The sequence below is a fragment of the Ambystoma mexicanum genome, chromosome 12, assembly GCF_040938575.1.
Source record: "Ambystoma mexicanum isolate Mex_15411 chromosome 12, UKY_AmexF1_1, whole genome shotgun sequence".
Classification (NCBI taxonomy): domain Eukaryota; kingdom Metazoa; phylum Chordata; class Amphibia; order Caudata; family Ambystomatidae; genus Ambystoma; species Ambystoma mexicanum.
In genome coordinates this window covers 526223017-526295105 of record NC_090936.1, presented here as the reverse complement: position 1 = coordinate 526295105, position 72089 = coordinate 526223017, and positions in this window count along the sequence as shown.

The following is a 72089-nucleotide window of genomic DNA, read 5'->3' as shown; positions in this document are numbered from 1 at the left end:
AGGGGCCCTATGATGTAGGGGTACTGAAAGGAGTGGGGAAGATAAAGCTAAGAGAAGAGGCACTATTGTCCAGCGCACAGCAATACCCATTGTCCAGGGAAGCAGATGAGGGAATATACTCAACTCTACATGCACAGTGGCAGCAGGGCATCATCCAGACATCCTCATCGCCATACAACACAGCGTTATACCAAATAAAGAAATCAAAGGGTGGGTCATGGTGCTTTATGCAGGATTTACACCCTCTAAACAATTTGGTTGATGCAGAATTTCCCTTAGTTCCAAACCCTGCCACAATATTATGCAACATCCCGACAAAGTCAAAGTACTTCACAGTAATAGACTTGAATAACACCTTATTTTCTATCCCATTACACCCAGATTCAAGATATTTGACTGTGTTTACGTATTGCGGACCAAATTCGATTACACTCGGCTGCCCCAAGGGTACTGTGAATCACACAGTATCTTTAATAGGGTGAACCAGGTGGACCTAAGCAATGTACAAATGTTAAGCACACTGATACAGTATGTTAACCATTTACTGATATGCAGTGAGAAAGAGGAAGAGTGTAGAGCAGATGGACAGAGCGAAATTGCAATATTGTCAGAAAGAGGTTGTGTGCATGGGACAGATAATATCCATTGAAGAATGCAGTATAATACCAGAGAGGGTACAGAAAGTTCAGGCCACAGTTCACCCATGCACCATGAAGGAAATGCAGAGGTTCCTGGGATTGTGCAACAACTGCAGGCCATGGGTGTTTGATTATTTCATATTTGCCAAACACCTATTGCAGGGCCATAAATAAGCACAAAGGAGAAGAGGGAATTAAAGTGGACATCAGAAATGAATTAGAGCTTCAAGAGTTAAAAAGATCCACTGAGTTATGCTCCTGTGTTGGCCACCCCAAATCACAGAGAAGAATTCTATCTGTTCTCACATTCAGATGGCTCAGCGATGATGGCGGTCCTCACACAAAAGAAGCAACAGGGACACACGCCACTGGCATATTACAGTGTTATTCTAGACCCAGTGATGCAGGGACACTTCCCCTGCAAGCAAGCACTCACGGCTGCAGCATTTGCCATAGAGAAGCTGGAAACAATCACAATGGGGTGCCCCATAGTACTGTACGTAGAGCACTCAATGTTTGCCATCGTCACAAATCCAAAACACATTAACAACTCAAAGGGCCTCAGGGTATGAAGTGATACTCACTAACGCAGCAACTGAGGTAGTGAGATGTCATGTGCTCAACCCAGCAATATACATAGCAGAACCAACAGAGGAAGGAAACTTCATACACGATTGTGCAGTACATATGGACAGACTGGAAGGGAACATACGGCTGAAAGAAGAAGAAATAGCAAGAGCAGATATGGTTTATTTTGACAGGTCCTTAGGTATAGACCTGGAGACAGGAAGGAGACATACTAGAATGGCAGTGGTGTGCTACATACATGGGGAATATGTCATAACATCCCAACAGCGACTACCCCCACACTACTCAGCACAAGGAGCAGAGCCGGTGGCAATGATCATCGTGTTACAAATGATGGAAGGACACGCTGCTGACATATTTTCGAACTCTGCCGATATCAAATTAACAATACATTCAGGGTTGGCAAGATGGGAAAGGTGAAGGTTCAGAAGAATTGACCGGTCCCCAGTGTAACATGCAGAGCTGTTCAAGCAATAAATTGAGGCCCTAAATATACCTGTAGAAGTGGCAATAATAGAAGGTGTCGCTCACACTGATAAACAAGACAGAATATCAATAGGAAACTAAATGGCAGACAGTACAGCGAAAGAAGCAGCCTACTTACACGATGGAGTACCAGACGATACCAAAAGCAACACAACAACTTGGGGCAGCATAGAGAAAGATAGGGGAGGAGGGAGAGAGAGGAGAGTTTTAACACAATGCCCATCGTTCAAATCATAGAACTGCAAGGAGAGACCCTGAAAGAAGAAAAAGATTTATGGATAGCAGCCTGGGTGCTCGCTCTCACCCACGAATCTGATTTGGAGATAGACTAGCACAGGGAAGCCTATGATACCCAAAACATTGCTAGGTGTAGTGGTAGAACAACCCACCCACAAATCTAAGGAAAGTATAGCGTCAGAAATAAAAGGGGTGGTACGTGCCAAATTTGGATGAGAGAGTGGCAGAATTCATGGAATCTGTGTGACATGTCAGCAGTTTTTGGCTGGTCATACTCTAAAAACCATTAGGGGAACAAAGGGCCCTTCCGTCACTTGCATATCGACTATGTCGACATGCAAGACAGATGTGCCTCCTATAGGTACATGATAATTGTTGTCTGGCCATTCTCACGTAGGCTTGAGGCGGGATCCTGTGCAAGAAACGATGCATAATCTGCAGCAAAATTCCTAGTCAGGGAAGTGTTTCCAAGATGGGGGATATGTGAAGAGATCAGATTGTATAATGGCAAGCATTTTGCTAACAATTTTTTTGAGCAAATGATGCGTCTCTTAGGGATAAAACATGAGCTTTGCACAATGTACTGGCCGCAGGCGAACAGGGTTGTTGAACAGCTCAATGGCTTACTTAAAGAACACTTGCCGAAGCTTACCTCTCCTCTGTGCCAGAACTGGCTTTCTTGCCTCCCCCTTCCTCTTTTTGCCTTGCGTAACTCACCCAGTGGAGATCACCACTTGACTCTGCCCGAAATTGTAACCGGTCTGAGGATGCATGCACCTATCCCTGAAACAGGTTCAATTTCAGATGCTAACCCTAGCTCAGAGATTCTTGGAGATGAAATGCAAGCATATCTGACAGAAATGACAAATGTTCTCTGCTACATCTCCCACCAGGTCCAACGATTCACATATCAGCCGGCTAACAGTGAAGGACACATAACTACACACCAAGAGAAGGACTTTCCACAAGCACAGCCTCTTTACCCAGGGGATCGAATTCTCGTTAGCAATGTAGTGAGAAAGTGGAAGGAACCTAGGTTTTGTGGTCCTTTCGAGGTAATCACCGCGACCCTAGTGGCAGTAAAGATAAAGAACTGAAGGGCATGGATCCATATGTCCGACAAAGTAACAAAAAGGAAGGGTATGTCTGATGCATATGTCTTTGTTCAAAACAAGGGGGCTGCTCCAGGGGCACACAGTAGAAGTTAATTGGATAGACAAGGGGTAAGAGGTGTACGAACATAACTACATGCATCTAGATACCATGGCCCAGGGGGAAGCTACCAAGCATACGATATTAGAATATAACACATAAGGGGCACAGAGGTGAAAATAGGTGGTAACTACCCACAAAATATTCTGCAATAGTACAACCGGACATTATATACCCTGGTGCCACACATGTCCCCTTATGCAAATCTGGGTTCCGGTGTATCACAATGGAAAGTGGGAAATAGGGATGGTACAGTGCCACACAGAAGGGCTGGTGGGGTTTGAAAAGGAAGTGGTGAAGAAAATAGATGCTGAGTGTATAAAGATATGGAACAACAAAGTACATGCTTTAACGTGGCTAGATGAAAAACATCACCCAGTATACATGAAACTGCTCACACAGTATTGTTTATATTTCAGAGCAAGCGAGATGATGGTGCTGGGTATGAACACCGGTTGCGAGAGGACGATGAGCATTTCAGAAAGGGACTCTGCAGTGGTGGACGTATGGTGGGCCTGTGGGACAAGAGCATATGCCCAGTTGCCCCAGATTGGGGAGGAACCTGTGCACTAGAGACCCTGCACACCCCTGCATTAGTAGTACCCCATGCAGATCTGGTACCATTCAACAAGGTGCACACTGAGAAATTGAATACTAAAGGACCCAGGCCCCGACAAAGGCGAGGAAGAACTCCCATCTCACCGAAATGTCGTCAACCCCTTAAGTGACCCTTCTAATTAAATTTCAGTATCGGAATAATGAAAACAGTGAACCTATAAACACAGAAGTATCTTTTTTAATTACATTTAAATGTTCACCGAAATAGTAAATGAGCAACCTTAATGGACATGCATGTCTTTGTTGGAAAAATACTTGACGCTTTGTATACATGATTCCTATGAGAAAGCAGCCAATGTAACATTACACAAGGACCACTGGAAATCAAAACAGAAAACAGTAGTCTATTTGTTTTAATGAATTGCAAGTGGCCTGGGGAAACGGTAGACCTAGTCTTCTTCTAACTAACTTCTCACACCTCACTCTTATATTCTTAAGGTTGTGAACAGAATTTCAGACTAAACATATGTAACTGGTATGAAACATGCATATATAGGTTTATAGTAAAAGGCCTTTTTCATACAGGTTTGTGTCTCAGTGTTTACCTTTCAAATATTGCTCCAAGTTGTGTTTCAAAGCAACAAAGACATTTTGATTTAAATAATACACTTGCTGGTATACCAATTAACAAAGGGTCTGAGCATCTACAGCATAGCAATCTAAAATAATACAAAAATAAATAAGTGATGCACTCTGTCGTTGACATATGCATATTGTCCACATAGAGCAGGCTCAGAGGTCACAGATGCACTGTTTGACAGCTACTGCCACAGCCAAGTCACTGCTGTACAGAGGCTGCATTTAATATACACTGGGCCCCAAAACCACTTCATTATGAAAGTGCATAACCAAATGGCTGTTGTAACCTTTATATATAAGCCATAACCAAGTTTAGTCTATGGTGACTAGTATTTCTTGTCATTATTAAAGAAACACCTGATTGGTACCTTACATGTGCCCAACAATTTTACTCACTGTGTATTCTATCTTTAGTGGTGATATTTAAAGAGAAAAATCGATGTAGTTTGTTACAAGTATGCTTTGTAGGAATTAAAGGTGCAGGGGAGATAACAGTCAACCCTGGCATATGGGTTCCAAAAAGTACTCTATTGCAGATCATATGTATGTACCCCTTAAAACATCAGCAGCATGTAACTCGAGATGTAACCATTCTACCATTCTACCATAGGGTTAGGCCAAGAGCAACTATTCACAGGTTTATAATCTACAAGGTCCCTTTGTTTAAAATATTATTCAGCTTCTCTCTAAGAAGATTACTTGTACTTAGAAAAGGTGTATTCAATTTAACTACAGAGGGAATTAACGTCCATAGGGTCAACAGTTTTTTGATCAAATTGGTTTTAACCATTTTTTCAACTCATAACATAATTCTATGTACATCTACACCTACCTAGATGATCTAGCATAGAGATAAATAGACCTATCTCCAAAGTGTCGGGCCGAAAAATAATTTTGGGGAGAAAAAAATAACTTTTGTATAAAATATATTTTGGTCCTATAATTTAATGTATGCCACCAGATGGCTGTAAATCCGAAAAAAAGGGAAAATAGGCATATTTAACAGTTTGAAGGGTAAAACGAATAATAAACACAATCCTTTTGTCACCCGTACCAAATATACTGGACGTTGTTTACATCATGCCGTCATTGCGCGGTAATTGCGCTATGAGTCATTGAAAATCTTGCTATTTAAGCCGGCCATTTTGTCCCCAGAAAACACGTGGAAAACTTGAGAGGGGGATACCAGTCACTAGAGCCCCCACTGGGTAAGTTAAAGCTTGCAATAAGAATCCTTTTAGAATTTATCCTCTTACCTAGTAGTAGTTTTTAAACTAAATCCCTGATCATTACTCTTTCAGTAATGAAACTTGATACCCTGTGGGCCACTTTTCTGAACCCTGAGAACCAATCTGATTGCGCCCGATTACTTCACCTTTAACTGGATCAGCCCCCTTACAAATGGTAATGCTCTGGTCATACTTTACTTTTCCCTTCACTTACTATTGCTTTTTGACTAAGATATTTAAGTGTCCACGTCATACAATTTTTCCTCTAGGAACTCATTTGAAATAACCGGTTAAAGACAAGAAAGTTCTGAAGGTCCCTTGGACCAGCTCTTCGAGTATACGCCATCATGCACAGATCAACAAAAATTAGCTAGGATATGTCCTTCATATCTACTGTTAACTTATTGTACAATCTTCTTTCATCTTCAAACACTTAATGTCTTTTTAATTCGACCCTAGCGGATTGTATCCCTTTGTGAAACCTGATAAATATTTACCTGGAAGACCATGTACAACAGCCATTGCTAGTAGCCTAAATGAACAGAAGCTTACTTTGGTAAGAATAAATATTCAATCACCACATTGAATAAAATACACAATATTCCCTTTACTTACCTTAACTATCCTTTTAGGCAGGATCCGAGTGAAACCGACCAAATAAAGATATCCAGAAAAGGCACGCTGAGCGGTATCCAATCCTAGTTAGGGATCCACCAAGTAGACAACCCAAGTCAGTATAAAAATACCCTTTAAGTGTGAAATATCTTTATTACTACTCAAGGTAAAAATAGGGGACATTCCCAAGTACTGTATACATTGGTAATGTTTACAGACCCTTTAATCAGGAGAATAACATACTACCTCATTTGAATAAGTTCATTTGCTAATATAGATTTCTAGAATAAGTGAAAAGATGGATTTAAAGAAATGTATTTTTTTGTTAACATGGTCAAAGCTTCGTTTGTAAGAAGGATACATTTGAGTCATGTGGATTATAAAATAAGTAATGATATGTTTTGAAATTTCTCTTTAGATACTTTATGAATGTATAAATTGCACCTGAAGAAGAGAGCATTCTCGAAACGCTTTGGGCCGAATGAACATTAAAGCACAATGCAAAATCATCTCTATTATTGTTGTATAATATGAAATAACAAAAATGTTTATTGATTATTGAAAAATGTAATAATTAGAGAAGGTAAACCAATTGATATACTCCAAACTGTTTGGCTCAGTTATTGAGCTAGTGAAAGTGTGCAGGGGACGGGAGTTCTTCTATTAGGAGCTTATTTTTGTTTTCATATGGTACCTTATATGTGTCAACACTTAACTAGGGCCAGCTGTGAACAGACAGGCCATCTCTGCTGCACCCAGCAGGACTGTAGCCCTGGGGCTGCTTCTCTTTGATTCTTTGTGAGGTCGGGTAACACCTCGCATCAGCAAGACAGAACCTCCTAGGAAACAGGGATCAAAGGGCACATCCAACACAAAAAGACAAGACTCACACCAGGATGTTGCACACCAAAGGGCCTCTTATGCTGTGTGCAAGGGAAGAGGGAGGAGTTAATGGAGACTGAGGGAGCTCAGCACAACTGGGGAAAGGGTTCACCTTCTTGTTTCTCTCTGCCTCTTCTTTTAGCACAAGGGACTTTGGGTATGATGTCAGAAGGGAAAGATCACTGGTCTCAAGGTAGGGTATTGGACCATTTAAAGCAGGCTTGCTCTTGCCCAATCATCTGTGGGCTTATGCCTATAAAAGAGGGGGTCTCCCACTTCTGCATTGATTCACTTCTGGTCTTCAAACCTTCAAGAAAAATGTGTTACACCCTGCTGGGGGAGCATTATTTTCCAAAGTCCTCGAGTTGTGAGGTGAAGGCAGGTGATCCAAGGCAGAGGCCAGATCTGCTCCCTAACCACTTCCACGGAACATTGGGGAGGACCTGCTGCTGGAGGAAGACCTGCCTCTCTGTCAGCTACACCGGCACTCGGGACATCACTGGAGGGGAAGGACTTCTGCATGTGTTTGTCTCAAACTACACATCCAGCATCTTCACCATTGAGCCACCTGCACGGCCAAACCCACCCTGGTGTCCCTCACAATCTGCATTCATCTAACCCCACTTTCAACCACAGCAAACTTCAGCTTGACCCAGTCTCAACACTTGCTCCCTGCCTGGAACACTGCGACCACCACATTAGAGCCCGGTTCGAACTGCATGCACAGCAGACAGAAGCCTGGCTCGATGCTGTCAAACCACCCAAGAACAGCAAGCCGTACTATTTTACCCCCTGATCTGCCTTTAGGCCATAGAGACTGGTTAATTCACTTTTCATACAATAGAACGTATCCTTTTATAAACATTGTGGTTATTGATTGCCTCTCACCCCTGCTTTATTAACCATAATGCTGCATCAAATCCGTGTTTACATATTTTGTGTTCATTCTACAGAGGTGGGTTTTGTAGTGCATTCGATCTAGTTATTTTTTCATATGGTGTGCTTAATGTAACGCTTACCTTGTACCTTGCAGGAGCGTTGGAACTCCTAGTGTCTCCCATGGTCTCGTCTTGCTGTGACAATCCCCACCCTGAGTGCTGGAATACGATTGGGCTGCTTCTGCGATTGGGTCTGTATCTTCAAAAACAAGGACATGTGTGTTAGGAGTGTATGTGACATGTGTTGACCACCTCCCTCCTGACACCCCTTCCCCAAGGAGACTGTTAACCTGTTGGTATAGAATAGGAAGCTCTTCTTCCTGCTGTCTGTTGCAGGGGAGCTTGTCCTCTAGCTTTACGTCTCTGTTCCAGTTGCTTCACTGGAGAAGCAAATGACTGCTGTGGCTATTGAGAATTATAGTCCTTCTGTGCCTTTATATTCGTGGTTCTCCCAACATTCAATAATGCCCATTATGTTGTTTTCCCAACGTTCAATGTTTCTTTAATATCTGTTATGTTGAAGTAACTGTTGACTTATAATTATGTCCTTCTGCTTGTCCTATGAGCGTGCTGCCCAGTGAGGTGCTGTTGTGCTCTGCACTGTGCGGCAGGTAAACGTTCTAATAGATTTCTGCATTTGCTTTTTTGCAGGTGTGGAGCCGGACCGGGAAGGATGCTGTGGAGCCAGCGGACCAGGAGGGGAGTGTTGCGTGGCACCCCTCCTGGGAGCATGGTAGCTCCCATGATAGTGTGATGGGTCACGTGGCAGTGGCCACGTGACCAACCTAATAAAAGCTACGAGCCGCTTCCGGCTCGTCAGTCACACTCCAACTGGCTCCGGTGGTGTTCTTTCTGTGCGCCTGCCTGGCACAGGGACAGGGCCCTCCAGAAGGCAGGCGCCCCTGCTGGGCAATGCCACCCTCCAATACTGGCTGGCCATGTGAACATGGCTGTGGTGGCGACCCCGGCCTGGGTGCCCCAGGAGCCGGGGCCGTCGTGTGCTGGGTGCCCCCAGCCACGTCAGGGCCCCCAGTGACCTGGAGCGCGTGGGGTGATCCCCACGGCATCATCTGCGGTGTGAGCGCCGCACAAAAGGAACCCCGTCGGGTGCTCCCAACATGAGCATGGGGCTTGCCCAGTGACCCGGAGCAGGCCCCCAACAATGGCGATGAAGATTGCCTGGACAGGTACGGGAAGCGTGTGGGTGGCCCAGGGCCCCGTATCCTGGTGGTGCGGGCCGCCTGGTGCCCACATGATGGTGCGCGGCGCTGGCCGCGAAGGAGCGAATGGGGGACACCGAACAGCTGAGGCGGGCCCGAACCATTTGCGGCGTCGGCCGCAGCACTTGCACCGTGCTTGGGCCGCCAGACAGCTGAGACGGCCCCTGGGAGGGTGAATCTATGCCTTCCCCCCCGTGGAGAAGAAACATGCTGGTAGCTGTGCCGCACGAAGGCGCTGCCCCCCTCTTCCCCCACCCACGAGCCGCGGAGAGGAGGAGTGGCGGTGTATGCCAGAAGAAAAGTAAGGAGGCAGGCCCAACTCCAACTGGGCCCGCAAGGATAGAAGGGACGGCGAGCCGCCCATCTTTTCCCCAGCGCGAGCGATTTGGCGACTGCCTCGAAATGGGGAGGCGCTGCCCTTCCCCCCCGGCGAGCAGCGAACATGGAACAGCAGCACGCGGCGTCCACCGAATGCGGGATGGGCTGCTCCTCCCCCAGTATGCCCGCCAGCACCGTGGGCCGACGGCCACAGAGCAGGTGGCAGGAGCCACAGCAATGAGAGCCGCAAGGCGGTGCCATCCCCCCTACCCCTTCCCCATGGGAGAATGGACAGGGTGGCGGCTGCGCCGCAACAAGGAGGCGATGCCCCCCTTCCCGCCCCCCCCAACTGTGCCCCAGTCACAACAAAGGACTGTGGGCCCTCGCCTGCGAGTGGAAGATGGCCCCAGGAAGAAATGCTGATGGCCGGAGCTGCAACAAGATGCCCGGTGACCTCCAGCTGCAACAAGGGGGAGCGGCCCCTTTTTTCCCCCTCCCACCAAAGCAGCCTGACACACGGCATCTGCCGCAGAGTGGTGAGCTGCCCTCTTTTCCCGAAGATAATGGCTCTGGTTCGGAGCATTCAAAAAAAAAAAAAAAAAAAAAAAAAAGAACAGAAAAATGGAAAGCCTGCGTAGCCCATTAAGAGCAGGCCTGCTGCAGCGGTGGAACAACAAAGAGGACAGTGAGGCCTGCGGTGGCCCATGGGAAATGACAACACTGGCTGCTTCTTTCCCAGCTGCATGGGCCACACCCCACCAGCGTCCATCAGGTGAGCTAGGGGTGCTCTAGCCACAAAGCAAGGAAAGTTGGGCGAAAGATTCCTGAAAGCCAGCGGACCCCGTTTCCTCCATAACAGGAAGGGGCAGATGTGGGGGCCTGCACCCAGTGAGTGGCCTACGAAACACTATCCTGTGCCCCATCTGCCCCAGTGATCAAGAACGAGGTGCAGGGTGAGAAGGAGAACTCCGCCAAACCCATCAAGAGGGACGAGCATGAGGGGTCCCCTGCCCAAGAGGCGGAGAGGGCTGCATTCATCGCCCAGCCACAGGGTAGCAGCTCCATCAGGAATGCTTGTGTGCCCTCAGTGTCACTGAACTCTCTGAAACAAGCCAGGTGTCGAAACCAGCATAGACGCTATCACTTGTGTCCCCTTGTCGGCGTCCCCTGGCGTTTCCAGGTGTCTGCCCTGGAGCATTGCAACCATCTGCCCACCGCTACCACCCTGCCACAAGGTTTGCCCTCCAGACTGTGAGACTGTGGACGTGGACTTGGCCGATGTGGCCCCTGGGCCATCCCAGGTGCGGGTTTGCCAGCCCTCTTTGACTCTGGTGAATGTTAGTGAGGACATAGACTGCTTTCCTGCAACTCCACATGTGTGGAAGATGGACATCATCATCGACATCCCCATGAAGACTGGGGGTTTGCAGACATGGACTTGGTTAAAATGGCTCAGTTGGTGGGCAATGTGATGTTGTGCACTCCCGCACATGCAGAATGCTTCATGTGGTGCCAGTGGCTCGCACTGGTGTTGTGTGATATTTAAACCACTCACCCAGGTTAATAAAGGGTCTGAAAACGAGTAGAGTGGCAATAGTTGTACTAGTGTGTGGGGTGTGTTGGGAGTTTGGGTTCAGTTTGTTTTGTTGTTATGGAAAAGGAGAAGTGTTGCGTGGCACCCCTCCTGGGAGCATGGTAGCTCCCATGATAGTGTGATGGGTCACGTGGCAGTGGCCACGTGACCAACCTAATAAAAGCTACGAGCCGCTTCTGGCTCATCAGTCACACACCAACTGGCTCCGGTGGTTTTCTTTCTGTGCACCTGCCTGGCACACCACTGCGTGGTGTAGGCCCAGGGACAGGGCCCTCCACGAGGCCGGCGCCCCTGCTGGGCAACGCCAACCTCCAATACTGGCTGGCCATGTGAACATGGCTGTGGTGGCGACCCCAGCCTGGGTGCCCCCAGAGCCGGGGACGTCGTATGCTGGTTGCCCCCAGCCACGTGACGGCCTCCAGTGACCTGGAGCGCATGGGGTGATCCCCACGGCATCATCTGCAGCGTAAGCGCCGCACAAAGGAACCCCGTTGGGTGCTCCCGACATGAGTATGGGGCCTGCTGGGTGACCCGGAGCAGGCCCCCAACAGGGAGCTGCAGGGCCGGACTGGAGAGGAAGCTGAAGAGCTGGACCGGAGTGGAGGCTGTAGAACCGGCAGAGTAATGGAGGAGCACCAGAGCTCAAGCTGCAGCTGACTGAAAGCGGTGGTGGCTGCATGAGCTGAGGAACAGAGTAAAAGGTAATTGGTTCAGGCCTGCGGGGGAGGCGGGTTTACATTGTCTTCCTTCACTGCCCTTTCGTTTTTTGCAGGTGCTGATGTCGGCCGGAGGAGCTCGGTAAGCGTTGTGCTGCTTAGGCAGAAAACGCGAAACACAGAAACACGTGTGGGTGTGGCTTAAATAGCAGCCCATCCATGCGTACTAGACTGACTCAAGTGGAACGTGCTGGCTAGGCTGCCAGCAATATTGGGGGAACTCAAGTGCAAAGACCTCACATTCAAGTTGGATGGCCCGATGAGCGCCAGGTGCGCCATAGGGCAGTCCAGCTTTCTTCTTCCCTCGCCCTACGGGTTTTCAGTGTGCAGTGAGAGAGTGTGGTGTGCACACCTGAAAGCAGGATCCCAGTTGTCAGGACACTTAATAAAAGTATAAATATTTGTTTAGAAACTTGATTGACATTCCTTTATTTCGGACAGTTGCCCTTTGCCGTTTGGGTTGCTACTGTTTCAAATTCATACCCCTATTGAGAGTAAAGCCTGTCCTCTGCACACATTACCACAAAAGGCAAAGGAGGTACATCACTTAACTGTGCCTATTTCACCTTTATGATTGGGATTACTCGGGATTACTCTTGTTTTGCAGAATTGTGGGGGCTGAGTAGGTGGTTTAGCCACTACTCACGCATGTACTCCTGCGGGGCATACGCCATTTTGTACCACACGCTCCTGGTTGACAGACAACAGTGCACCCTTTGCCACCAAGGTACCCCCCTCCCCAATTTTTCCAACACCACTTGCTATATTGAGCCCCCCCCCCCCCAGCCAGCCTTCTTACAAACATCATATAGACTTGTGGAAAAGAGGTATTGACGATGTTCTTAAGATCTGGGAAGGCTTGTTGGGCCTCCTCAGTGAGGTGCAGCTTGATTCCCTATGGCGCAGCGAGCAAGGGACCCACGTCTGGGCATACCCTCTCTCACATAGTGAGACAAACTTTGACCACAAAAGTGATGGGCGGAAGGTTTTGAATGAATCTGTACCACTGGCATTGCTCTGGGCAATCTTCCACACCACCGTTTTTTAGCCCGTCTGTGTCATTGCAAAAGGGGTCCAGCCATATGCAAATCAGTCTGGTACTGCCACCAATGGTAGCAACCCAGCCCGAACTGCTAGGCCAGGTCCCCTCTGCACGGAAACACAGGCAACCCCAGACATGTTTCAGCCTTGTTGGGGATTCTTGTGCAGAAAGGATGTGACCTAGCAGTTCGGGCTGGACTGCCCCTTTTGGGGTGGGGCCAAGTCTGATTTGCATATGGTCTTTCCCCTTGTGTAATGGCTTGGCAGGTGAAGAACAATGGTCTGGAGGGTTGCTCAGAGCAACGCCAGTGGTTAAGATTAATTCTAAACCTTCCAGCCATCACCTCTTTGTTTTTGCTATGTCACCCCGAGTGGGACAGGTATGCCCAGACGTGGGGCCCGTGCCTGCTGGGCCTAGAGACCCAAGCTACTCCTCACTGATGAGGCCCAAAAAGGCCGAAACATGTTTGGGGATGCTTGTTTTATCGTGCAGAAGGGATGTGACCTAGCAGTTTGGGCTGGACTGCCCCTTTTGGGATGGGGCCAAGTCTGATTTGCATATGGTCTTTCCACTTCTGTAATGGCTTGGCAGGTGAAGAACGATGGTCTGGAGTGTTGCCCGGAGCAACGCCAGTGGTTAAGATTCATTCTAAACCTTTCAGCCATCACCTCTTTGTTTTTGTTATGGGAGTTTCCAACTTTCCAGATTCCCCCCCTTCCCACAAGGCACTGAGTCAAGGAAGAGGAGGTCTAAAGCTGAAAGGATTACCACCCATGCAATACACTGGTCATGTCCCTCTAACAAGATCAGGCAGGATTAGGCAATTGACTTTAATCACGCACACCTAATACCTTTTAACTCTCCCCACATGGTTAAAAGGTGGAACAATGGGGCACACTTTGAGCAAGGCGGTGCACAAGAAGGAGCAGTTTCTCCAGGGCTACAGCAAACCAGGCGAAGGAGAGCGACAAACCGGGGGTTGAATCAAAGGGGCAGGAAGCCAGGGACCTCACCAGCGAGAAATCGTTATATCTGAAAGGCCGTGAGGATTGCGCACGACAGCCCAGCTGGAAGGGTGAAAAAGTCTTCCGAGTGCTACAAGGTCACCAGCCGCCCTCCTGGGTGAACAGCAGAGTTGGGGAGGTGCAGACGCAGCAATGGTAACAACCTTGAATCGTACATCACAGGCGCGAAAGACAGAAGGCATCTTAACACGACCAGTGAGTTGAGGGAAGCAAAGAAAGCCTGGTCTGGGTTTAATTGAAATGCTTGCAACAGTATCCAAGGGATGAAGGTTACGCGAGCGCCCGATAAGCTGCGAGAGAAAGTGAATCTATTGTTAAGAACTGTGAACACGAAATACAAAGTAGCAGAGCGGTCTGGCGAAGTGAGATTGCCCAATCAAAAGTCTCTGTGAAATGATTTAAAGCTGCAGAGGCAGCGGGAAGCAAGATAAAGAACGTACCCACAAAATTGCATGAAGGAAATGTTTGAAAGACTTGATCTAGAAACAATTGATATGAAAGTAAGTCATACGTAGCAAGTACATTTTCCAATAGACATTGGAACTGAAGAAAAATATGTAAAGTGGAAGTAAAGAAAAAAAGGAGGGTTGAAGTGGTCATGTGGAGGCAAAAATCCTCCCAGTTTCGAAAGTCTTGGACAGTGAAATCAAAATACAAAAGAAGGTTTGAGCCCGATTGAGGGGAACCTATAGTGAACTGCGAGTAAATACTATACTTGGAAACTTTTTGTTGAAACTGTGTAGAAGCTTGAAGGGTGATGTGGACTTTGGTGAGGGGGACACGGGATGTTAAACCCATGAAGGGCAGAGCAAGTGGTCCAACTGTGTTCGCAAGCCAAAGTGCCTTCATCCATCAAGTGCTCCATCTAACTCTGTGCTATACAACATGGGGACGAGAATACTGACTTATATTGCAATTCTGACATTTCGTTCACCACCAATTTTATCTTTTTTAGATACATATCCCTGTGTCAAATTAGTTTGTATTAGAGGGAGGGCAGGCATTAGGGTTTTGTTAGTATAGGCCTTTATTGTTTGACTAAGAACGACTAGGACTGTTTCTTTATTATTTGATGGCCGAGATTACTCCCATCTTAGATATAGGGCCAGAAAGGTGTTTTTCCAACCCCCCTTGAATCTAACAAAGGTTTTGAAACTTGCAACTCTTGTATCAGCGTCTGCTTGAGATAGCATGGCTACCTTACAGCACATACAAGGATTGGGATTAATGAACCCTCTTGGATAAGCTCAGGCCATTCTGCTATAACATGGCTTTTACCCCCACTAAAGCTACTGGCACAGTTCTGAACCCCGGGACCTGTAGCTTTTTAAGATGAGGTAGCAATACTTAGAGATGGATGGGGATGCAGAACTTACTCATACATCAATAATCTACCGACTCAGGAAGTTGGCAAAACTTAATACTGTTTTATTTGCAATGATCTAAAACAGGGAGTACAACGGAACTCATCCGATGTCGCACAAGCAATCTCAACACATCTCATGAAAAACATTACTTTTATATCAAAGATTCATAATAATTGACATCACACTATGTGGCAAAATACAAAAACCTACTTGGGGATGTGATAGGCTTACAGGGAACATCTAAGTTTACGTTCCATACTGACAGGGTTGTGATTGGGTCTCTAACATAAGGTGGACAACTAAGACCTCCTCTAGTGCAAGTCATCTTCATTGTCACAAAATACACGATTCATTGGTTACACAAACTATAGGGCTCTATACTACATGGCCCTCTACAATGGGTTGGCGCACTTCTACCCTTCTGGAATATTCCAGTTGCTAGCAGCACACAAGCTGGTCACCCCAGGTGCTGGGAGGGTAGGCCTGGTCACACCTCCTCACCCAATTAGCCCAAAATCTAACATCACTCCTGCAGTCTGTCATTCAATTAAGGCTTTCAACTTGGCCTTGTAGAAGCACTCTGTGCCTCAGAATAAAAGGGAGTATGGCATGATCTTATCTTCTGGTTTCGGTGTAGCTCGACCCAAAGACTATTTTCATCCGATCATGTGACGGGAGACCACGTTTGTGCTCTTCATCACATATAATACTTTTAAATGATGAACTTTTGACTCCTTCAGTGTTTTTTCATTCCGCTACAAACAGAAGTTTTTTTCTTTCTCACGTTCATGTAGCTTCTTGACAGACAACCAGGCTCACAGTTGCCTCGACTTTTGGTGCTGGGCCAGCCAGCCTTGCTTGGATTTTCCTTCGCCATCAGCTATTTTCCAACTGTGCCACACTCAAGGCTTTTCCATTCACAGGGCTTTAAGCTAGCTAAAGTGCACCGTAGAACATCCAGATTCTATATATTCCTATCTATACATTGGCGCATCGCCACAATCTATTCACTACGTAGCCAGTCTTAGGATCACTTTATCTACTTGTGTTACAGCATCTGTACAAGTGTAAAATGACTTTGCATTTTCTCCAGCGTTTCTTCAAACAAGCATCTTCATTTCGATCCCGAAATGTTGCCTATCTTCAACACCTCTTGCTCAGATCTTATAGAATGCTTATGTTCTCTCGTCTTTTGTATGTCTCCATGGTGCGTCAGTGCTGCTTTGCATGATGTGCCCAGTCTTTCTCATCCATTTTCACATTTCTTCCAGGACTCCATCCAGAAGAACATAATTTCTTTGTGAATGCATATAAGGTTTTCTCAGTGGATACCTTGTCTCAAGTATTCTTTGCGGTACAGGAATCCTCACTGGTACTGCATGTGTCACAATTTACGGTTCCCAACAGATAGGCAACATAGGGGCGGAGCTTCTGGTAAGGGCATTTGACTCCACCTCTACAGTTCCTCTACACTCCTCCAAAATAATTCTCGTCACTATTGCATCAAAGCTCATCTTTTTTTTAGGGACAGGTTGGCAGAGTTTTAAGGCATGTCTATTATGGTCCTACACCATTTCTACTCACCTCAGGAAGCTAAAAGAGTGTGTCACTGATGACTGTCAGACATGATTATTAATGCAGCATAGCTGATGGGGTCATGCAGATGTGGACTCGATATACAGCAATAATGTCCTTTTGCCATTGGTACATACCACTATTGGAACCAGAGAATAGACTTTTACCAATTCCGTGACGAGGAACGTGATGACATCACACTAGAGACGTTGCGCTTTATTGTATACCTAAACACTGCTGTGTAAATGGCGATTCAAGTATCCTACCTTGTTTGGGGGACGTCAGCACTCTGGACCGCACCTGAATAGACCTGGGTAGAGAAGGGTTAAGATGGGGATACCTTTATGACAGGCACCTTAGAATTACATTTCATTGAATACAAATACACTGCATTTCTTTAATCTTGCAGGCCTGTCCGATACAATAATCAAGTTAAACGAACACGATTTTGCTTCATGCCTTATCGAGTAATAGGGACAGACAATAGGACCTCCGTAACAACAACCTATTAAAATAGGTAAGGATCAGGGCTCAAGTCGAGGGTACACGCAGGGGGACGGAGTCCACCCACTTTATTCAGAGGGTGGACTCAGTCCCCCCCCAGACAAAATGAGAAACATTGAATGTCCTCTTTGAATTTATGAATTAAAGCCGACCTCAGGATCGAACCACAGTCGTCAGGTTTTGCAGGTGGGACACTTCCCACTGCATTATAAAACCAGATGAATAAACTAAAGGTGAAATGTCACATTTCGGTACTGTAAGTCCCAGGGAAAACATTTGTATTGGTTCTTGAAGTTTAAAACATGCACACTTTTAAAGTTTTCAAAAACACCATTAGAAGAAAAATATTCTCTCTTGGTTTTGTGTGTGTTGATTTTATGAAAGGCAAATGCCATTCGTCTATTCAATTTGGGTGGTTATGCAAAGCCAGTTTGATGAAATGTGCATATTTCTCCTTGATATGCTATTTTCTAGCAGGACTTGACCCCTGGTATGGATGCTCTTATGCATTAGTCTTTAGCCAACTAGAGAGGCTAAAATGAGGTACATCCAGTGTTTATTTTCACTTTCAGAATGGTTCAGCACGACATATGACCAACCTTACAGATTCCGGTAAGTGCAAAGACACCTGCATAGTACCAGCTAACAACTGAGATGTCATACAGTAAGTGCCAATATCGGTCACGTATAACGAGAATAAACATACTAACAATCATTCCAATTAAAACAGAGTTATCTGATGTTATCTTAAGGGTATGCATCATAAGAGAACATTGTTCCAATCTCATGCAACATCCCTTAAAATGAAAGGAAACGTACCGAAATGTCGCCATAATTTGTGCGCCCCCGCTACTTTGGGGCCACACAAAATGAGAGCAACATTTACTGCGCCCAAGCAGAGCAGTGGATGGGGGGTATCACCTGATTACCATTGTGGTAAGCAGGGGACAAGAAAGAAAAAAAAAAGTAAATCACCTACGGTGTCTGCTCTAACCCACGTCAGTGGGAGGAACAGACGCCGCAGGGATAGCAGGGTGTAGACAGCAAATAAGTAAGTGTGTCGCTGTAAAGGTAAGTGGGGTCGGGGCATCGGGAACGGAAATGCAGCCGGGGATGCAGGCAAAGTGATCTATCTGATCACTGCTCCGTGCCATAAATGGTGTCGACATTTTCCGTCAAGGCAGTTATGGGCGGAGCAGTGATCACATTGATTCAAATAAAATCGGTTGCTGACAACGTTTAACGTGTAGGACACACATATACAAGCCACATTGGGCTTTTTTTCACCGTTTCAATAGCAGCCTCACTCATAATAAGAAGTGACCTGGTTACTGTAAATAGTTATATGCCAAATCGGGTAAGTAGCTCACACACCCCAATACATAATGCTCCCCGCTTTTTGTTTATATTCTCTATTTCCATGGATCTCTAAAACCACACACATCAGCCATCACCCAGACGAGTATTTTCAAAATTGGTTGGAAATAAGTGAATTACCACCAAACAGTGGTTCAACTCTCACTTTTCTTCTTCTTTGGGACACTTATCAACCCTCGTGTGATGTCCACGCCTGAAAACCCCACAACCCCCGCCTGCCCCGACGCATGAATCACTGGAAGAGGACTGCTGGTCTCATATTGCTGGATTTACCAATGAAAACCCTTTTGGATGAGCGAATGATTATTGATAAGTGCAACCACTGCCCAGGCAATATAGTTCGCTACTATTCAGGCATTTACTGACATTTGAGCAGCATCAGCAGTGCTAGGAGAGGGTGAAATCAAATGCCACTGATTAGTCAGGTCTGCCTCTTTTTCTGAGGGTGACTATCCTCACCTTTGCACATGTAGGATTCAAACTTAATATTTTGCATATGTATAAGAATCAAATCAATACATTCTTGCATATAGAAAGGAATACGTTATTATCTGTACCTTCTGTTCTCCAGCATTGGTATACTTGAAAGATTCACATGCTGTATGAATATTCCCAGTCATCAGGCTTGGAATCCTCTATAACAGAGCAATTTGCAGTTTTAGAATTGAAATGAAATCACGTTAGTGCTCTCAGAATCGTTTGGGGTCATCTTGTTGTGCAGCCAATAGGCAGCATGTACCCCAGCTCCTCCCTTAAAAGCTCACTTCAGATTAGCATAAGGCACGTGAAAATGCCAAGATGAACCAAGCAGAGCCCCAAGCGGGGTAGTCAGGATGGTCGCATGTCAATCCATCAAAGACAACAATGCTGGACACCAAGAGTAACAGTTAAGTAACATATTCCTGCTCCGGCATTGCATCTTTCATAGATTTACATGCTGTATGAATTGATTAAAAAGCAGTACCCATATAAATAGTGCAATACAAATGGGAGGAGGAGAAAGGCTCATCTTCAGGAAAGCTCACTCTATAAACGAAAAGACGGCCAAGTACAGTCTGCCCGACCTTAGACTCCTCCGCAGAGTCTGTCGATGCAGTATATCTCGGACATCGGGACTCCGGAGAGAAAGGCCATGGTGGAAGAAACAGACCTAATGCTGTGTGCGCTAGGCCTACCTGGGCCGGACCTTTTGGTGATGTGATGGCAGTGCGAAATGAAGCAGAGAACCACCTGGAAATTGAGGCCTTAGATAGTCCCTTGGCCACAGCCAAGGGACCAAACGCCACAAACAGCTGGGATAACAAGCACAATTGTCTGGAACGGCTACATAATATTTAAAGTCCCTCATAACGTCCAAATATAATGAACGTTCCACCGGAGTACACAGAGTGAAAGAAGATTGTTGGAACCATGGTTTGTTGCGATTAAATGGCAAAGGTACCTTTGCTATGAAGGTAGGATTGGTCCTTAGCTGCATCTTGGTCTTGTGGAATACCAAAAGTATGGTGGTTTACAGGACAGAGCTTGGGATTCCCCACTCTGCTGGCAGAGGTTATGGCAACCAGGAATGCAGTTTTCCAAGACAGGATCTTGATATCAGCCTTGTGTAAGGGCTCAAAGGGAGTGCCCATAAGCTTGGAAATGACCACATTGAGTTCTCAGGTGGGGACGTGCACTTGTATTGCTGGAAATCTACGCAAGTCTCTTGAGGAATTCAATGACTAGGTATGGAGGCCAGAGTGAGGGTGCAACTTAGGTACGGATGAATCTTAAGATAGCGGCTGGATGTAGTTTAATAGAAGAATGTGCCAGACCAGTGAAAGCAGGTATCGAAGCATGTCCAGTGGCTGAAATTGCAAACTGTAAACCGCTTCCACTTAATGTTGTAACAGGAACCTGTATACTGAGTATGCGTTTTTTCCAAGAATGTCCCTGCAGTCTTCAGGCACGGGTATTTGTGTAAAGATTCTAGGGAAGCAGGAGCCAGGCTTTCAGGTTGAGCGAGGCAGGGTTGTGGTGCAGAACTGCTCGTGTTCCTGGGTGGGGCTCGAAAATTGCTGGTAGCCAAATGGGAGGAGTCAGTGGGAGGCTGAGAAGTCCCAAGAACCAGAAATGCCTTGACCAAGCTGGTGTCACCAAGATTAGTTTTCACTGACCGTGTGAAGGAGTGTAAGACCTTCAGAATCAGTGGGAATGGAGGGAACACCTAAAGAAGTTTGTGTAGTCATGTATACAAGAAAGCATCTACCATGCTATCTCAGGGTTGTAATCTGCTATGGAATGTCTTGCACTTCGACCTCTTCACCGACAGGGAGAATGTGATGTCAGAGACACCCCACGTTCGGAAGATGCAGAGCACTTGGTCGTGGTGGATTGAATGGTAACAGGTACATCCTGTGAGTCAGAGCCCATTTCCATAGGGACTGAGCATCTGTGGAGAGGAGTAGGAATCGGGTGCCACCTTGTCTCTAAATGTAGAACATGGAGGCGTTATCTGTGAACATTGGAACAACCTTTCCTTGGAGGTATAGCTGGAATTACTTTAGTTCCCGGAATATGCTTTCAAATCAAGGACGTTGATGTGTAGCGGTCTTCCTTCCTTGGTCCAGAGACCGCTGACGTATTAGTTGTCAGATTGGCTCCCCAACTTTCCAGGGAAGCATTGGTAGTTACTGTGACTTGGAGGCTGAAATGGAGCACCCCAAGTGAGGTTGGAGGGTATTGACCACCATTGAAGAGCCTTGTGGAAGGCGCGCACGAAGACCACCTTGTCGTTCCAGGATCCAGAGATTTGCTTCCAACGGGCGTCTAGGTATTCTTGAACAGGTCTCATGTGCAGTAGGCAGTGATGAATTAGCGGAATGTAGGTAGAAATAATCCCCGGGAGGGACTTTAGGTCATGGACTGATGTTACTTGTTTCCTGGAGAGTATGCATGTGTTTGCTACAATGGTCTTCCCCCTGCCAGGAGATGGGTAGCGCTGCAAGAGATTGTGTTCAGCTGGGCCCCTAGAAACAGCAGGACTTGTAATTTATAGAGAAACCAAGAGTATAGCAGCCTATCGTAGTCCTGGCATGTTGGGGAGCTTGATGAAGGGACGGAGCCCTCAGCAGCCGAATGTTGCAATAGGGATAAACATCTACCTCCAGTCAACGCAGTTGGCCTTCAGCTGGATCCAGGCATTTCATGAACAGTTGCAGTGCCGATTTAAGGCCAAAAGGCAGGGCATTGAACTGTGGAGGCTGGTTGCCGCGAATCGCTCTCATTTTCTGTGGTGACAATGAAAGCGCCTTCCAGATCCAGAGAGGAAAGAAAATCACCCTGTTGTGAAATAAATGATAATTTCATTGCATTATTGAACTTCTTAGGGCAGGCCCAACACTCCTTACAGCACCAAGTACTCTTTCATGACTCCTTAGCCCACTGATGATTTATGATCAGACTTAAAGCAATGCGTACAAGGAGTATCAGCGGTCTAAAGTATTTTCAGTGGTGCATGTTGCTTGATGAAATAACAAAAAAAAGTGGTGATCCTGTAAATCAGGTTTGCCTTATTGTTGGGTTTATGGGTATGTTTCAGATACCAGAGTTGGTCAAAACCTTCTCAATGGGAGTTCTTGCAATTCAGGAGAGGTATTCACCGCAACTGAGTCCTAGTTTTGCTATAAACGCAGCCGCTGCGGAGTCCTCACAGTTGACGACCCAGAATTTTCTGGTATACTCCTGGTAGTCATTGCATTATAATATTTCCTTTGAAAAAGGCAGTGTCCATCATCACCTCAAAAAACATCACTACACCTGGGCCACTTCTTCGGAATGCCACCGAAAACATGTATGTTTGCAGGGTGCTTTGCACAAGGTTTATTTTAGTAAGGTTATTTCCTCTTGAATGCCATTCAGTGAAGCCTATTGAGGGCAACAGTATTCTTGTCTGTAAAAAGAACACCCGCAAAGTCTTCACCAGTGTCCAGCTAGGCTTCACATTGGCAATCCTCTTTTCTTTGTTTATGTCACGGATTACCTGCAAAGTTCTGTGGACAGTCAGCAATCATTTGTGGATCTGGCGAATGACGCACCTAGCACCATAAAGCTCCTTCATTTGTGCAGTGATGGGTTGCCACTCCAGGGAGAGCAGTTACAGGCACAATTACCCTATGATACCAATGAATTTCATAATAAACAACTGTATGATCGTCCCTACAAGGTGTCCTTAAAAAGTCCCATGCAACGGAAGAGGGGGCAAACATGTGCATGAGATTGCATCTGCTCAGTTCAGCATGTAAAAATACCAGCCATTCATGTGTGGTGCCAGCAATTAATCTTTTTAGGTGAACAATTAACACTTGTTCAAACCACACTAAGTCCAGAGAGGTGTCTTACCTGTGAGTCACCCTGGCGTGGGAAACGCTATGCTGCCCACAAAAAAGGCGTGACCTGGCCAAAACATTCTCCATGGTAACGTTTTATTAAATGGTGAGCTAATGTTTACATTCCGGTAGACCACAGTACCTTTCATGGAAATAGTACCGATTTCGCATCTGCACCCTCATTTTTTAAAACTTTGGAGGGAGGTGTGTCCACCTAAGGCATCTTTAATCTCTCTGGGTAGGCGAGGGCTACTGCTACTCATTTCGGTTTGAGACAATTTTATAAACAGTTAGTATTATGGAGTCAATTACTATTTGGAACATTTTAGTGAAAATGTTTCTGGCATTCCTGTTAACTTCATATTGAACCCTTCTAACTATTAAAATACATTTAGGATAGTTGATCTATTAACTGTACCTATTTTTAGAAATATTTTCGATTTCTTCGGTTTTTGAGACTGTGGGGTTATGGGGATTTAGACATATAGCTGGGTTTTGCATAGTAGATATGACTACCCTGGAATTATTTGGGGGTTGGGAGGGGGTCTTTCTGAGGTTATCTATACCCCTACCTGAAGAAGGCCTGAGTTATGAGTTGTTGGCTTTGGTTGATTTCCTGAGTGTGTTAGAAGTAAGGTTCCTTGAAGGGTAAGGATCAGTTGGAACTTCTCCCTGTCCTTGGGGAATATGATAAGTTTGGGTATTTGTCAAGTGCAACCAAGGTCGCGTTTTGAGCCTGGAACATAATGTTTCCATTATTGCATGCGTTTGTGGTCAGTTTGTCTTTTGTGTGTGGTGGAATGGTTGAGTACCAGCATAGTCATACGTTTATAGGGGTTTACGAAAATTAAATGAAAAACGTTTTAGGGTCATCTGCCAGAGATGTATGTTATTAGTACAGATCTGAATGTCAGTTCAACATTTCTTGTTATTATGGCCCCAATAGCCGTTAGCATAGGAGGTGCCCGGGTTAAAGGAATGGTTCGCCCAAAAAATTGTTATTGCAAAAAAAAAGATGGGCAATAATAAAAAAAAATCAATAGGGACTTTAAAAAAAAAAAAATGCCAATGTAAAATTTAGAGAAAATGAAGCTCAAAGGGAAGCACATGGGGGCATCCATTTTGTGAAATGGATGCCCACCGCTGTGCTTGCTTTGGCTTGCACTAATGAAGGAAAAACCAGCCAGCTGTAGTAAACAAAAGCTACCACTGGGTGGCTTTTCCTTCATTGGTGCCGGGACTCGGAGGACGGAGACCGGAGACTACAGGCAGAAAAGCTGCATCTCGGTAAGTGCTATTTTTTAAATAAAAATAAACACTAGCTGTGGTTTTTTTCCTAAGTTTTCCGGGCTGGAGGAGCCCGGAAAACATAGAAATAAAACCGCAGCTTTAAAAACATTGTATTTATGTTTGTGGTAGCTTTTGAAGCTACCACAAACATAAATACAACGTTATGGTGTTTGAAAACGCTGCGTTTTTTCTTTCCAAATTTCTCAGGCTCCTCCGGCTCGGAGGAGCCTGCGAAACTTGGAAAGAAAAACCACAGCATTTTTGAAACACAACACATTCTGCTGCTGTGGCCATCACTTTGGGTCTCCGGTGCTCCGCCACCGGAGACCCAAAGTGATAGCCACGGCAGCAGAAGAACAAGTTACTTTCTTACCTGGTAACGTTCTTTCGATGGGATGGTCCGACGACGTATTCCATATCTATGACATGTAATCACCACAGCTGTGCTGCTTCGGAAACTTTTTTCGGCGTCTGCGTCCTGTGTCGATGCCGTCGATGCGCCGTCGTCGAGGACCTCCTCCGACGCTCGACGTCATCCGATGTGATAAGTAGGACGCACAACGCCCGTAGCCTCAGTTGTAGTTTTTTCCCCCAGAACGTGTGACATTAGTCAACTGCCAGTCAGACACAAAGCCTTGCGGAACGTAAGCTGCAATAGCAAAAGAAATTCTGCAGCGGGGAAGGCAGGGCGGGAGCGATATGGAATACGTCGTCGGACCATCCCATCGAAAGAACGTTACCAGGTAAGAAAGTAACTTGTTCTTCGAGGGGATTGGGTCCTCCGACCTTTTTCATATCTATGACAGACTCCCAAAGCAGTACCAGAGCAAGGAGGAGGGAAAGAATTTAGAATCAAAATTTAGAATAGCCAATCAAATAGCAGAGCAAAGGACCGCCTTGCCAAAGGCCAGATCCTGTCCTCAGATGGAATCGAGGGAATAGTGACGTACAAATGTATGTACTGAAGCCCAGGTGGCTGCATCACAGATGTTGCGAATAGGAACACCCCTCTGCAGGGCAGTAGATGCAGCCATACCCCTGGTAGAATGGGCCCGCAAGCCAGCCGGTGGGTCCTTACCCGCCAAGCGGTAACACTCCGAGATGGCCAAAATAATCCAGCGAGACAAAGTCTGTTTCGTCACTGCTTGCCCCAAACGCTTTCCAGCGTAACCAATAAAGAGTTGATTGTCCACTCTGACCCGGGACATGCGTGAAACATAAAAGCTTAAAGCTCTCCTAGGATCAAGCCTATAGAGCCTCTCCTCTTCCTTACCAGGATGCGGAGGAGGATAGAATGCCGGAAGAACAACCTTCTGGGCCAAATGAAATTCCGTCACTATCTTCGGAAGAAAAGAAGGACGAACTCTAAGGACAACCCTGTCCTTGTGAAATACAGTGAAGGGTGGCTTAACTGAAAGTGCCTGTAACTCACTCACTCTGCGAGCGGAAGTAACCGCAACTAAAAACACAGTTTTCAGAGTAACAGCCTCAAAGGGCAAGAATGTAAAGGCTCAAACGGAGCACCCATAAGAAACTTAAGAACAAGATTTAAATCCCAACCGGGCACCAAGAAAGGTGACGGAGGGAACACATTAGTGAGCCCTTTCAGAAACTGTGAAATTAAAGGGATTTTAAAGTAAGAACACTCTTCAAACGAGCGCTTAAAGATGGACAGCGCCGCCAGGTAACCTTTAATGGTACCCACTTGCAAGCCCCTGTGGGCCAAAGAAAGTAAAAAGGGCAGAACCATGGGGATGTCACATGCAAAAGGATCCACATTCTGAACTCTGCACCAGTCACAGAACTTATGCCAACGGCAACGGTACAGAGACTTTGTTGCTGGCCTTCGGGCCGAAAGCAACACCTCCATCACGTCTTCAGGGAGGTCCCAATCCTTATACCTCAACCTTTCAGAAGCCAAGCGTGAAGGTTGAGGGATCTGACCTCTGGATGGAGAACCTGACCCCCCTCCCGTGAGAGCAGATCGTCTCGGTAGGGAAGACGAGGTGGAGGGCAGATGCACAAGTCGAGAAGGTCCGGGTACCACGTCCTCTGAGCCCACGCCGGAGCAATGAGGATCATCCAGGAACCAAACTTCCGTAACCTCCGCAGCACTTGCAGGATGACGGGGACTGAAGGAAACACATACAGCAGCGGGAATGACCACTCCACCACAAACGCGTCTCCTAAGGCTCATTTTGGAGGAAATTCCCGCGAGCAAACCTTTCGCACTTCCGGTTGACACTGGAGGCGAAGCGATCCACTTGAGGGGTCCCCCAAAGGGCGAAGATCTCCAGGAGAATCTCCTGAGCCAACTCCCACTCGTGAGAGATCGCGCTCTGCCTGCTCAGAGCATCCGCCATCACGTTTTCGTCTCCGGCCAGATGAACTGCCGAGATCGAAACTTCCTGCTGGATGGCCCAGAACTCGAGCTGCATCGCCTCCCTGCACAGAGGAAGTGACCCTGCCCCTCCCTTTTTGTTGAGGTAGTGCATGGCCACTGTTTTGTCCGTCAGGATCAGGACACTTTCCTCGCACAGTCGGCAGAAAAGCCTTCAGGGCTAGCCTGACAGCCCTCAGCTCCAACAGATTGATATGGAGCCTGGACTCCGACGGAGACCAACGACCGCTGACTATCAGCCCGTTGGCATGAGCTCCCCATCCCGTGAGGGATGCAGCCGTCACGATCGTCACCTCCGGCCAGGGAAGCCAAAATGGAGCCCCCTTCATCAAGTTGCCTTCGACAGCCCACCACAGAAGATCCCGGGCGACCGAGGGCGGCACCTGAACCGGGTCCGACATCCTGCCGGAGGACTGCGACCATTGCGTCTTGAGTGCCCACTGCAAAGATCTCATCCGCAGGCGAGCGTCTGGCACCAGAAGAATGCATGATGCCATGAGGCCGAGCAACCTCAAGAACTCAAACGCTGGGAGCGTCTCGGCATGCTGAAACTTGTGCACCATCTGCTGAATGTGAAGAGCCCTCAGCTGGCGAGGAAAACACTGCCCCAGGGAAGTGTCGAGCACTGCTCCGATGTACTGGAGCCGCTGTGTTGGCGTCAAATGGGACTTCTTTAAATTGAGGGAGAAGCCCAGCCTGTGAAGGGAGTGGCAGGTGACGGACAGATGATCCAGGACTTACTCGGGAGAGCTCCCCCTGATCAACCAATCGTCCAGGTAGGGGTAGACGTGAATCCCCCCTTGCCTGAGATGCGCTGCCACCACCACCATGAGCTTGGTGAAAACCCTCGGGGCGGAGGTCAATCCGAACGGCAGGACCCGAAACAAAGTGTGAGTCGCCAACCGCAAACCTCAGGTACTTCTTGTGCTTGGGATGGATCGGCACATGGAAGTAAGCATCCTTGAGGTTGAGTGACACCAACCAGTCCTGAAGCTGAAGGGCCTGGAGGACTTGAGAGAGAGTAACCATCTTGAACTTGTCCTTCCTGAGGAGTTTGTTCAAACCCCGCAAGGCCATGATGGGTCTCAATCCCCCGTCTTTCTTCGAAATCAAAAAGTAAGGGGAATACCATCCCTTGTTTCTCTCCGCTACAGGCACCAGTTCTATGGTGCCTTTCTCCAGTAGGGCTTGAATTTCCTGCGCAAGGAGCTGATTCGGACTCTGCAAAGAGAGGTTCCCCGGTGGATTGTCGCGAGGCCTGTGCCGAAAGGGAAGACAGTAGCCGTGGGTTATGATCTCCAGAACCCACACATCTGAAGTAATGGCTTGCCACTCTACAAGATGCTGCGCCAGACTTCCCCCCCAACCGGCGAACCATGGGACATGGCCTCATGACTGAGTGGGAGCAGCTGCGGCGTTACCTGAGGGCAAAGAGGCAACTGCCCGAGCGGTCTTGGCACCACGGGTACCCTGTCGTCCACCTCTGGTACCCCTGCGTTGGCCTCTTTGACTGCCAGCTCCTCTCGCTTTACTGAAGGACGAGTAATAGCAAAAGCAACCACCCCTCCACTGCTGTCCCCTAGGACGAAAAGGCAGAGGTTGGCGAACTGCAGCACCCAACGACTTCGCTGCAGCTTTTGAGGTCTGCAACCTCTCAAGGCTCTCGTCAGCCTTGCTGGCAAAAAGGTGTTCACCGTCAAAGGGCATGTTGAGGAGCCGGGACTGCACATCAGGAGCAAACCCCGACTTCCGCAACCACGCAAACCTGCGTATCACGGTGCTTGCCGCCATGGACCTCCTGACGCATTCAGCTAAGTCCAAACCCGACTGAACGGACTCACACATGGCATCCTTACCATCCTGGACCATAGCAAGGAAACCATCCCGTTCGTCCCCTTCGGGAATATGTTCAGCCGCTAACGCAACACAGTTCCACAGAGTGTGTGTGAAACGAGACAAGGCACAAATGGAGTTGGCCCCCTGAAGCGCCATACCACCAGAAGAAAACACTTTCTTCGCCCAGCCATCAAAACGTTTGTCATCCCTATCAGGAGGGATGGTAGGGTACGACGCCTGCTTTGCCGGGGCCGTGGCCGCCTGCACCACCAAACTCTCCGGAGTGGGGTGCCTGGTCAAGTAGCAGGGGTCGCTACTGGCTGGACGGTATTTTCGCGACAAGGATCTGCCCACCGCCGGGAGACTCTCCGGAGCAGTCCAAGCCGCCGCCACCCTTCTCTGTAAAGCCATATGGAACGGCAGTATCGGGTCAGTTGGGGGACCAACATCAAGGATGTCCGTTAGATCATCCTGCACAAACTCCCCTGGGGGAGCAGACCATCCCAAGTACTCAGAAACCCTAGCCATAAGGCGCCGGTACGAGGAATCGGCATGAGAGCCAGGCTCAGGCCTACAAAACTCCACCTCCGGAGAGGTGTGCAGTCCACTGGCATCATGCAGTGACTGCCTCAAATCGTCAAACTGACTATGGCCCGAGACAATTTCATCTGGAACCTGACTAGGAACCAGGCCATCAGAATCCTCAACCGCCTCTGAAATATATTCCAGGTGGCGAAAAGAAGGCACCCGAGAGTGCTTGCTCTTAACCAGAGCCTTCCTAGGGGCTTCCCCCGTGCCACGGGGTACCTCCGACACGAAAGGCGTCGATGGCGTCGAGCGACTCGGCGCTGGTGTCGAGGTCGAGGAAATCTGCGTCGACGTCAGATGCAGCGCCGCCAGCATCGGCGGCGTCGACACAGCCCTCGAAGCCGGAGCCCCGAGCGTGTCCTTCGACGACCTGAGCGTCGACGGCTTCGACGACTTCCTCGGAGCCGGAGCCTCGAGAAAGCCTGTCGACGCCCTCGACGCCTCAGACGTCGATGTCTTCCTCGAAGACCTCACAGGTGCATACAGTCTTGAACGCATCGAGGACCGGGACCTGGAACGGGTACGTCGAGAACGAGTCTCCTTGTCTGAACGGGACCTCTCCCGTGACTCGTGCCGACCACTCTTGCGAGCGGTGTCTCTCGACCTCTCACGACCGACCCCACTCGGGGGCGCGGACGGCTTAGTACCCTGCGACTCAAGAATCGCCAGCATTTTCTTCCCAAAGGAAGCCCATTCCTCCGGCGTCGCACGGCTGGTGGGGTAAGCGACGTGCCGGGCAGAGTCCTCCGAAGAGGGCCTGGAAGATGACCGGTGTCGGCGCTTCCGAGAATGCCTCAAAGAGGCTGAGGAGTGGCGAGACCGACTCCTAGAAGGAGACCCACGAGACTTCCGACGATGACGCGGAGAGTCACCCCTCGAATCATCTGTCGAAAGCCCAGCAGACTGACTTCCGGGGCTTGGACACCCGACCTACCAACAACAACTTCTTACGTTCGCGTAAGGCTTTGGACGTGAGTGACTGGCAGTCGATACAGTCATCCGTGTCGTGGGCCTCCCCGAGGCACCAGAGGCAGGCGTTGTGCGAGTCCGTCACCGACATCTTGGACCCACACTCCCCGCACTTCTTGAAACCCGGACGCGGGGTCGAAGACGAAGTAGAAGACATCTTCACAAGAAGGATTTTCACAAAAACAAACAGGTTCGAAGAACCGAGAAGAACAGAACTCCAAAGAGTCGAGGCGTTAACCGAGATTCACGAAACAACACGTTTGCAGAAAAAACGGAACTGAGGCTATGGGCGTCGTGCGTCCTACTTATCACATCGGATGACGTCGGAGGAGGTCCTCGACGACGGCGCATCGACGTCATCGACGCAGACGCCGAAAAAAGTTTCCGAAGCAGCACAGCTGTGGTGATTACATGTCAGATATGGAATACGTCGGAGGACCCAATCCCCTCGAAACACAACGCGGTTGTGTTTCCATGCCGCAGTGTTTCTGCCTAAAGCTGTTTTCCCCATGGGGAGCCCGAAAGCCTCAAATGGGAAGGCAACTTTAGGCAGAAACACTGCAGCATTTAGCATTTCAGAAAACAACCGCGTTGTGTTTCTGCCTAAAGCTGCTTTCCCATTTGGGGCTTTCGGGCTCCCCATGGGAGGCCGAAAGCCCCAAATGGGAAAGCAGCTTTAGGCAGAAACACAACGCGGTTGTGTTTGAAAATGCTGCAGTTTTTCTTTCCAAGTTTCTCAGGCTCCTCTGAGCCGGAGGAGCCTGAGAAACTTGGAAAGAAAAACCACAGCGTTTTCAAACACAATAACGTTGTATTCATGTTTGCGGTAGCTTCAAAAGCTACCGCAAACATAAATACAACGTTTTTAAAGCTGCGGTTTTATTTCTAAGTTTTCTGGGCTCCTCCAGCAGCTAGTGCTTATTTTTTTAAAAATAAATAGCACTTACCGAGATGCAGCTGCAGCTTTTCTGCCTGTAGTCTCCGGTCTGCGTCCTCCGAGTCCCGGCAACAATGAAAGAAAAGCCACCCAGTGGTAGCTTTTGTTTACTACAGCTGGCTGGCTTTTCCTTCATTAGTGCCGCAAAAAGCAAGCACAGGCTGGCATCCATTTCACAAAATGGATGCCCCCATGTGCTTCCCTTTTAAAATTGTGAGCGTCATTTTCTCAAAATTTTACATAGGGACTTAAAAAAAAAATAAGTGCCAATCGTTTTATTTTATTATTGCCCATCTTTTTTTGCAATAAAATTTTTTGGGCGAACCATTCAGTTCATTTTTAAATGTTTAAGTGAATTTTTAGAGGTAATTTCAGTTGGGAAGTCTATGTAATGTGAGGAACTGTCGGGTGTCCTCACTTCCTTTTCCCCAATATCCTCTACTCAGGTGGCCAGGGAAGGGCCATTGCTTTTGGATCCCAACCCTGGGGTGGATATGCAATGGATGATCACCTGGCTAGAGGGAACTTGGGGAATGGAGGGGGGTGTCCTTAGGTGAGACGCAGTATCCTCCATTTCCATTCCATGTTGAACCTTGTGTCCCAGCAGCCTTTATGGGATATTATTTCCCCTTTTCTTCCTTCCAGGATAATCCTGGGTAAAGCTATCAATGTTGTGACAATAGGAAGAGGTTAAATAAGAGTATTATGTCTACAGGTGAGACCGGATATCCCCCTTTCCCTTGTGAGAGCTAACCTCACACCTCCCACACCTTTATAGGATGTTGCCAATCATTTTCTTTTATTTCCCCTCAGTCATACCACTCTAGTACTGGGATGAGTAAGAGGCGACTAGGAGTTATACACTAACATGCAGTTAAACCACTCTGGTACTGAGACGAGGAAGAGGCCTGGAAACTATTGTGAGGGTCAGGCATGTCCAGAGAACAGCAGTAATTGTAGTCAGGTAATTGCACACAAGGGCTTGCACCTGCAACCTGTTAATGAGCTTCGGGTGCATAAAAGGTGGAGCCGACTGCAGGGAAAGGGAGGAGACCAGCAGGATAGACACAGGGCCAGGAGAAGCAAGCCTGAGAGGGTTGAAATCCTGCAGAGAAGAAGACTGCCGAGGAGGGTCCTGCCTGGAGGCCAGCGTGTGCTGTCAGGAGGTTATGACAGCGGGGCACAAGCGGGTCATGCAAGGATCAAGGCTGACAGGGTCCTCTCTCTGTCTGGTGCCCACAGCCGGAGAAGTGGGGCACAGAGGACTCAGGTGCTGTGGGCCACCAGCAGCGCCTCTGAGAGAGGCAGAGCTACCAGCAACCAACAGCAAGATTCGTAGTAGGCGAGTACTGCTCGCAGACCCACAGACCAGTGTGCGCAGAGCCGAGAAGAGAGAGAGAGACTACCCAGAGGAGCCGCTGAGCACATGTGAGTGAAATAGAGGGATCACTAGCACCAGGGCACTCCTGTGGCTTTTACAAGGCACATGGTGATCCCAGTTGAAAGGAAAAGTATGCAACAAGTGACTGGGAGCATGAAAAAAGGGGGTTTTTAATACTACAAACGAAACGCTGAATTTTAAAGTGAAGGAGCTTAAATCCAAAGCATGTATTATTGAATATCGAAGTAAAGGATTTACAAATACTATTGAATACTGAATTGAAGGAAAGCCGTACGAAACCAATGAATGAAATGGAAACGGGTGTGAAACATACAATGAATGTTTTAAAAAGGCAAAGAATGAAGCATTTTGTTTAAGGTGAAAAGCAAGTGTTGAACATTTATGAAGTTTATGAAAACAAGATGGTGGAATAGAGTGAGCACCACAGAGAGTGTTAAGATGGATTTCTGAACTCTGACCCGTTGGGCAGAGATTCAGAAGGCCAGCCTAGTTTCTTGGAACAGGGTAACCTTCTGGACAAGCCAGGCCAATAAAGGTAGCATTGGCGGTGGTCAAGACTAGGTCTCAGGACGGGTGAGGGTGACAAAGACCTCAATCAGCTCACAGAGTAAAGGACACTACAAATCACTCCTAGTCAGGTGTGTATATTTTAAAAATCCATGTACATTTATTCAAGGCCTTTGAACTCAAACACAAAGCAATTATCAATGGTAATACATGAAACCAATTCAACACTACTATAACACATATATACAATACCAGGTGGCCTAAAGGGTTAAAGCACAGAATGGGTCCACAACCTAAAAGGAATGGGAGCAAGCAGTGCAAAAAGACTTTCGGCAGTTCTTCATCAATCAATTCCTAACTGAAAGGTAGTCCACTCCCTACGAAGAGTGGAGCCTAGTGCTCAAATGTACTTTCAAATGCTGGTGCAAGCGATAGTGCAGAAGGGTGAACACAGGGTCTCTTGCAGGGGCTGTAGCAGCTCAGGAAGGTCGGTGAGGCGATGAAGAATAAGTTCCTACTATTCATGGAGGGTCTCCCCAAGAGTGCAGAACAGGTTCCAGGAGTTGAGAATGGGACGGTAGCACAAAAATTGATGGATGCCCTAAGGGCCACCGGTAAGGGTTGCAAGTACTCACCGACCCTCTGCGCACTCCCGACTAAACTTCGGCAGTCGAGTCCACTGCAGTTGCAGGTTCAAATGCAGCAGTTATGTCGGTCTGTGGCTTTCAGCAGCGAAGTTACAGCGATGATTCCCAGAAGGGACAGTGGCGATTTCTCCGTTCCTGGTGGATGGATTAGGCCAGTTTCACTGTAGCAGGCTTCAAGGCACAGAGGGGCACTGAAGCAAGGCACCTGCGAAGTTCGTCACCACAGCTGGGCGACACGGTAACCGCGTGTACTCCAGTTCGGGCGCTCTCTCTTTATTCCAGACCTGAGAACGCCAAGTGTACAAAATTCGGTATGAGTGCCGTGAATACAGAACTTGCGATGTACCAAGCTTCAAGGGTCTCCTCGAAACAGCGGCGGTTTCAGAGCAAATGTACTGCGCAAGCTGGTCAGTCCACTGGTTGGCCCAGGTACACTTCCGAAGAGGCTTACTTGCAGGTTTAGATGAAGGTGCTGCTGTGAATAGTTAGTCCCACTATTCAAATGGGTCAAAGTGCCTTTGCAGACCTTTTGGTACGATCAGATGCAAAGGGGTCCAGCGGGACAACAGCGGGCTCAGGGTGCCAAACCTTCCAGCGGGTCACCAGCGGTTCCTCGACTCGGCTTCTTAGTTTCAGGATGCTTGGATCCTATCCTAGCTTCAGTTAGAACTCAAGAGATCGACTTGGCATTGGGGCTTGGAGCCTTCTCTTATCCAGAATCTCCTTCGCGCCAAAACAAAGATGACCCAATGGGAGATTTGCTCACATACAGGCACACCAAACGTGGACCAATAACGGACTACGGTGGTCCCAGTCATTCACAGCACACCAGACTCTCTGGCACCCAGGATGTGTATTGGAACTAGACAGTCCAGCCCACATCCTGGACGCACACACATTAGGCATGCGGAAGCCTGCAAAAGCTTGGCATTGCATGGGAGAATGCATGCCCAAATAAGGACTCACCCGGGTCTGCTCGATGTGGGGAAGGCAAAGGGGCAAGATAGCCAAAGGACAGGAGAAAGAACCTTGTGGCATGGCCATTTTGGAGCCAGGCCTGTTTCCTCTGCCAACTGCGGTAAACGCAGTTTGCATGGCAAAAAAGGGTTAAAAATAAGCGAAAAGATAAGCTGCCACCAGCCCTGTCCAATGCACATCTGCACTTCTAAAAGAAATCATTTGAAGGAGTCTAGGGCCTTTGGAAATGAAAGTAAGAGCCAAGCGCACTGTACTTTAAGGTACATTGTGCACTTGTACCATGTTGCAGAAAAGTTGCAACATTGGGAAGGATGAAGGGAAACAAAGTCTCCCAGTACTGACTGGCTTTAAGGGCATGTCAGTTTACCCATAATAAAGTGAGTGAAAGCCCAGTGGGGTGCAGCTGAAGGCTGTGCTTCATTGGCAAAAGTCAGACCATGGTCTTTAAACAACAGTAAAAAGTTGGTGGCTACACAACTGGAGGGATAATTACACATACATTTTAAATTTTCCTAACAGTGAGTTGTGTGAAAGAACACACTGCGGCAAAGCGAAAATACTGGCAAAGAGAATTCAGAATGAATGCAAACTAAAGCATAGGCGTGATGAGAGTGAAACCTGTGTGGGCAAGAAACCTAGGGTTATCTGTTGCATGACCTGTAATGGGTGGACAACGTGTCGGACAACTGCGCCTAGACTGAGAATACCCTGTCTGGAAAAGTCAAGAAAAGTCCAGATAAAGAATCTTCATTAATAACTAAGATTGCTGAAGTGAATGGGAAAGATAGCAATCTGTATCTACTGAACTTGAAGTATTACAAAGATGACCTGGAAGTGGTTGTGCGATTTAAGAGTTGAACTGATTGTACATTGGCAAACTGGATCCACGACAGACCTTGCTCGGACACATGTGGGGTTGAGACAGGGATGTGTCATGGCTCCCACTTTGTACAACCTGTATATGGCAGATGTCGCAAAGGTCTGGGAGGGGGGAGGCAATAATCCAGTCAGACTAGGATCGGCAAATCTCGACTGGATAACCTTTGCCGATGACGTAGTGTTGTTTGATCTTACCCCCCTGGGATTACAACGGAAACTGGCACTGTTCTACTCATACGCAGAAGAGAATAACCTTAAAGTAAATGGTACGAAATCTAGAGTGTGCGTATTCTCAACGAGAAGAAACCCAAAAACTATGATATGGCATGTGGGAGATGAGCCACTGGAGCAAGTATCCGCCCTGACTTATTTGGGATATGAAGTTGTAAACTCAACATTCCTAGAGGGAAGGACGAAGTATCTAAATAGTAAATTTGGGCCGCTGCTTGCAAAAATGAGGCTTATGTATGCTCAGCTATGCACATTCTCGCGGACTCCCCTGATTAGGTTCTACCTAATGCAAGTGGAGCTGACTATATTGCATGGGCTTGATATTAATCTAAATGACCTAGGGAAACATCTAAACACAATCCAAGGCAAACTCTGGAAAGAGACCTTGAGGTTGGCAAAATCAGTACCAAATGCAGTGATAAGGCATGAACTTGGGTTCATTTCTCTTGCCACCTGGACAACATGCAGGAAAGTAATGAACTTTGCAAAACTCCTAAATCCTCCCTTGAACTCCATGTATGAAAAATGGGGCGAAGTACAAACACGGACTTCGGGAACCTCAATCAATACACTGAAGCTTGAGATGAGCCAACTACTAAGTGAAATAGGTTCATCAAGCGAGGAGTGGGTAATCAATCAAGCCAAAGCAAAGAGAAAGCAGTTTCAATATAACTGGGGGAAAACATCAGAAGAACTGGCTAATTATAGCCTTTACAAGAAATACTCGAAACTGGTGTATAAAAGGGAACAGGTCCCGAAACACTTGCTCATCTTCCCATGTCCAAGAAGGAGATTATTATATCTCCAATTTTGATTAAATCCTATGGCCACGCTTGAAAGAGTGAGAAATTGGAAAGGGGGTACAGAAAAAAGAAGCTGTAGGCTTTGTGGCACTGTTGAGCTTAAAGAAACCACAAACATCTGGTTATGAGCTGTTATGCCTTAAGGGAAGAAAGGTTAAGATATCTAGATACATCCCAAGGGAGTGAGGCCCTGTGGGTGAGATTAATGTATGGGCATGCACAGAGTCTTATACTAGCACTGTGCGATCTCCTTTACAAAATCTTGGAGAAGTTAGGAAAGGCAGAAAGGGAAGAAGAAACCCATAAACTGGTTGAGCATACTACGGTATAGTTTGAGCGGTCGTTTCTATATTCTTCAGTAAAGTCTACTATCCCTTTCGGTAGGTTTCTTTTCTCGGTATGCATTCTGCTTATTCACGCTATCTTTTTTCTTTTAGAACACATTTTCAAATGTTTAACAAATGTAAAAGAATCGTTTTATTGATTAATTAACCATGTATTTTTTTTATTCGTCTATGTTATTTTTAATAATTGTGAAAGAATCTCTTAAGTTTTCTTAATATTTGTTATGTTATGTAAACATGTTGGGATTCAACACACAAATAAAGAAAAGAAACTGGAAGCATTGTAGCCTTGAGGAAAGGAACCCTGAGGCCAACTTTTAACTGTGTTATGGCCTTGGGGAAGGGAACCCTGAGGCCATTTTGGAACTGTGTTGTCTACTTGGGGAAAGGGACCCCAAGGTTCTTTGGAACGGTTTTGAACTTGGGGAAGGGGAGCTGGAAAGTAACACTGGGACTGGAGAAAGCTCAGAACTTTATTTGGAACACCATTACATGTGTTGCCGATATCCCTACACATTGTATAGCTTAGTTGTGAGGGCAAGTATAGGTTTTGGACACAGACATACTAAAATTGAACTTACTGACTCAAACTATCCTTAGTTTTGTTAGAAAAAGAAATCCCACCTTAGCATAGGGCAAGTTAGGCCTTACACCATCTTGGCATTTAAGTTCATAAATACATTTTGTTTGAACTTTGAATTGTAATTGTTTATTTGTAAAGCACCTACACACAAGTGAAGTGTTTCAAAACGCTTCAAGGTGGGAAGGGAACAAGGGATATCTTCATTCTTAGGCCGTGAAGATTCCGAATGACCCAACAGCAGTAACTAGCATACTAGGCCAGGGCATTTCTACTAGTATAAGTGTGTGACAAAGAGCGTGGGGGCCATATAAAAACTGTGTGTCATCAATGCACCTATGCATGCAGGCACAGCAAGCAAGGGAGGGGAGATAGAGGAAGACAGGACAGACAAACATGCTTAGCCTAGTACATTCAAGGTTGTGCAAGTGCGTAGACAGAAGTGCGAGGGAGGGGGCAAGTGCACCCAGTCTAGCAGGGGCCAGGATTAAGTGCAGAGTGGGTGCCACTCTCATGGAACATATTCTGAGTGCAGTAATGCGAGTCAGAGTGCAGAGGCCCGGAGGAAAGTGCAGGACTGGCAGGGAGCCTGGGACCTGTGAGGCTCTGGAGGTGCACCAGGCAACCAGTCAGCTGACTGAGCAGGTTGGGGATGAGAACGAAGGAGGGAAGCAGGAGAGAAGAGAAAGGGGGTTAGAGAGAAAGAGGAAGAGGAATGTCTTGAGGAGTTTCCGGAACTTAAGGAGGTCCGGCTCAAGACGGAGAGAGGCAGATAGACTGTTCCAGATGGAGGCACCTGCAGAGGATAAGGATCTACCACCAAATCTCTGTTTGGAAAAGCAGCTCACCCGCAGAGAGTTGGACGAGGCCGAGTGGAGGGCTCTGGAGGGAGAATATTTGGGAAGAGAGCGTTGTAGACAGTAAGGGCCCTGGCCGCGGAAAGACTTGTGGACTATGCAGAGGGACTTCAACTGGATCCCTTGCAGCCACAGGGAGGCAGTGGAGGGATTTCAGCACCAGAGAGGTGCGGTCCCTGGGCTTGGCCAAGGATAAGTCGTGCAGTTTCTTTATGGATAAGTTGAAGAGGTCGAAGAGTAGAGGTGGGAAGATTGAGAAAGATTGTTGCAGTAGTCGAGTCTGGAGAGAACCAGGGCTCTGGAGACAGTGAGCCTCTGGGAGAAGGTGAGAAAAGAAAGAATACTTCTGAGGAGGTGCAGCTGGTAGTAAGATGATTAGGAGATGCCTGGGATGTGAGAGGAGAAGTAGAGAGTAGAGTCAAAAATGACCCAGATTTTTTGCCTCACTAGTGGGTGAGGGTGCAGGACCAAGGGTGGTCGGCCAAAGTGAAAGTGGGAAACCAGGGGCAGGGATCCCTATAAGGACGATCTCTGTCTTATTGGCATTAAGGCAGAGATCATAAGCCGCACACCAGGACTGAATTGCGGACAGTAGGGATGAGTGAGGAGGAGAAAAAAGCCAAGGGTAGCCTGAAAGAGAGCTGTGTGCCATCCACATAACACTGAAAGTTAGAGGTGAAGGCAGAGATAATGTGGGCCAAAGGGGCCATGTAGACATTGAAAAACTAGGGGGATAGATTAGATCCCTCGGGGACACCACAAGTAGAGAGAGTGATAGTGGAGAGAAAAGAAGTTCTACCTGGGATGGACGGTCAGTGAGAAAGGATGCTAGCCACGCCAGGGCTTCATTGTGATGCCCGGGGTCTCACGGAGACGGGAGATCAGGATGTTGTGGTTTACCTATCAAAAGCAGAGGAGAGGTCAAGAAGAATGAGGACAGAGGGAGAGTTAAAGAGGTTTGAGAGCAGGTCTTCACGGGAGTTCAGAAGAGCAATTTCCATGCCTCTGGATGCTCTAAAGCCATACAATTGGTCATGGAGGCAACCAACAGATTCAGTGTGGAGGGTAACCTGAGAGATCGCCAAATTCTCAAGGTGTTTGCCCAGGAAATGAGTGATGGAGATCGGTGATAGTTAGCCGGAATAGTAGGGTCAGCAGAGGTTTTTTTTTTTTGATGGGTTGGGTGTAGTGCAGGTTGTTGGGGGTGGGTGATGTGTGGGGTGTCAGCAATAATAAATAACCTTAAGTGTCAGACTCACTTTTCCGAAGCAGATCAGATGCAGATTAGATACTCCTACAATACAAAAACAGGGAAACATAAGGAGCAGTCTCCTCCCTGCTCAAGGCTGGTAAAAAAAGGATCTGCAGTTTTGCAATTGCATGGGCTGGTAGGGCCAATACGGGATCTACCTGCTTTCAAAACGGCCGCTCAAGGACAAAGACCAGGAAGTATGGTGGTCCACATGAAGGGCTCTTCAGCTCAGCTCCACAGGGAGTGAGCAAGCATTGTTGCTGCTGGTTTTAAGGGAAGTCCTATAGCTTCTTGTTGAATAAAACATGTATCCTTGTTTTAATTAATTCATCTTGCCAAAAATCATTATTTTAATTTCTTAGATGATTGGTCTAATTCTGCATAAAATGGGATATCGGAATCTTCCATGTATGGATCTTAAAAAGAATCTCGCTAATTTGTAATTGTCGAATAGGGGCCACTGACTTTTCAGGGATCACTAAAATAACTGCACTTTGAGCTTGGCGTACAGGACAAGGAAGTTGCATCATGCCGGAAGACCAAGCAGTCACAGAAATACCTTTGCTTCTGTGAAAAATCATAGGGAATACATGGTCTCAAATACTCAGTAGCTTGATTTTGAAACCTAACTCTAAGCAGCAATTTGAAGATGTAGAAAAAACAAGAATCCCCCATTTCTGAAGGTGGGCTGCCACGACCGTTGTAAACACTCTCAGGAGCTCAAGTTAGACTACATGACAAGACTGCAAACTGATGAGGATTGTGGCCCATAACAAATCACTGATACCGTTGCGACCTGTGATGGATACAGATTTAACTATTTGAATCCCAACAATATCAAGCCAATCTACCTGCTCCTGGGCCTGCAGAATCTGGGCCATAGTGACCATTTTGAACTTGTCCTTTGGAAGGAATTTGTTCAGGATTCTCTGATCTAGATGAACAAGTGGGATTACGACCCCCTGTCCAATCAAAACAGCTGTGAAAACTAGACCATCAAAAGGACGGCAAGGGGTGGAATAGTTTGGAGTGGAGGCCTGCGATGATTTTTGTTGTTGTTGCATGAATGAAATAAAACACCATGGGAGACCATCTGCGACATCCAATGGTATGATAACTTCAACAACAGAAATCTGACCCCAAAAAGTGAAGAATGTGACACAGGACAACTTAAAGGTGTTTTGAAATTGCTGTCACTGTTTGGGCGGTAGCAGAGGCCCTTTCTCTACTAGAGCCCTTAATTCTCGAGAATCAAAAATAACGTCTTTAATGCCATGGCAGCTCTTGCCCCAGTCTATAAGCTATGAACTATTGCAGACTTGGGAATTTGGTTGACGCCAACAATGGGAGATGCCTTGACTGGTTGTCAACTGCATTGCTATCAAACAAATTGGCACCATCAAATGGCAGGACAATGAGCTTTGCCTGAATATCCTAAGAGAACCAAGATGCCCTCATCCAAGAATGCTGCCTAACCACAGTTCCCACATGCATGGATAGGTTGACAAAGGTGGTACTGTCCAATCCAGTTTTCAAAATTTGCTAGGCTCTTTCCTATATAAGAATGTTCTGGTGGGAAGAGACCCATGTCTCGGCAGCAACACCCCCAAGGAATGTGGGTGTATGTGGCCAAAATACAGGTGTCATTAGTGGATCTCCTGGCACGACAAACTGAAGCAAAACATGTTGGCCAACATCATCCCAACATTTGGACTGCCACAATTGACACCTGCCACACCGTTGGGGGGGATTTTCAGACTCAGCCCTCGGCAAGCTTCTAAGAGGTAAACCTAGTCGGTGAACATTTATTGACATTTACTCTAGCCTAACACTAACATGGTAATGTAAGCAGGTTCAGCATCATTACAGTCTTCATGAGGTACAGTGCTATTAAGGGTATCGCCAAAATACAGAGAAAAAAATAAAATAAAAAAAACACAGCATATACGTTTACTGCACATTTGCATTAAACAAAAAGGCTGAGTTCATGTTATACCGCACAAGGGGATCGGGGGTTGCACCCCGAAGTCGCAAGCCTGGATTGTGCCATTGCACAATGCATAACCTATCCATGTGATTACTGTGCAGCTGTATTTTTGCATTGGGAATTTCGGTTTGCAATATTTCTGGGCACGCAGTGATTACAAAGATCCGCTAGCAAGTACAGTTTGCAGACAAAACAGTGAAGTAATGAAGCAGCACACAAACACAAATAATCTATTAGACCTTAACAATACATGGAGGTGAAACTTAAGTATGCTACACATTGACTCCCAATTGACGGTGTCCCTGGAACGCAGGTGCAGTGGCTGATGGTGTCGGGATTAGGTCTGGCTACACAGCGGTTTTGATCTCCAGTTCTGGGATAACTCAGACAGACTTGCACCTGTGTCAGCCACACCCCTCAGCACAGCAGCCTCATTGAATCCCATGAAGAGGATGGAACACCAGGACAAAGCAAATAAAGTGCAACAAAGAAACTCGGATCAGAGGTAAGTAGGCCTGACTTGTGGTGGCAGCAAGAAACAGGCTCCAGAAAGGCCCCTATTTTCAGCACAGAATAGCAGCAGCGATGTTTTGGTCCACAAGTCCAGGATTAGCAAGTCCCAAGCCCCAACTCAGCATGTGTCAGAAGCAGCAGTCTCTTCAGCAAATGGGTATCCCACAAGAAGATCCCAGGACACTTCTGATGGCAGGCTTCTGGAGCAGCCTGCAGGACCATTTGAGCCACGAAGGCACTGTCCTGGGTCTTTACTGTTGAGCGGGAAGGAGGTAGCAAGCACTGGCCGGTGGCTTGGGCAATGCTGGCTCGCTTCACCAGCAATCCTTTGGGTCTTCTTCAGCAGGCTTCTCGCCCTCAACCTTGGATCCAGTGGGCAATATCCAGAAAAGAGGGCTAAAGGGCTCCTCTTACCCGAAATGCAGGCTGGTGGTTGACCCACTCCCCCAATGGCAAAGATCTGAACCATTCAAACAGGTAATGACTGCTCCACCACCACGGACAACCACAATTCCCACATCCATCCAGCAACATATACTTCCTCGCAGGCATGTGTATGGAGTCCTAGACAATCACAAACCCATTCCTGACCAATATAGCCACACAAAGGCACTAGCTGAGAATCCAAGCTCGATAGCGGGATGTGCACTCCCTTATACAGTATTTCTTGACCTGAGAAGGCAGGAAGACAGCCTAAAAAACAAGATGGCGAAAGGACAGGACGTGAATGACATGGAGCATCCTTTTTGAGTATACGGTACTCAAAATGGCATTATGCAGTAGAAAAACTTTAGGGCACAGGAGCGCCCCGAAAGAAAGCCTAGTTCCCTGTCACTAGCCCGTTCTAGACTCATCAAAAAGGTATAAAGTACATTGCCACACAAAAATGAAATGTGATACAAACTAAACCAGCAATACTCCACCCTAAGGTGGTGTGCGCAACATTAAAACAAAACAGAAATCATGACTGAGAGAAACTTTTCCTCCACTGGCAGCATTAATGGCCAAACAGTGTGTAGCGACTCAAAAGAATAAATAGGATGAGAAGGCAAGTAAAGTGAAAAAGGCGTTGTCGACCTCATAGATCAGGCCAGATTTCAAGATAAAAGCTGCTGTGGTTTCCACTGAAATACCCATTGGTAACATGCAAAAAGAAAAAGTTTACCAAACAAACACCAAGCTATCCAGAGTGAGGGAAGTGGCCGGGAAGGGAGGCTCACAAGGTGCAGATCGATACTTCTTTGACACGGTTTTGGATACTGGATACAAACATTTACTGAAGGGTAAAGGTTTGTCCTGAAAAGTCTCGGGCTCTAGAATGTCAATGAGAGTGTACATTTTCCATTTTGCTTGTGGTCCAGAGAGGTCAAATAACTCCACCACTTTAGCAATGGCTCACCTGAATGAACCAAAGCTGATCTCATGCCATAACCATCTTAGAATCTGGACAGGTATCATAGCCCTTGCTTCCAAGAGAACTTCTACAAGATCATAGAAGGGTCAAAGTGCAGACCCAGTCCCAACTCCTCTGGAAAAGCCTAACGTGCAGCATCCCCATCAGTATCCAGACAAAGGGCACATCTTTCTCCACTTAACAAGAAAGAGAGATTCCAAATTGTCAGAGAGGTTTTGCAGATAGCATCAATTATCCCCCGTAGAGAGCCCCTTTCCATGAGGCTATCGAGGTGAGGCCCCTATCCAATAGTCTCCCTAGGGGTGGTAACATGCAGAGGATCTCATGGAGAGCGGCACTCCTCTCATGGGAATAAGCACACAATTGGGAGGCACGTCCCCTTTAAACCCAACCATGCAGGCTGATTTAATGCCCAGCTCTTCTACACATAAACTCAAGTTCGAAACTAAAGTTCGAAACTATGTGTTATTGTAAAATATCAAACCACCCTGGTAGGTACAGGGACAAAGGAGAACTTGTGAATGCTGATGCTACAATGGACCGGGACGAAGGCTTGATCAGCTGCTGTCAAATGGACAGACATTAATGCTGGGGCCGTACCCACTATTTAAACTGGCCAGTAAAGGACTGGGTTCTTCTGTCGTCTTCTGACACGTCCGGCAATGGCCTGCGCGGTACTGGTATGCTGAGAGCTGTTGTATGTCCAGAAGGAGAACCCAAAGAGCGGGGAGGTTGAATAATGTCGAGTTTGGGCTTCGGGAGACTGTAGAGAAGCAGGTCTCCAAAATCCAAAAGCTTGACCCACAAGAAGCGTTGTACGAGTCGGTTGGGAACCAGTGCAGAAAACCCATAAATATAGAAAGGTGGTGGCGCAACCTGCTATTGGTAGACCATCTGGTCTGACAACCATGCAGAGACCGCCTAACCTAGCCCAAAGCAAGCCATGTAGGCAAATGTACTTAGTACAAGAGACTGCAGTGGTGTCACAACCTGTCGTGGGTGGACCGAGCGGTCTGACAACTGCGACAAGTCCACCAGCAATAATTAGTTGCAGAGAAAAGCAGGCCGCAGACGTAGCATGAAAGAAGTTGAAGCAGAGGAAGATGGCCCGCATCCCGTGGTGAAACTGGTGAAGAGATCCCCGTGAGTAGGTAACAGAAACAAATATAAGTGCGGAAGGGAGTCAGGAAGATTTGAGACTGTAAATAGTGAAGAAGCAGAGAAAGTGGAAAAAATACTTTGTACCGCAATTACCTGGCCAGTTCCACAAGAGTGTGGTCCTGGAGAGTCGACAAGAACTCAAGGAGAATCTTTGTAATTTCAGTAGGGGGAAGCAAAATGGTACAAAGAAAGCCAAGCGCGTTATACCCTTGTTGAAAGAACTACACGTTTTGTTGAAGGAACATTGTGGAAACCAGCTAGGAGAAGGGAGTCATTCTCCGAGCCCCACGAGGTTCTCATAGAACTGTTTGTTATGAAAAGCTTGAACATTTACTTTAAGACTTGACATCCTTTGCATCCAGGAGAAGGGAGTCATTCTCCTGGGTCCCGATCAGAACTAGAACTTTATTATTTGTTGTAGCGATACACATAGCGTAGGAGCCTTTGACTGGGATAGTGCCTTTTGATTTGGACTTTCACTGACTTCCTGATCAGGACCCACATTTCTTTATTTTAAGCAGTGTAAGGTGCCGAAGAAGGAAGCAGACACAAAGGTGGCATGGTGGTGGTTCAGACTTATTTGTGCATAAAAAGGTCCTCACTATCCCCATGTTCTAAAGAGGGTTTCCCTGCCTCAAAACTAATAAAGGGTTAGTCAAAAATGTCTGTCAAATTAAACTCCACCATCTTGTGTCACAACCTACTTCTATTCCTCACACTACAACTAAATGATAACTAAGTTCCTTCTTCAGGAGAATGGCTCTGTTCTCCTGCCGCATGAATGGCATCCACAAGAATGTTCTCTTGAAACAAAAATGCCAGGGGGGAAGGACTCCCTTCCCCTAGTGTCTCCAACACAGCTCCCAGTTCAGGACCAGGAAAATGACTGCCTTCTCCTGATATTGTTTGGCACAGTTCACAACAAGGCCAGGGGGAATGACTCCCTTTCCCCAGCATCTTTAGCACAACTCCTAGTTCGGGACCAGGGGAATGACTCCCATCTCCTGGTAATATTTTACATAGTTGTTATTCACACACTTCATCTTGATGTACACTTTGCCACTCTGGTTTGTTATTAGCAAAGTTCCAAATCCTTCTTTGTTGATCACTGGACTTAACACTGGACCCATCTCTGATTATACCCAGTAGTGGGCTCCCCACTACGGAGGCGAGAGAGAGGTTCGTGAAACAGCCTCCCCCCTATCCTTGTGTCCCCTCTTGGTCTCCTGTACCTCCCGTTACCTTTTGTGGGATTGTGGTACGTCACTGGGACTTCCTGTGACTGTGGGTTTTCTCTCTGGCTCTGCTGGTTCACTGCAGTTGCTCTGTCGGCTGCGTGGTACTTCCATCATCTGTTCCTCAGCAGTATGAGCCAAGAAAGACAGAGAAGATGTGACAGACTGGAGAAAGTAGCACTTCGAGCTTAGTTCCAGGGGTGGTAGGTAACCTGCTACCAAAAAGGATATCTTGGTGAAGACAGTGATGATCGTGACCTAAACAGTCTCTAGGGCCCAAGTGGACTGGGAGGGAGGGAGTGGGGGGAGGTGTTCGGCAGTTCAGTGTCACAATAACTGAATTTGCCTCTTGGCGGGGTGACGCATCAGACCCAGGTTGTATGTTGATGCAAGCTGATCAGACTCAGTCAGGCACAGAGGTTTGCAGAGGCCCTAGCAGCAAGCGGGCCTCGGGCCGGGGCGAATGCGGGTACTCTGTGCAGTCGTACGATGGGGATTCAAATGCTGCAGGTCAGGGCTGCCCCAAGAACGCTTCAACTTGGGCCTGGCCGAGTCTGGCATTAGCCCCTGGAAAAGGTCGACGACGGCGGTCATGAAGTGGTAAACAAGGAGGCATCGAGGTGCAAGCAATGCAGCGGCAGTTCTCAGGCTAGCTGGCTGAGGCATGTGGTAACCTCCAGGTAGGATCGGCAGATGACCCTCCAGAGATTCAGTTTGGTTTCCAGTGTTGAGCAGACACTTTGGCATGGCAGTCGACAAGCATGCTAGGACGCGATTCCGGGGGCACGAAGGTCGGAGTGGACTTTACCCACTTGATCTTGCACACAAAGTGTTTTGCTCCAGGTGAAGTGGAGCAGACAGGAAAGGGAAAGACAGTCAAGAAAAAAGCTGGTGGAAGGCTTCTTCCATTGTCCAGAGCACTCCTGCATATCCTATTCCCACCCTCTATACCTCCTACTGACAACAAAAGACCTTTAGTCATGCAGCACCCTGGTGTGAGGCTACTTCTCCTGAATGGGTGTACTCCTTTGATACCTGGGTCCGGGGCAGCTGCCTGCAGTGCAGCAGTCTCTGGGGGAGAAGGTTACCAGCCCTCAATAAGACTCAGAGAGAGGCTGGGTCCTTGGGGTTTATGTCCTGCCAGGTGGCAGTATCCCCATCTGACCCCAACACATTCCCTGCTGGCATATATGCAATATCAATTGGTTTGTGGCAGCCACGATCATAAGTATCACCATGCACTATGCCAAAAACTCAGGCTTTGCTTATTCTTATAGATTACCCTGCAACCAGAACAGGGTACTCATGATCATCGTAGCTTGTGTACAGGGGGATTATCTTAAATATCGTCCCTGTGCTGCAGTGACTTTGCGGTCACTACAGTGGTTGAGTGGGCATCTTGTGACCTTTGAACTTGCTCTGCGCCAGGAGCAGAGCAGGTGCTGCGGATCAGGCTACTGATGCAACAGGGCACAAGTACACTATGCGTTTGGCATGCAGTTGTGACAAAGGCTGATGCGGTTAGTAGATTACCCCTTTGGAGAAAGATTCCCCCGCATCATTTTAGGTACTAAAACTCAAAACAGCCAGGGCGTTGGGTTCTACGTTATTTTGCCACGGGATTTTTCGTTGCGGGACTTTTCATCGCCGTTTTTTTATCGAACAAAACTTTTTTTTGGGCGGGTTACCCCCCAAAACTCCCCCTTTTTTAAAAATTATTCCCTTTAACCCACAAATATTTATTTAATTTTTACCTCCCCCCCACAAAAAAAATCCCGCGGCTAAAGAACTGTATACTGGGCGTTGCACCCTTGACAGATGGCAATTCCTCACAGGGGCATGCTGACTGAGGTTGAGACAGCGACTCCACCATTGGGTAGCTTGGCGGAAGGTGGATGTGAGGTGAAGCTTGTCCTCCCCCAGGCCTCTGATATTTGCTGCCAACAGGAATCTAGGAACTCTTGAAGCAGTCTCGTTCGGAGCCTGCATTGTGAGATCAATGGAATGCATGAGGACATCATTCCCAGAAGGGACTTGAGGGAGTGGATTGATGCAATCAGCAATCCTAACAGCTGCTGGACCTTGTTAAGCATTCTATTCTTCTGAAGGTGTCGCAACACACACACAAGTGTTGAGACATGAGCCCAAGAACAGTGAGTTTTGAGCACGGTGTAAGCATGACTCTGAAAAGTTCACTAAGAACCCCTGGATGTTATCCTCCGTTTGAAGGGTTGCAAGTGGTAGAGATGGGGCACACACCAACCCGTAGTCTAGATAAGGGTAAATGTAAACGCCTGAAGAATGGAGGTGGTCCGCCAGTGGTGCTAGGCAATTTCGGAACACTCTTGGTGCCAACTTCAACCCGAAAGGCAGGGCCTTGAATTGGTAGTGTTTTTCTTGGACCTGAAAGTGGAGGAAAAGCCTGTGCAGCCGATTAATGAGGATATGAATGTATGCATCCTCTAGGTTTAGAGAGGAGAGAAAATGCCCTTCTTTCAGCTGGTCCAGGATGTGTTGTAGCATCACAATGTGAAACCTTTGAGACTTGAAGAATTTGTTTAGCCCTCTGAAGTCTAACTTGGGTCTCCATCCTCCTGATTTTTTTTTGAGTATACTCCGGTGCCTCGGTGGTGCTGTGGTACAAGTTAGATTTTCCCTTTCTTTGGGAGGGACTGTACCTCCCGTAGCAGCAGGGATTGTTTTTTGTCCGTCTTCAGGACGGGAGGATAGGTGGGGAATGTTGCCAGTTATTCCAGGGTATGGCCCTGTGAATGATGGACTGCACCCATTTGTTGGTGGTGATGTTCTTCCACTGTGCGACAAAGTTGGGGGCGTCGGGGCCGTGGCCTGGTCAGCTTCGGCACTTCTGGAGCAAGCTCTGTGTCATTGCTGGTTTCCTTGTTAAGATTGGGATCTTCCCTTATAACCCTCCTCGGTGGTGCCGGTGTGGGATGTATGTGGAGGGTAGGAGGACCTGTCCCCTGAAGGTCTTGAAAACCTTGCTTTAACCGAGCAAAAGGACTGGGGGTGTTGCTGTAGAGGAAATGCCAAGCACGATTCGCACGCCAACCGCCCATTTTGAAGTACCAGGAATGTTCACGCCAAATATTTGACGTATGATGAGCAAATAAACCAGCAGAGAGCCACAGTTGGGCTCTGTCCAGTACCCATCAGAATAACAGCATCTGTTGAAGTACCGCACCTAAGAAAACCTTAACAGTAAGGTACCCACTGAGAAAACCATATCGACAAGTGAGACAGAATGATGATTGTCCGAATGCAATAAGTGAAGAAGCTAAACAGATACTGAAGGGAGACGAATGGTGACATCATAAGAACCCAGACAGACTCCCATATAGAAGATATTACGACCTGAGAATGACTTGAGACGAAATATCATGGATAAGTGACACCCTGAGCCTAAAGTGAAACAATTGATGTCAAGATGTCAGAAAACTACTATGCACGATGAAGATATTCAGTTAGTTTAAAGGTGTACAAATGCAAAGTAACCGCAAGAAACACAGAAAACGTGAGGCTTGATTATGCTTAGTAGAAAGATAGATTGCGGCAAGAGCACTTTATATAAGTATACTTCCACTATGCACAAGAGCAGAATCAACCAAAGGTTACTAAAGGTCTCAAGGAGAGTTTTGTAGCAAACAAATCGAGAATTAAAGACAGAGAGAAACTCGGACGAAGGTAACCATGCCAAGAAGCCAAGGTCGTATCAGCTGAAATAGACCAACAGTGGATACAATAAAAGAGAAGAACAACAGAGTATCCTGTTCAGGGAAGGTCAAGATAAGCCACAGATGGCAGATGACTGGCAGAATTAAATCAAATATATGAAATTGCACAAAGGATAGGGCGATTTCACGGTGTCGGAATCATGTGACCAGAGCAGCAGGAAGGGATGAAACTTTCACACCTACGCATGGACCTTTGCCATACCCAGACACCTTAACTTTCCCAGACCAAGAACAGACTCAAAGCCAACCACAAAAATTATTGACACATGCCCACTGAGGTGATTGATTGTAACAATAATTGGAGGGAAGCTGGGCTGCTGACAAACTCCCTGCACCTGGCCGGCTATTCTGCACGCTGCTGAGCGCACGTGGAAAAGTATGAGTGGGGTTGATGCCAACCCAATCATAGTGGACCGTGAAATTTAGGTTCCTATAGTTAATAGAACCAATGAGATGTCGTACGTTTAGTGACGTTTACAGTAGCCATTTTGAAGTAAGGTCTTAGTTGCCCCACCTGACATTGTTTATCCAATCCCCTCTCCCCGTTACCATATACAGATATAGTACCTATATTAAAGTTATCTTCCCAAGAACCAATCAAGTTGCATGCTAAGTTTTGAGAGTTACACGTCAGTGATGACAAGTTTTTGGTATAACTGTTATGTTTTTTCTGAAATTAAGTAGAGTTTAAGCAAGAAGGTAGATCGAGCGGTTGCTGATGTTCATTGAACTCCCCGTTTTTTGTACTTGTCATTAAACTGACTCCCTTTGACAAACTATTGAGTTGTCATTATTGATTTGGTGTAAGAGTACGAATCTGCATCCCCATCCATCTCAAGGGTGCTGCTGCTCTTCTTAAAGTGCTGTTTGGAAACCCCCAGTCTTATGGGCCGGCTGGGGTCCATCCTGCACACTTGGTAGCAGAGATTGATGGCTATCGATTAGAATCGATTAGATAAGACACCCATTGGCTGTAGACATAAGTAACTTCGGGTCCTCTGCAATATCACGAGTCCTTTGCCATCCGGGTGCGTAGAACGAGAAGCTCCCCGTAGATAGTGGTTAGTCTAAGTAAAAACCCTGCAGGTTAGGTCTGAAGGAACCTTTGCTTTCCCCCATAAGCCCCTTCCCACTTCTAAGAGCAGCTGATCGGACGAATGGCACAGAGAGGCGGTAACGAAGGCAGTGATCCCGAGCGTCCGGAGAGGAAAAAAATGCGAACGTTGAGTGAAAAAGATTGAATGCTTTGGCAAAAAAGTGCATTCCTTAGAACAAGTAAAGGGAAGGTAACGGAGGGAGGTGGGACAAAAATAACATCAGAGTAAGAGCATAATGTATATATAAAGGGAAAATATTGACTTGAGGGTGCCCAAGCAATAGAGAGAGATACCGCTAGAAGAAGCCTGCATTTAAAGTCCTGAATTAATAGGACGAAGTAGACAAACAGAATCTATTAAAAGCGATCTGAAAGAAATGGGCTTACATTCAATGTCAGAATAATAATAGGGGCAGAAATACATCTGAGGAAGCAGATGGCATGAGATTTATGTAGCCGGCCGGAGTCTGCCTTGTCTGTCGTGTCTGTCTTGTGTTTTTCTTTCTTCTGACGTCACAAGGCAAGAAGATTTTTAGGGGAAACAGCATGAAAATTGTGCGATTGAATAGATAAAATGTTGTATGGCATGGATTGAGGAAACCAAACCAAAGCAAGTACATCTCTAGATACAGGTAGAGAGGGAAAGAGATGGAAAGGAGATGAGGATAGAACTGATGAGATAGCATTCACACAGAACAAATGGATGGGAGGTCAGATTTCATTGAAACTCGATGGTAAAGGCATTGAGGACATGAGAAAAGTGAGAGCCAGACGATTCAAAAAGGAAAGAGAAGGAAAAGGAAAAAGGATTGAGAGACGAAGGAATCAGAAAAAGGACAGACAGAAACGAGAGCAGTTATATCGTGAAGAGCAAGAAAGGAAACGTGATCATAAGCAGAGAAAAGCTAATGATCAGGTCAGGCAGGAACAACAGAGAATAGAAGAACAACAAGCGAAAGCAGAGAGCACGGGATCTTGAATATCTGGAAACAGAGGTTAAAAAACCCGATCCAGTAGTAGACTGGGAAGACAGAAGAATTCTTTCCCGAGTACGATTCATTACCAGGCACGTCTAGGGAAAATATGGAAGATGACTTCGACACCAGAAGCATCAGAGAGATGATCGATAGCATATATGATGAAATGGGGCTAGAAAGGTACCGCAAGAGAAAGGAGAGGACGAGCGTCTGGAGAGCACTCAGTTGTACGACACTGAGGATGCCTTGCGAAGTAGCAGAAATAGAGAGCTGTCCCTAGATAGATGCTAAACAGGAATGAGGAGGATGAGAGAAGTTGCACGAGTTGGGCACAGACAATATCGGACGCAGAAAGAGAGGAATGTGAGGAAAGAAGATGAGAGAAGACGCGAATAACGCTTCTCTAGAGGACAGGGAATAAGATGGTCAGATTCCAGTGGATCTGCACCAAAGATATCAGATTCAGCCACACAATCAGACTGACACAAAGGAGTATCTTACGGTCAGAGGGGGGTGTCTCCACCACCCTATGTGAGCAGACTAAGGAGGTTGCCAGGTAGACAGCGATGCAGGATTATTACCCCTGCAGTGGATAGAAAAATGATGAGGAAAAAGAGTGACACGTGTTACAATTCCCGTTACTCGAAAAGGGAGGAACGAGGCCACAGTACATACCCTGGCCACACATGGATAGAGAAAATCTGAAAAATAAGCTTCCAATGTTGACATCGGGAGGCAGAAAAGGGATACATGAGCTGGAAAAGATGACGTGAGGGAACACGTTAGCTATCGGGGATATTAGGGGTCTTTTAATTGCCATACTTGGTGATACAGCTGACGATGTGTGGACACGTGCAGCATACCCTGGCGTGACTACAGTCAATACTGCGCATGATGGAGTGCCATTTAACAATTGCAGAGCCGCAGTATGGAAAGCATTACGATTACTATACCCGCATACTTCAGACATGGGAGCTATAATGACAGGTAAAATGAAGGAGTTGCTTTACATCCAGAATTTCCAAGACGCCTGGGTGCTGGAAACTCGTGAATCTTGGGGGAAATCCATACCAGTGTTTTTACCATATATTATGCCAAGGGCTGCCAGATCAAGTACAGAAGCAGCTCAATAAATTGGTAGGAATAGAGGCCAAAATCGTGGTCTGAAATACAGTTGACCATAGCACACTATTGCAGGCTGCTGCAAGAGAAAAAAAAATGCAAAAAAGAAGCTTCACAAAAAGCTGAAGAGGCAAAATTAGTGCAGCAGAAATTGTCAAAATATGCCATTGAAGGGGCAATGATAACTAACAGACGTATCAAACATGCAGCAGGTCAATAATCAAGGGCAGGGTGATAAGGCAATAACGGGTTTTACCCAAGGGGCAGAGGCTTTCGAGGAAGATCATGGCAGAGTAATCAGGGAGGTTTCCAAGGTAATCAGGGAGGTTTGCAAAACGGCAATCAGGATATGTCAAATGGGCAAATCAGACCACCGCCAATATGTTGGACGTATAGGATGTCAGGGCATCTAGCACGCACATGCAGAAGTCAAGGCATGGTGCAAAACGACCAAGGAACAAGAGTAGGGATGGCAAATCTACCTGTGTTTTTACAGCAGGATGTAAATGGAGTTGCACAAAAATCACAAAGTTCAGCAGCAAGCGCCGGGAGCACAGCAAAGCTTGCAACCTCAGAATATGACATTTTCTGCAAGGACAGCCTCAACAGTCACAGATGCAACTGTTACAAACAAGTACAGGAAAGGTACTGAATTCTGGAATAAGAAATAACACTGGTGATCGAGGAAGTCCATTCACTCAACATGGGACAAAGTTATATGTGGACTAGGACAGCTCACTGGGTAACCTGATGTGTTCTATCCTATCAGTGACACCAAACCCTTTCGAGGAACCAAGGGTAGATGTTCTTATAAAGAGTATTCTTTCTAAGTTGACACAGGTGCAACACGCTTGTGTATACGTGAAGGCAAGTTTTCTTAGTCCGGCGATGCCATAAAGACTCAGGACTTCACAGGAGCAACACGTGATGTTCCTTTTACAAAAGAACTTCCGATTTCCATAGGAGAATGTGACATGAATGTGCTACTGCTGTATTCAAGGCAAACCCCAGTAAATATATTGGGACGAAACCTAATGACAAAGTTAAACATGACAATCTCGTTCACGGAGAAGGGCATAGTTTGTTCAACTCAAGGAATGCATTATTTGAACGTATGCAAAATGATTAGAGCATACGCAGGACAAACGGCTATGAGAGCTGTTCCATTGGAACCAGAACTATTTGCGTATGGAGCGCGCATATTAATGTCATGCCGGACCTTGCAAACAAACCAATGAGAACCCCAGATGAGTTCCTATTTAGGCCAATAATACCATGAGGAAAAGGGACAAGTGTTTCCCCTGGCAATACACACAGCCATAGTGCGAGGAAAAATGGCATTGATCGATGGTTGTGATGACAAAGGCAGACAATGGTGCACAGTAATCGACATTGAGGAAGGATATAGATTGACTGATGTCACTGATGACGATCTGTTTGAAGAGCAAACCAGTGTAGATGAAATGACAGTTGAGGTTAATCTCATTTATTGGGTGAAAATTATCAAAATAGAAGTGTCCCAGAGAATGATGCTGGCACAAAAACGCCCTGAATATTTTGATGACGACATGGCAAAGGTGCCTGTCTCAGTGTGGACTACAGGCCCTTATGACGTAGGCTTGTTGAATGGGGTTGGAGAAGTAAACATTTTATTGAAACCAGGAGCAATTTTACCAAAAGCACGACAGTATCCCATGTCCAGGGAAGCAGATGAAGGGATTTTCAAAACAATATCCGCTATGATGGAGCAGGGTATTTTAGTGACGTCAGAGTCATCATGGAACACCTCAGTTTACCCTATCAAAAAATCAAAGGGAGGGTCTTGGCGTTTAATCCAAGATCTCAGACCGATAAATGATATTGTAGAGGCCGAGTTACCTCTAGTCCTTAACCCGTCCACAATCCTATGTAATATAGTCCCTAACCCGTCCACAATCCTATGTAATATACTAAGTGAGGCAAAGTATTTCACAGTGATTGACTTGAAAATGCATTTTTCTCAATCCCATTGCACAAAGACCCGCAAGATTTGACATCATTCACGTTCAGACAAATGCGTCTGAAAAGTACGAGGTTACCTCAGGGGTACTGAGAGTCTCCTTCGATTGTCAACAGAGTCCTGCAGATGGATTTAAGCAATATTACATTAGAGTGTTGTCCTGCAATATGTGATTGACATCCTAATTTGCAGCACGACAGAGGAAACGTGCAGACACGATCCTATTCAGCTATTGACTGTATTGGCTGAGAAAGGATATAAAGTTGACAAAGAGAAGTTACAATATTGTCAACAAGAAGTGCTGTACATAGCCCAGCTAATCTCACATGAGGGGAAAAGGGTTACCACTGAAGGGCTGAAGCCTTATTAAACACAGCCAAGCCCCACACGATAAAACAAATGCAGAGTTTTCTAGGATTATGCAATTATGTCAGGGCATGGGTCTTTGACTACAGCTCTTATACCAAGCCCTTGTTAAAAGCCCTAAAGAAAACACAGGTGATGAAAGAAAAAATTGAGTGGACCGAGACTATGGAAGAAGGGTTTGTTGAACTAAAAAAGGCCATTTGCATGGCACCAGTTTTAGGGATTCCCAATTATGCAGAGGAATTCTAACTGTTTTCACATACGAATGGCAGTGTTATGACAGCAGTACTCACACAGAGAACCATGTTGGGGTACAAGCCCCTGGCAAACTACAGTGGGAATTTGGACCCAGTGATGAGAGGTCACTTCCCGTGCAAACAAAGTTTAGCTGCTGCAGTGTTCGCCATAGAGAAGGCTACAACCATTGTGATGGGGATGCCCAATGACGTTATTTGTCGAGCACACTATTTGCCATTCTAGAGAAACCGAAAGGCACACTGACATCTCAGAGAGCTTTGGCTTATGAAGTGATCTTATCAAATCTGTTGATTAAAATAATTAGATGTAAAGTAGTAAACCCAGCTATGTTTATAGCAGAGCCAGCCACTGAAGGAGAGCCAATCCATGACTGTGCGAACTATGAAGAATTTTATGATGAGATTCCCAGAGTGAAAGAAAATGCATTAGCAGAAGGAGAAATCATCTTCGTTGATGGTTGTTCGAGAATCGATCAAAATGATGGGCAGAGATACACAGGCACCGCTGTGATGAAGCGCACAGCAAATGGAGAATTTCGAGTACTCATTAGTGCACGATTACCATCTCATTATTCAGCACAAGCTGCAGAATTATTGGTGTTGATACTCGCACTCGAGAATCACGCAGACCAGGAAGTGACAGTGTACAGTGACTCCGCCTATGTGAGATCAACAGTACACACAGGCCTAGCGCACTGGAAAAGGAGGGGCTAACTCCGAGTGGATGGCATGACAGTGCAACACGCAGCCTTATTGGATAGGCTCATTAAGGCACAACTCCCAGTGGGCATAGCGGTCATGAAATCCACCGCCCACACGAAAGTGACAGATTTTATCTCACAAGAAAATCAAGGAGCAGACACGGAAGCCAAGCGTGTGGCGACCAAAGGTGAAATAATAATGAAAGTGGAAATAACCGATGTGCATGAGAGAATGATTGTTGCATGAAGTGAACCTGAAGAGGCGAGGGTGTTCTTTAAACCCCTCAGAGAGCTTGTGGTAACAAGAACGCACTGGTAAACCAGTGATGCCTATAGCCTTATTGAAAATAGCACTGGAACAGTTACACTATCCAGTGCACATGACAAAAGAGAATCTAGCAGCGACAATTGCGAAGACTGGCTTATACCGAACTTGGCAGAACACGTTGCGTTTTTTATAGTGAACTTTATAATCTGCCACCAGTTCACGGCTGGGCATACACTACATGTAATTAGAGGAGTCATCCCAAGGCCCAATGGACCTTTTCAGCACTTGCACGTCGATTATGTCGATATGATTCAAGAATGTAACGGGTACAGGTACCTAATTGTTGTGGTATGTCCATTCTCTAGACGGATAGCAGCAGGTCCATGTACACACCCAGACTCTACCTGTGCGGCCACATTTCTGGTGAGGGAGGTATTTCCCAGATGGGGAGTATGTGAGGTCATGAGGTCAGACAATTGACCTCACTTTGTTAATGCAGTATTTGAACAGATCAGCGTGTTGCTTGGTATGAAGCACAAGTTTTCCTCTGCGTATCATCCTCAAGGGAATGGAATATGCGAGAAGCTCAACGGCATGTTAAAGGAAAGGATAGCCAAGTTGAGGCTTACTCTTAAGAAGGGATGGCTACACTGCCTTCCACTGACACTGTAGGCGCTCAGAAACCAGCCCGGTTCTGACCACCATCTCACGCCGCATGAAATTGTGACAGGCAGAAGGATGCACACGCCACTAACACACCAAGATAGAGCTAGATGTGATGCTCAGCTGACAGGGGAAGTGTTAGGATCAGAAATGCAAAATTACTTGAATTGCATGACATCTTGTCTTACTGTAATTTCAGGACAGCTGCAGCGACGACAAGAAGGGTGCAGGGCATCAAAGAACACAGAAGGAGATACTACAACAGACCAAGTTCAGGGTTTACGTGCACCACAATTGTTCCCTGGAGACACGGTCCTGGTGAGAAACCACACAAGAAAAAAGTGGGACGAGCCAAGGTTCAACGGTCCCTTCAGAGTGGAGGCCGTCACTTCCTCTGCAGTCAAGTTACAGGTAAGAGGAGCTTGGATCTTTTTGGATGACATCAAGCCATACAACGGAGAAGACCCTCTGCCCTCACCCCAATGCGTAGAGACTACAGACAACGGGGAAGAACCACAGCACCTGCAGACGAGATCCATGACGAGGAAGAAGGACGCATGACCAGCAAAGCAAAGGCAAAGAACTTTTGTGCAAAGTTGTGGCTTAATTTGGACATTTCCTCTGAGCGAAATAAGGGAATAAGGACAAACATGTACACTCTGTGCATCCTAGTTGCAGGGTGAAGAAGAAAATTACATGTATAAGCCACAACATAGTATGTTGACTTTGAACTGAGGCACACTGAAGCCTTGATAAGAAAAGGATATGCCAAATGTTGATAGAGGACACATACATTGGAAGAAAATACAGTATCCTGACTCTTTACACAGACGCTTTATTCGGACTCACTTATGGCGTCACACATTAATGGCATCACTAAGGACGTTTTTATCTATTTCGAGTTAGTATTGAGGTCATACCCGTCATTAGTGGGAAGGCTCACTAACATCACCGAATTTCTTCAGGACCCTGAAAACGAAAAGACAATAAGGAGGCTGCTCATCGTGATTGCTGAGCAGTTCCTTTTGCTTCCTCAGTACAGGGAAGACGAGACAAATGTCCCTGCCACCAGAAGATAGCAGATTAGCAAGCAATGTGTTTTTTCGCCTAATTGAGGACTTTCCAGAGCTTGTGGGGAGACCTGCCAGTATTGATGTCCTCACTTTCATCAGAGACCCAGCAAACTCTACACAGATGAGCATGCTCCTGCATGGTATTGTAATGCAGGTCAAACTTTCGAATCATCATCAGAATTACCGAAGAAGATTGTAAACTTTCCGTTGAGGGACAGATCGTGAAAGTGTTACCAGAGGACTTCACTGCTGTTTATGCTGACAAAACGACATGTCTTCTGGAGTGAAACAGATAAGAGGCATTGACTGGGAGCCTGTTTATTTTGAACACATGAATTAAAGATTTGCTGAACTTATTACCTTATTTGACATTTTCGCATATGGAGAAGAGAACTGTTTCCAGAGACAAGAGACAGTCTATTATTCAGGCAAAGAGAACAATCTTTCCAGTATCTGCAACCTACAAGCAGAAACAGCAGGACCCGGATAGAACGACATTACCTAGAATGTATTAAAGAGTTAGTCTTATTTCCTTAGATGATCGAGATGGGCAACCAAAATAGTAATCTTTTCCTCCCTCAGGAGGATAGATGCTCCTATTGGCCCAGAAATAAGTGCTGTAAATTGACCTATAGAGGAATTATTTACCTATGCACAGTGTTCATTATTGTATTACTGTCACTGACGATTCGAAATGCATTTTTTATAGGTGCACAAAGCCTTCTGATTCCAGTGCACCCACCTAATGATGTACGCATGAAAGCCAAAAAGGTGCCCAGAACTTACCTATCATTCCAGTCCCTAGAAGGTCTGATAGAGGAATGAGAGAACTTGAGATGGATGTGATGAGCAATAATACACACACATTTGTGGTAACAAACAAATTGAACCACCGGAGAAAGGGTCGGCAGAGCAAGCATGAGAAGGGGTTTAATGAAAAACACACACACGCAAACGATGAGTCCATATACACCTGGTCTAGTGTCAATAACTGCAGGACCACAGTCCAAAGAATGGGAATGAGAAGGTTGGACAACCAACGATAAGTTCCACACCAAGTGAAGCCAAAAGACAAATGTAGAAGGCTGAACCTGTAAGCAGACAAAATGAGTTGGAGAATAAACAAAAAGACAGCATTGACAAGCACCCCTAATCCAGCAACGAAAGGGACAAGTACAAGTCCTGCAATACAGCCACATGGTGGAACAATAGCAGAGACAATATGGACATTCATAACCAGAACAAAAAAGATTCAAGAGGACAAGGAAAAAATTACCATACTTTCTCCTACTCAAATGGTACAGATGAAAATGCCTGGACTATGGATGGAGATACCCGAGAATCCTCCAGCAAGAAGAAGCTATATGGATGCGATTAAGGATTTGATTATAGCAAACTACAGAAAAACCTTAAGAATCAGAAGAAACACAAAAGAGGACAAGAACGAACTAAACGACTACCTGGACAGCACAGCACAGCACACTTGGGAAATAACATATGGTACCAACATATGAAAGAAGTTGGAAGATGTCCATCAGAGGAAGAATGCTTCGTTTGTGCACTCTTACCATACAGCATGGGGAAGTCGAAAATCTTCGTAGCTGTGGAAATAGATGTCACGTCTGCACACTGTCTATCACACATAGCAATGTGCAAGACCAGAGGCCAGTTCATGGAAAGTGATGCTTCACTCAAATGGGCAACTGAAGCAACTGATCCAAATGAAGACGATTATGTACAGGACATAAAGACGAGAAACAATGGAAAAACAAAGAACATTGTGACCAGATATGAGAAGCCTGGAGTTAAAGGAGCAGAGATCAGAAGAGAGACAAACCAAAGACTGAACGTTCAAGGAAAAACTCCAGAAGAAGCTCTGAGTTGGAAGAACAGAGGTCAAATGCAAATTTGGGGAACAGTGCTTTCACAAGACGGATGGGAGAAAGGAGTAGTGATCTGCAGAGCATGGGTAGTGTTTGGACGTTACCAGGCTACTATTGACATAGTACAGAATGGATGCAAGCCATTATGGCTGAGACTTGCAAGACTGCTTACGTGGGTCGAAGACAGAGGACCCTTACAGATAGTGCCATTGGAAAATTCCAAATTGTGCTTCAGAAACAATGGTACAAGAAAAATGGGAGAAAATCAGAACTGTGGACGCATCTTTGATGCTCCAGGAATGATGCATGGAACTGTAGTGATCATGGATCATTATTGGGCATGTGGATCCAAAGCATATATCAGACTGCCGAAGAATTGGGGAGGTATATGCACATTAGTAAATGTCCATGTCCCAGCATTGGTGATTCCATAGAGTGATCTGAATATTGACAGTTTCCCCAAAGCAGATGCTCACCTGAGAAGGAAAAGATCTGTGGAACTGCTGAGCAGAACGAAGAGAGAAAATTACTTTCTGCTAAATCAAAGAAGCCTTTCATGCAATCCCGTATGAACACAGGTTGTTGAGCCTCACCTCACCAGTGTTCACAACAAATTCTTATGCCAAGAGTTCAGGTTGGAGCAAATACTAAATGGTTGCAGATAACCAGATGGGCGTTACTGCAGACCATCAACATGACCATAAAAGGATTCAATGCAATCAAGGTGTTACGCTCACCTGGTCTCTGCAGGGACGTTTGGGCACGGTTGGAGCCCTTCCTGGATTCAGCTCCCTGGGATCGGTTCTCACCCCCAGCTGCTGGCAAGTATACTGCTCTGGATGCTGATACTGCCCCTGCGGGAACACGAGAGGCAATGAGAAGGGTGTGGAGGTATCGTGACTCCCCTCGGACCTTCCGTGCCAAAATGAGGTAAGTAAGCATTTACCCATATAGGCTCACCTTATATTTAGTGAAGGTGAGCTCTCCGTCCTGTTCTCTTCAGCAGGGGAGCTTCAAGATGACCCAGTTGCTTCACTGAACCTTAGATGAGGTGGCCCAGGCCGGCTGTGACCGAACCACTTTGAGGGTAGGAGCCTTTGTGATGATTATTGTTCATATAAGTATTAATGTCTTGTCACATGATTTAAGTTTGTACTCTTAATAATGGCTCTTTCTCCCTTATTGGTGATGGCAGCCCAGCGGAGCCGTTGCGCTGGTGGAGGACTTCGAAGTGTTCCCAAGAAGATGACTAGTTGGAATCCAAAAGGTAAGCGCTAGATGCGATGGCGCGCGACCTTAGCAAATGTCTCTATTAGGTTTCTAACCTTATTTGTTCTTTCCTCCTGCAGGTATAGTCTGGCAGAGCTTGGAGAAGACATGCAGTGCGCGGACCTGGTGGGGGGTGAAGGATGCCTGCGACCACGACGAAGCTGGCCATGTAGAACTTCTGAGTTGGTGTCCGAGCTGAAGGTCGGGTAAGGCGTACAGTCGGTGGTTACGAGCCAGGTAAGTGCGCTCTAGTTGATCGCGGATGGAGTCACTGAGCAGGTAAGAGACGCTTCAGCGATGATTTCGCTGGTTCTGGTGGAGAAAATGGGTAAGTTGTGCCTCTGCAATGGTTTGGCTGGCTATGCAGGTAAGATGCTTCTCTGTGATGGTTTCACTGGAGGACAGGTAAGAGGCTTCTCCGAGATGGTTGCACTGGAAAACAGGTAAGATGCTTCTCAGGCGGCAGTGAGCGTTACATTGCTTAGGCAGAATAATGCAAAGCCTAGGCCTGCGGGCAGGGCAGGCTTAAATAGCCCGGTCCCGGCCACGCTCCCTTGCTCTGCTAGATGGTTCCACCCTGCCACTCCCAAATGATGCTGCATGTGCAGCTTCATCGATTCCTATGACCACGCCCGGCCCAGATACACGTGGTTGACTGATGAGATGGAATGACACGTGCCCAAGGGAAAAAGTTATGAGCCTTGCGCCACTGGACCCTTTAGGGGATGTGAACCGAGGTTCCGCGAGGAGATAAGGGCGCGCTGTTGACTGCTGTGCGGCTGGGAATTGCATATTCTTACCTTGAGACTTGTCATCAGGTTGGAAATCATCACCCGCTCCAACTCGCGTAAGACTGTCAGCTGACAGCAGTTGAAGCGTGCAGGCTTTCGAATAGAGCTTCGTGCAGCGTCACGTGACCGGCGTCACGTGTCACTTGTTGGCCACTCCCCCTGAACACTGCCATAAATCCACAACAGCGCGCCCCTTGCGGCGTGAAGCCCACGAGGAGCTAAGGGTGAGCTGTTGACCGCTGTGCAGCTGGGAATTGCATATTCTTACCTCGAGACTCGTCATCAGGTTGGAAATCATCACCCGCTCCAACTCGCGTAAGGCTGACAGGAGTTGAAGCGAGCGGGCACTGGAATAGAGCTTCGTGCAGCGTCACGTGTCACTTGTTGGCCACTCCCCATGAACACTGCCATAAATCCACAACAGCGCGACCCATGCGGCGTGAAGCCCGCAAGGAGTTAAGGGCGCGCTGTTGACTGCTGTTTGCGGCTGGTTTTGGCATTTTCGGTGATAAGTGCTTAATAATTTGAGGTTGAAGGTGCACTTGGTATAACAGTACTATTGGATATTTGCCTGTTTTGCAAATAAAAACAAGACCAATGGAACCTACTAAACCATGCACTAGGCTTCAGGAAAAATTAGAGGCATCCACAGCCCAATTAAATAAACTCCCCACTCACCAAGTGTCACCTATAGAATCCATGCCTAAATCTACTCTGATAGATGAGAAAATAAAGAACCTAGAAACACAAAGTTGCAACCAAAAATTAAATTTAGAAGACATACCAAAAAACGTGGATTCAACTGAATCATTGCCTCGAGAGTGCCATTCCTCTAAACAAGATATTCAGATAACAGATTTGAATAAAACAAGTCACCATAACATTCCAAAGACTATTAAGCAGATTGTTTCTTCAGAGGTCACCCCTGTGCTCCAAAATAGTGGCTCATTGAATCCAGAGGCAATGGCCATAGTTAACAGCACGCAAGATATTCTGACAATGTCCTACAGAATTCCATCTGCTCCTGCTCCGCCGCCAGTACAGACTATAAATAAAACAGCTCAAAAATCAATCGGTGGGTGAAGACTCATGTCTTACACCATCTCTTCCAGATCGAGAAAGAGCAGCTAAAAAACACTGGCAGTTAACATACTTTCCGGTTGGCTCAAGAAGCGATGATCATAATAAACCTATGGCTGCTGGAATTGCACGTCTCTCTCTTGACATCACGGAGATGAATGCTATTTTGGACTCCCAGGAAAAAAGAAACAAAGTATTTGTGTCATGATCTCTGCTTCCAAAAGGTCAGGGTTTTCCCAACTCCCTTGGAAGCAGATCCATAACCCAGGTTCCGAGTGCCAACCAGTCCCAATTGGGACCTTTTGGACCCAGTCCTGGCGCCAGTGGCACCAGGCTCATAAATATGCCCAGTGCCAGTGCTGGAAGCGCCGGGCTCATAATGCTTGGGTGGACTTACCTGCAGCAGACCATGCTGCTTACTTGCCTGCCAGTTGAGCCTCTGATCCTCTTCTGTTTGGAACTACTTTTCCTGTTGGGTGGGGCAGGAGCCACTCCCTAGATTCAGAACACTGGAACTCTTCTGGAAAGCAGGAACTCTTTTCTTACCTAGGCGTGGCTGTGGAAGGAGACACCTAAGCACTACAGGAGGCTATTTAAACCACACCCGATGGATGAATCTTGCTTTGCGTTATTCTGCATCCTCTGCAGCAGAACGCTCATCGTGTCTTCTGCATCTGATCCTGGGCCTAAGGAAAAAGGCTTACCATCCTGAATCCAGTCTTCAGCAACACCTATAAAGACAAGAAAGAACAGGTTAGCATTACGGTCTTCAGTGAAAGCTCTTCACTTACCTGGTCCATCGGCTGTCACCAACGCCTCGCGCTGCATTCCGGCATCTGAAAGACAAAGGCTTACCTACTCTTCGTGCGCTCCGGAGGTCTTCACACTGCATTCCGGCATCTGAAAGACAAAAGCTTACCAACTCTTTGCACGCTCCGGAGGCCTTCGGCGCTGCATCCCGCATCTGAAAGACAAAACAAGGTGCGTTTAAAGACATTGGGGAACTTTAATACTCACGTGCCATTACTCCTTTCCACATCTAACCCAGTGGGTATTCCGGCACCCTGCAGCCGCTCCGAACTTGTACCTGCAAAATAAAAAGACAGTTAGAGCGCATCGTGAAGCAGGCAACTAGCGCTTACTTACGTGCTTCCAGGCGCTTCTATTCATCACACGGGCTCCATCTTCAACTCACTTCAGCCCGTCATCCGCCATCGCCGGAACCCTGCAAAACAAGAAACATCATTACTAAAGACTTTAAAGACATTAGAATTACTCGAAACTTACCGTTCGTGAGGTAAACGACGGACAGCAGTCCTCTGAAGTCAAGAGGCCTGCGCCCCTTATCCAGTGAAGAAACTGGTTACAGCACCCTGCCCCGAGGCAGATGGAGAGCACGGCGTTCACTTACCTAAGGTGAGAGCGTTAACCTTTGGGGTTCTACAGGAGAAGAGAAAGGGAAGAAGAGAGAGACATTCAATAACCCAGTTCCTTAATCCCATATTTTCTATCTGCAGACATCTTACCCTTCGAGTCAGACATACAGTGCACAGAGGTCCAGCCCAAAGAGCCAGCCGTGTGTTACACATCACCTTTGAAGATACGGTATACGCCCAGTCAAGACCGGCGCCTCTACGGGAATCAGGTGAGCGTTAAAATTTAATGGAGTTTTTACACCTAAGCAAATAGGAAAAATTGATACATCTACGCCTATTGCACCCGAAAGAACTTATTCTCCCTTGAAAGAAAGCACAACTCTCTTTAACAAGTTGTCATCTAAACACAAAACGCAGGATAGTGAATGTTTTTCTTCAAGTATGAAAACTGAACATCCAAGTTATTCGCTTGAAACTCAACAAAGACTCCCGACGACAATGTTTGAATTACAAAACACTTTAGTAGCAGTATTATCTACTGCAATGACTCCATTTCTAAAGATCCAAGAGTATATGGTCGACTCTACAAAAGATCAAGCGACGCTTTTAGCAATGATAATGACAAAACAAACATACCTAGAAACCTTCATAAGCGCCATTCAAGAACGTCTAAAACACGAAGCAGAAACATCTAGAATTTGGCAAACACGTCTTGCTGATTTGGCTAGAGTGGATTGAGTGGATAAACAGAATCTTATGGAAACCGTTTCAACAATTACAAAAAAATTGATTGATGACAAAGCAAAGAAACAAATGCGAACGATTGAACAAAAACAATATGCAACAAATCAAACACAAACTGAGAAGTTGACTAATAAAGATGCCATGAAAATAGATCAAACCACACAATATGAAATTCAGATTTTCCCAGTTGCACCATGTAACCTTACAGTGCTGATAATGCATGATAACATTGAATCACCTTCCTGTGCTCCATTTGATATTTTTGACCTTTCTAAACGTGGACTAGTGGGTGAAGAAGTATCATCCAAATCAAAGAATAAAAAAGTTATCAAAAAACCTCAAAATAGTTCGCATGCATTTCTTAGGAAAATACAGACAGTTCAGAAATTCTTACCGTAAGGCACAAAGAAGAGCAACAATCAATCTGCTATCTAGCAAATAATTATTCAACAAAGTCCTCATAAAATAAAGAAGACAAATGTAACAAGAAATGTAACCAACTTGGATAATCAAGTTCCGCCGGAACCATTGGACACGCTGTTGGATGTAATCAATCAAGAAATGCTTAATATTCCGGCAAATTCAATGCCAATGATAGATTTAGCAACGGTTGATGATGTAAGTGATTGTAATTCCATCTCAATAAATTCACAAGACATTACTCTAATCATCATCGACGAATGCCAAGATACGGGTACAGACCAATCTCAGAACGACCAAGACGAAGAAGATCTATCAACTAACATCTCCCTGGCATACTCATTAATATCTAATGATGAATCTTGGTCATCAGTAGATACGCAAGTTGGCTACAACAACAATAGAATATATGCTGACTTCTTGTGTCCATAGAATAGCATTATTCCTGAAAACATCAAACAAAGGAGAGCCGGTAACAATGAACAGATCCAACATTTTGTGATTATTTAAAGCTATTCCTCAATTGGCCCAAATCAAATCTGATTTGGAAGGAATTCTTTTTCCAAATAAACGATATATGGAAGAAGCACAAATTGACTTTTATAAACAAGACATTTTTCAATGTATCTTTGCCTCCAAACATCAGTTTTTAACATTGGGTTTCAAAATAGAAGAAATCTTTGTCTCTAGATTGATGGCTGATAAAAAAATAAAAGAATCTTGCTCTGTTCAGGCAACATACATCCAACAACTATATAGAACAGAACAAATTGCAAGCGTCCTCACATAATGTTAATGAGTCAAGAAGAAAGTTGCAGGCACAAGATGCTAGAAAAAGCCACATTTTATGGCAAGACCATTGAGGGACACCACAATATAAAACAAAATCTAATGTTGATCAAAGTGTTAGGAAAACTTACCTATAACAACGAATGGGAAACGATGTCCAAGAGAGTAAAACATCTTTATGCTCTTGGAATACGAGAGGACAGTCATCTTTTTGAAAAACATTCGCTAATTGTGGAAGAATCGGATATTATTTATCTACAAGAAACTTGGCTGAGCGAAGTTATACTATTTTAATGAATCCGGCAATAACCTCACAACAGGGCAGACCAGCAACAGGAATATTGATATTGAGAAAAAGAATGCCGTCATGGAGAATAATATCAAGTAAGAACATCCATCCTTGGGCACAATACCTAACCATCAGAATGTCGACTGCTAATAATAAAGTGTTGCAGCCCTTGGCTTCTGTTTTAATATCCATTTTTAACATCTATTGGAATCCAAATGCAATGACTGACACCAGATTCATAGATTCAATTTGCGACGAAATTGACAACTTGGCCATCTCCAATAGCGGAACAGAATTTATCATAGCAGGAGACTTCAACTTCCATCTTTTTAGTAAAGAAGGAGCTAAATTAGACCCTACAGAGATGTCAAGTAGAGCTAAAAAATGGACTGAAGAATTAAATCTTCAAAATATCTTTTTATGCGATCAACCTGTAAATAACAAAGGTATTCTGGTACCAACGTGGTCACGAGAAAAGTCCAATTCAATTATTGATTATATCTATATATCAGAAGGGATTCGGAAATTAATAACTTCGATTGGTAATTTGACACACCCAGACAACGACCACCATCAAATACTTATTGCATGGTCAACACATGTAGTAAGTGAGCGCTGCCTAACTCTACCTGAACTTGAATTGACCAATGGCCTGAATAGGCTACGAATCGAGCAACACCAAATACCAGAATTAGTCTCAACTTTTGAAGATGCTCCAATCCAAGATCAAAAGAAATTGAATTATGGATGGACTTTAGAAAAATACCAACAATCCGGATCAAGTCAGATGAATATACAAAAACAAATGCATACCCATCATTTTAACATGGAAATTCAACTGAAAAAAAAAACCATTACAAACGATTGCGACAATTAAGAAAAAGAAGGAATTAGACTTTGAAATTGAAATAAAAAAGGAAAAACACAACTATTCCAACTTAATGAAAACAATTAAAGCCTCAACAAAGCAAAATGATGCAGAAGCAATTTTAAAAGCGCTTAATCAAAAAAATACGCAACAGTTATGGTCTTTGTTGAATGCCTCATCTAAAACGCAGAATATGATTCAAGAAGTTGAATCACATATATGGGTCAATCACTTTTCAAATCTATATAAGATGACCGTACAACCATCGACAAGTGATATAGAAAAAGACTCCGATCTTTGGATTCTTAATTGGGACATAGAAGACATCAGCAATACCATTAAGTCCCTCAATTCATCGCGAGCACCAAGCCCCGATGGCCTAGCAAACAATCTTAAAGCGGCTCCAGAAGATTGGGCTACATCGTTTAATCACCTGTTACGGTTAATAGAAAGGACAAAAGAGATTCCTCGTACTTGGACAACAGCTGTTTTGATTCCAATCTACAAGGTAGGAGATCGAAAAAACCTGGCTAACTATAGTCCGATAGCCCTATTAGATCCTTTGGGAAAGCTTTTTACGGGTTACCTCCAAAAAAAACTGAATGCTTGGGCAATGGATAATGACAAAAAAGCTAAAAGACAAAACAGACTTTGTAACCAAAATAGGCACTAATGTCAATCTCTTGTTGCTGAATATGCTAAAACATGAAGCAATTGCAAAATCACAACAAGTATATGCAATCTTTATAGATTTAAAGACGGCATTTGACTCAGTCAATAGGCAATTACTGTGGTCTAAGCTAATATCTTGGGGTTGCCCTTCCGCCATTTTAAATCCAATAAAACAGATATATTCGAATACTTACATATGCGTCCATCTTACGCATGATGGTAGAGTGACAGAATCCATTCCTACCTGGAATGGGTTAAAACAAGGCTGCCCCCTAGCCGCTTGCCTCTACAATCTTTTCACCTACGATTTTGGAGAAAAAATCCAAAACAAAATGGCAAATCCACCGAAGCTTAATAGTGAAACCATTCAAACATTAATCTATGCTGATGACATCATTATCCTAGATAAAACCGTGAAAGGTCTTCAAATGACATTGAATAAAGCACAAGTCTATATGACCGATAACAACTTGCAAATTAATACTGACAAAACTAGGATAATGAAACTCATTACTTAAAAAAACAAGAAGCAATGTAATTTAAAGATTCAGTTAGAAAATAAAGTGATCATAACAACCAAAACAATAAAATATCTAAGTGTTCTGATCAACCCTTCAGCAAATGAAAAAGAATGGAAAGATCACATTGAGGGGAAAGCGAGATCATTGGCAAGACAAGGACGATTTTTTCATCTAAAATATGGGACATATTCAGCTAAAGCCACAATTCTACTCTATAAACAAAAAGTAATTCCGATCCTGACATATGCTAGCGAATCATTTATCAATCAACAACTTATGAGATGGTCCTACTATGAAGCAATATTTTGGAGAAAAACTCTAGCACTGCCAAAGGCATTTCCTATGTCTGGAATTCGATTTGAATTAGCTCTACAGTCTATGCAATCCATTGTAGTATGGAAACAAATGGATCTCCATAGAAAAATAATTGCGGATGAAATAATACCAGCACTGGAAATCCTGAAGGAAAAAAAAAGTTTCCAGACTTCAGGTCTCTTGAAATGGACTAGTGAGATCAAATTGAAAATGAAAAATGAAGATATAACAAATGAAATGTTGTTAAATAGACCTCAGTAGGCAAAACGAAAAATTCAAACGAATGACTGGATAAGGACTTTAAAAGAACAGAGAAGATATAAACGTCATCTAAAGTGTAAAATCGACATAAGAGCACTCAACGAATTCCCACCATATTTGAGCCAATTTCCGAGTTGTAACATCTGTGATCTTTTTTTACGTTTTCGATTTAATATTCTACCCACGTGAGCTTATCTAATCATTCATACATTCGCAAAATGAGAATGGAACTTCAACAGAAGACATAGGTAGGATGACAAACCAACAGAATCAGATGATCGACAAAGTTGACGAAGTTGATGACGACAGTTGGTTTGGATCATTGTTCTCATGGGTTCCACAATGGATGGCAGATGCATTCAAATTCCTAGGAGCCCTGCTAGTGATGATATTGCTTGGATTCTGTGTTATCAAGATAATATCTCAGTGCCATAAAACTGGCAAAAAGGCCATAGGGATGAAGATCATGATTAATGTAGAGTCAGGATGGAAGCCTAAGGACCTGACTGATGAAGAAATAAGAGATCTCGTGAAAGCCAGTATTTATGCACCAGAAGGAACAAAGTTTTGGTATCCAAAGAAACACAGGAAATATGTGGGAAGATGGATCTATTGTAATCCAAGTGGAGGATTTCAATTAATTACATGGAACAAATGTGAGCACGTAACAGCAGGAATCTTGAAGGGAGGCAGAGATATGGACCCCAAAGAGATATTTCTTCAGACCTCTATGTGTGGAGCCAGAGGATGAAGTAAAGGATACAAAGGAAGAAGTGAGAGTGGTCGATGAATCGCCCAGAGGGGGGAGTGTAGGAGGTGCCAAGCGCAATTTGCACTCCAACCACCCATTTTGAAGTACCAGGAACATTCACGCCGAAATATGTGACGTATGATGAGCAAATAAACCAGCAGAGAGCTGGGCTCTGTCTAGTACCTATCAGAATAACAGCACATGTTGAAGTACAGACACCTAAGAAAACCTGGACAGTAAGGTACCCACTGAGAAAACTACATCGACAAGTGAGACAGAATGATGATTGTCAGAATGCAATACCTGAATAAGCTAAAAAGATACTGAAGGAAGACGAATGGTGACATGATAAGAACCCAGACTGACTCACATATAGAAGATATAACGACCTGAGAATGATGACATGAGACGAAATACCATGGATAAGTGACACCCTGAGCCTAAAGTGAAACAATTGATGTCAAGATGTCAGAAAACTACGCCATATGCACAATGAAGATATTCAGTTAGTTTAAACGTGTACAAATGCAAAGTAACCGCAAGAAGCACAGAAATCGTGAGGCTTGCTTATGCTTAGTAGTAAAATAGATTGCGGCAAGCGCCACCTGTACATATCTACCTCAAAAGAGCACTTTATATAAGTATACTTCCACTACGCACAAGAGCAGAATCAACCAAAGGTTACTAAAGATCTCAAGAGGAGAGTTTTGTAGCAAACAAATCGAGAATTAAAGACAGAGAGAAACTCAGATGAAGGTAAACATGCCACGAAGCCAAGGTCGTATCAGCTAAAATATATCAACAGTGGATACAATAAAACAGAAGAACAGAGTATCCTGTTCAGGGAAGGTCAAGATAAGCCACAGATGGCAGACGACTGGCAGAATGAAATCAAATATATGAAATTGCACGAAGGAAAGGCCGATTTCACGGTTACCAGACCAGCAGGAAGGGATGAAACTTTCACACCTACGCATGGACTTTTGCCATACCCAGACGCCTTAACTTTCCCAGACCAAGAAGCAGACTCCAGGCCAACCACAAAGAAATAATTGACACATGACCACTGAGGTGATGATCGATTGTAACAATAATTGGAGGGAAATTGAGTGGTCATTATTGATTTGGTGCAAGAGTACAAATCTGCATCCCCATCCATCTCAAGGGTACTGCTGCTCATCTTAAAGTGCTGTTTGGAAACCCCCAGTCCTATGGGCCGGCTGGGGTCCATCCTGCATAAAGCCACGCGAGCAGGCTGTTTCAGTGTCACCTTTGATGGCCTGCAGGGTCTCTCATCAACCTTCTTCCCAAACCAGCAGATGCCATCAAAAGGCACATCAATTACCTTTGACTGGACCTCTGGCTGGAAATTGGTGGCCTTCAAACAACCTTGACAGTGCAACACTACCCCATTCCCTATCTGGGGAATCCTGTATCTGTAATGGAGATGGCATGATCAGATGCTGCTTCCCCTTCATGCAGCATTGTGAGCGACTCCTCAAGCTTGTCTGTGAGAAAGTCTTATATTTGCCCTCTGCTTGAAGCAGAGTTCACAGTTGTAGCGGGAGGGAATTGCGAGCGAGTTAGCCACCTTAATGGTCCTTAAGGTTCTAAAGACGACTCATGCCAAAAGCATCTGGTTGTTTGCCCTCTTTGTCTGGAGGCACCATACAAGGAGAGGAAGGAGTGGCCAAATGCTTACGGGCAGCTGCAGAGACAACTCGGTCCAGGCAAGGTTGTGCGCAGGCATTTGGGCGCTGAATCTGGGGCTTTGCAATTTTTTCTCAAAGCAATCCTTTTGGGCAGTGCTGAGAACTGATTCCTCATCACTAATAGGCCGTCCTCACA